The sequence below is a fragment of the Perognathus longimembris genome, chromosome 11, assembly GCF_023159225.1.
Source record: "Perognathus longimembris pacificus isolate PPM17 chromosome 11, ASM2315922v1, whole genome shotgun sequence".
Classification (NCBI taxonomy): Eukaryota; Metazoa; Chordata; class Mammalia; order Rodentia; family Heteromyidae; genus Perognathus; species Perognathus longimembris.
The window spans coordinates 37,766,441-37,838,529 of record NC_063171.1 but is presented as its reverse complement, the minus strand read 5'-3'; the positions used below and the strand labels follow the sequence as shown (position 1 = coordinate 37,838,529).

Sequence of the window (72,089 nt, the reverse complement as noted above, 5' to 3'; positions counted from 1 at the left end):
ACAAAGACTGTAGAGTAGGCTGGGTGTATACTAAAGTCAAGATCTTACTGTATTTGTAGTGCTCAGACAGTTGACATGGCTAGGAGAATGTGCATGGCTAGGGGAATGTGGCACGGATATGAGAAACAAAGGAAGGAATGCATTTTGTTTCCCATATAAATTATAGTAAGGCACTGGATTCTATACATGTGTAAGAAGGAACATTTCTTGCTTCTAAGAATGAGTTATCTAATTCAGGTTATGACGGTGAATTTTATATGGAAATATATATGGAACAACAGGAGCAAGAAGATTGTGTAGAGTATCATTCACTGATTCACCTGAGAGGTGCTAGCAATGTATATGAAAGTGGCAGCACTAAGAGAGGAAGAAGCAAAGCATATCCATACTTGAAGAAAGAACTGATATATTATTTGTAGATTGGAATTATGGGCAGATAAAAAGGAGGCAAAATCAAGTAACTAAACTCCTGTATCACAAACTGAAGTAAAAGCATCTTATTCAAGGTTGGATATTTGAAGATTTCATTTACGACACTAAGGCTATAATTCCTGGGAGACATATACTTACAGTTGTTATTAACTTCTTAAATATGCAATTCTATACCTCAGAAAGTGTTGTGAGATAGAAAATGTAAGAACTCTTGGCAGTGATAGGGATGGACTTTGAAGCCATAAGAATAACTTTGTGTAGGAAGAATGTGCTACAAGACAGTGGATACTGAGAAAAACTTATTAAGGAGATGAGCAGTTTGGGAGGCAATAAAAGTGGGGAAGCTAAGAGATACATCTTTTAAGAAGTAAGGACTGGTCACATCTGTTAAGATTTCAAAAAAGAATAATAAATACATTGCAACTATGTATGAAAATGGCACAAAAAAATCTCAATGAAAGATGTTTACCAACAGGAGATTGAGAGTGGGTGAAAGGAAAAGCAATAGAGTTATTCTAGTTAAAAATCTCGAACTCCAGCCTATTGATAGACATATCTATGATAGATAGCTCCATCAGTTAGAAATAGAGATAGAAAGATAGATATGTGGGACTGGGAATATGGCCTAGTGGCAAGAGTGCTTGCCTTCTATACATGAAACCCTGGATTTGACTCCTCAGCACCACATATATAGAAAAGGCCAGAAGTGGTGCTGCGGCTCAAGTAGCAGAGTGCTAGCCTTGAGCAAAAAGAAGCCAGGGACAGTGCTCAGGCCCTGAGTTCAAGCCCCAGGACTGGCAAAAAAAAAAAAGTAGATATGTGTGTGAAAGATCATGATAAAACCATTGGTGCAATTAATATACACTAAAAGAAAAGAAAACTGATAGGAGAAGGGAAACAAGCTCTATTGGGGAAGTGGTACCCGTGTGGAGAGAAAGCAGACTGAGAAGGTAAATGAGATTAATATGGTTTAAACATTTTATTATCAGGTACGAAAATAGATAAATGAAACCTGTTGAAATTGTTTTAGAAAGGGGAAAAGAAAGTAACAGAGGGATGAGTTTGATTGGCATGCTTTGCATACATGTGTGGAAATGTTACAACGAAATTCCCCTTTTATAACTGAGATAGGCTAGTTTTTTAAGAAGAAAGATACAGTGCATTTGGCATAATGAAAGTTATTACAAATCTTGGAAAGATAGTAAAATATCGACAGTTCTGAGACCACTCCATATTGCAACAGGCTGAAAAACAAAGAGGGAGAGATAGGCTGGCTGTGTTGGGAAGTTTGACTAGAAAAAGCAGCAAAGAAATTTACTGGTAACTGAATAGAAATGTACATCCATTAAAAACAAACAAACAACAACAGCAAGAATGGGCATGTAAAGATGTTCTTAAATATTGCCAGCATTGATAGAAAGGCTAAAGACCCAGGAAACAAAAGAATAAAGAAATCAACAGAAGTCTGCAGATGTAAGAGACAGTGGAATCCAGAACACACACAACAATGGGTAGATTATTCAAGGTCTGGTCAAAGGCATGTACAGCTTTTACAGGTGAAAACAAAGAAGGTCCTTGGTAGCAGAAAGTTAGTGTTGAGTGAGGCAAGCTTTCTCCCCCTTCCTGAAGACGGTCCTCTTGATGGCCTTAATGAGTTCCTTGTTTCGAAGGCTGTAGATAATGGGGTTGGCCAGTGGTGTTAGCACAGAGTAGACTACAGCAAGTGTCCGGTCCAGGGTCAGTGAGTAGCTCTTCTTTAGCCGAACATACATGAAGATAATACTTCCAAAGAAGATGAGGACCACAATGAGATGAGAGGCGCATGTAGAAAAGGCCTTTTTTCTTCCTGCTGCGGTTTTGATCTGCAGCACTGCCCCAATGATCCTCCCATAAGAAACCATGATAAAAAGGAAGGTGACAAGGATGATGAAGGCGTTGACAGCAAAGTCTACCAAGACATTTGTGGAAGTGTCCTTGCATGCCAGGCTCAGAAGAGGTGGGAAGTCACAGAAGATATGTTGGATCTCATTGTAGTTGCAGAAGGGGAGCTGGGAGACCAGGATCACCTCAGAAATGGGACAGAGAAAGCCACAAGTCCAGCAGCCAGCAGCCATCTTGGCACAGAGTGTTGAAGTCATTATTGCAGGGTAGTGGAGGGGCCGACAAATAGCCAAGTAGCGGTCATAGGCCATGGCTGTGAGAAGGTAACATTCAGAGGCCCCTAGGGAATGGAAGAAGTAGGTCTGAAGAAGGCAACCTGCAAAAGAAATGGTTTTCTTCTCACTGAGAAGATTAGCTAACATCTTGGGGATGGTGGTGGCGGTGTACCACAACTCTAAGAAGGAAAGAACGCTGACAAAGTGGTACATGGGTTTGTGAAGTGCTGGGTCCAGTCGAATGACTAAGAAGATGAGCGTGTTGCCACCAATGGTGAAAAGGTATGCCAGCAGCAGCAGGACAAAAAGCCAGCCCCTGACATGTCCCACACTGGGGAAGCCAAGGAGCACAAATTCAGTCAAGCTTGAGTGGTTGTGTAACTCCATGAAAGGCTGATGTGGACAAGAAAGGGAGGGAAAGCTGGAGTAAGGAGACTGCTTAATCCAAGTCAGAACTCTCTCTCTCTCTCATCAAACTGAAAACTAGCAGTTCATTACTATTTCTATTGCAGCTACTATCTATGTTACCCTAAAAAACAACCATAGTTATTTCCCCTGCTCTAAATACATCCAATAAGATAAGTACCATTTTAATGTGAAAAAAAACCTCAAGAACATGGAGAACGGAGAGATAATGACATATCTCCATTTCCTATAGATACTATGTTATGGGAATACCATTTCAATTTATGCACCTTAACTCTGTGCTGTCTGTTTCTACAAAACTCTCTCCAAATCTTCTATCCCCTCTTTCTAAATCACAGAGGGTGTTTTCTTAATCAAGCCTAAAGGATGAATTTTATACCTGAGAGTAATGTTGTTGGAAGTCTTTTTTTCTGCTGAGCTCACTTGTATAAATGTTATTAAATAAGCATGGGTCAGGCATCATTGGAAATTACATACTTATTAATGATCAGTACCACTAGAAAACTCCTCTGTAGAGGAGTTCCTGCCTCTTTAGAGGAGGCAGGAACCTCCACTGGGCAAACAAAATCTACATGCCCTGAGCATCAAGCAGCCTTAGACAAGGTCACACATGCTCCTCTGCATAGAAAGTGACCTGGGAAAACTCAACCAAAGACTTGGAAATATATCCTAAAAGATGAACAACACGATCAGGTGTAAATGATTAACACCCCTGACATTTTAGCTCTACTGATCAAGTTCAGAAAGGCACATGTAAATATGCTTTGAGAGGGCTGCTGATGTGAAGACTAGAAGAATACAGACTTCACATTAGTGATGGCAACGTGGCAGTAAGCAAAGTTCCACCAGAAAGATTAATCAACTAGAATGCATGCAAAGACTATATAGATTACTTGGTGAGATTTTTGTACCACAATGCAGGGTGTATTTTAATTGTTCCAAAGTGCAATGTAAATAGGGAAAAGAGTACATTTCCTTTTGGACAATGTCACTCCTTCCCTTCCTTTCTGTCAGTTTTCCCCTCCCATCCCACCTACAAGTTATATAGTTCATTTTCATCATGTACTCATTACCTGACTTATGTAACTGTAACCGCTCCATTTTTTCTTTCTTTTTTTTTTTTAGCATTTTCAAATAAAATTCATTAAACATTAAACATTGGTAATAATCTGAAATTTTAATTACAGATATTCTACCTCTTTTTTTAATTTATTGAAAGGTTTAGAGTATGTGTTAGGGTTAGTTTTAGGGTGAGCATTGGGGTTAGGGTTAGTATTAACATTAGGGTTAAGATTGAATAGCTGTTAGGGCTAGAGTTAGCAGTTAGGGTTACAATTAATATTAGGATTAGAGTTTGAGTGTCAGAGTTAGAGTTAAATTGTGGCTTAGGTTTAAGCCAAGTTTGTGGTTAGGTTTACATTATCTATTACTGTTAGGCTTCAGCTAGGACTTATAAGAACATATTAAATATACATAAAAAGTATGTACATATACTTTTACACATTATATCAGATATAATGTAAAAAAGACAAGCAAACCAAAGGAAAGTCAAGAGGAATATCAAACGGGCAAGGTTGTAGATGTAAAATCTTTTCAGGCTTGATGCTCTTAGATTCTTAACACTGGATATTTTACAGCATCTTTATTTAAGTCCTCTCTCTGTGAATATAACTCTCTAAATTCAAAATAGTACCTGCTTTCAAACCCATTGACAGTCTTCTTACCTCTCAGATCCTTGATCAAGTCCTGAATATCATCTGCTTCCTTCATGCCAGGTTCAGTGTGTGGTGGGGGAGGAAGATTAAATCTAGGAGCCTTTTCTCCTCCGCAGTGAGTACTATCCCCAGAGTCCCTAGAGCTGATGCTAATGGTGTGAGGTTACAAGAGGCCCAGAGAAGGGAGCCACCCTGAACTCCAAGGACTGGTGGGAATTGAGTAGTTCAATCTAGGCTCCTGGGAAGGCACTTGGAAATAGGTTGTACTTGTTCAATAGGTTGTATTTGTTCAGGTGGGCTCAGAGAATGTGGATGCTTATTTCATCACATATTATTGTTTTCTAATACTGGGGTTTGAATATAAGGTTTCCTGCTTGCTACACAGGTGCTTTCAGTCATACTCCTGACGTCATCAACCTTTCTTGACACATTTCCTTCTTATCTCTTGTGGATTCTTCACATAAGCAGATGTGGCCTACCTCCTCCTGAGAAGGAAATTATCAGCAATGACATTTCAGTGATAAGAGCTTCCCGAGCTGAACCAAAGCATGGGTCTCAGCAATCTTCATTTGACTCATGGCTCCCATGAAACACCATTCACTGAGCTTTCACTAAGCAAGTAAACTGTGGACAGCAATGCTTGGACTGACTAGTGTGACTGTTACTTCATTTCACCAAGGAAACACAAGTATATAATACCTACTAATGAGCCCAAAGTCACACCAATCCCTAGGCCTGCATTTTGAACCAGGCTGACTTGGGTGCTACAATCGTCATTTCTAAATGCTTCAGTCTCCTTTGTGTAAGAAAGGTCACAAAGTCCCAGAATGATACCTGTGTAATGGCTTGCACTCCTGACTGCTATTCATTTCTTATGTGTTCTCTCTTAGCCAGGATTTTTTAATTTAATATTTTTTGCCAGTCCTGAGGCTTGAATTCAGGCTCTAGGCATTGTCTCTGAGCTTCTTTTGCTCAAGGCTACTCTACCACTGTAGCCACAGCACCACTTCCAGCTTTTTCTGTCTATCTGGTACTAAAGAATCGAACCCAGGGCTTCTTGCATGCTAGGCAAGCACCCTAGCACTAAGCCACATTCTCAGCTCTCTCTTATTATTTTTCAAATCTATATTTTATCATGCCTACATGTGTGCTATGAGAGCTGAGATACAATACAAAAGCTATACTAACTACTAATTTGATATTTTTTTAGTCTGTATTTATTGGTTTGCGTAGCATGTATGTATAATAGACGTTTTTGAAACTTCTCCACATAACTAATTGGGTCTGAGGAATTTACCATCACCCAGCCTTATTTCATTAAAGAAGACATAGTTGTGCTCCCTTGAGAATCAAGTGAAATGTCAAAATCCTTTAGTCTAAGAAAGGGAACACATCTACTGTTTAGCAAAAATGGGTTTATTGACATTTTCAGTGAGGGGGATCCTAAACCATGGAATTGTGGAGCAATTCAATAGGACAGTATTAGAAAAGGATGATCACCACAGGCTGTAGATTCCTGTTGGTTGATTCAGGGAAGGGCTCAATGGAAGCAGAGTGTGCACTTAAGTGAATCATATCTCAATGTCAGAATAGATCTATAATCAATAGAGACAGGGCAGTCACATTAACGGAAGAAGTTTGTTTTTGGTTTCCACAGTGATCTTGTTTTTGCCAGTGTTTAGACATCTTTTTAAATCATCTTTTTTTTCCTCCTCTCACATGATGACAGTTACAGAATAACCTTGTCTAACTTGGGGCTCTCCCATCAATCAACAAGATGTGTACCACCCTGGCCAGCTTTAAGGTAATTTTAGATTTTGATTCTGTCATCTCAACTCACTTCATGTTAAATATTAATTTTGCAAGTGTGCTCTTCAGTTTCTCATGGATGACATTCCTGAGATGTCTAAGGGTCCCCCTGCATCAAGCTGACAGCCTAGTACAGACCTCCAGATCGCTCTCTTCACAGTCATGGCATAAACATTTTACAGGAAGTTATTTATAGAAATATGAACTGTCATAACAATACTCTTACACTGTTTGCATTTTTCTTTTCCTTTCTAGAACGTTCCCTGGACATGTCCATAGAACTGGGATCACTAAGGCAGAACAAAATAAAGGTAAGAAGCTCTGAGAATAATTAGGCAGAAGTAGGAATAACATGATATAAAATGTCTAAAGCTAGATACCGGCTCCTAGTTCAGTGTCATCAAGGAAAATAATTGCAAACCAACATGAAATTGCTACGTGACAATTTATTGGTTTGTCCTAAACCTATAATCTGTGATAACATTACAGTTTAACCAATCTAAAGACTACCAGTCTATCCTTACAGAGTAACATATGAATACTTTAGGTCAGGGCTGAGTAAGCTTGTCCTTAAAGGGCAAGACAGTAAATATTTTAGGCTTGTTAAACTCAGCAGATTCTATCACAACCACTCACCTCTGCCTGTATAGCTTAAATGTAGCCAATTGTGGTATGTGAAGGAAGAGGTCTGGTTGCTTTCTGATAGAACTTTATTGACAGAAAATAAACTGCAGATTTTATTTGGACCGTAGGCAACAACAGTTGAATCCATGCTGTACACATGCACATGTGCACCCCACCCACACACTGCTGAATAACATTTCTCTAATTCTAGTGTCTTAAGAACACTCCCAGTTTCATCTGAACAGATATCTCTGCCTTTCTCAAAGTCTTCGTCCCAACAATAACAAAATCCTGAATTCCTAAAGAAAAATGCATATAATATCATGTATGCTTTCCCTGATTTGGGCTTTAGTGTACTTTCAAACAAGCACTTTCAGAGCCCTGTGTCTATGCATCGGGCCCTTTGAACGGATGAAGAGTGGTCTTTATTATGTGAGGGGCTGTGGCAGAGGCCACTACAGTGAACCTTGCCAGGACAGTGAGCACAGTCGTAATGTCATAGGAGTCTCTTTATGAGGAAGGAAAATACACAATAAGACTAGAAGGAAATAAACTTTATTTTAGGGGAAACCATAAAGTATATAATTTTGAAATCAGTTTGTTCAGAAGTTTTTATAACTCATTTTATTATTTTAATAAAAAGGCATGAAGTATAATTTTAAAACATCACATAAACCTGGCAATTGTGCATATTATAACCACGTGGAAGTAGAGTTTTTGAGTAAGATTAATTTCTGCATGGCATATCTTTTGTGTCTATGGATTCAGGGACAGATGTCAGGATGGTGCTGCTGTTAATTTTCAGTGCACATACAAAATGGAAACCTTGGTTTTTGGCCTGAGATGATAACAATTATCTAGTAGATCCTAGGATATCAAAAACTACGTCCAGGACAAGACCTAAATAACTGTTCATACACTGTGTTATTGATTGAACATTTCATATGTACATTAATTTGGTGTTTCTTCACCAAAGGGGAATATTTTTAAGTTTTTAACTTTACATGAGAAGAAAATTGTAAATCTTCTATTGTAAAGCTTTTAATTTTTAAAGTAATCATGTCATTTTACTTTTCTGACTTCTCAACTTTGTAGCAATCTCAAAAACAATAGATGATACTGAAAATTTTTTAAGCTGAGCCCAATGTGGAACTTTCATAAACTGTGACAGACATTCTATCACCTTTGGTTTAGGAGTTCAATCTGAATATTTGTATGCAGGTTATATGGATTTAAAACTTCTCCCTGTCTTGACTCATTTTACTTATGTTTTTGAAAAGCTACTCCAATTTGTGTTTCCTGAATAAACTAAAGTTCAATTTATAATTTCCTCAGTGCTGTCACTCTCATATGCCACTCAGTGAAGATAAAATTAGTTCATCAATCCCTTGGTGTCTGGTAGAAACACCAATGTTTCACCTACTTTTGCTTCTCAGATATGCTTGAACTTCAGAAAACATTGTTTTCCATCAACAATTGGTATTCAAGTTTCTATGAGCACCAATTTGAGCTCATCACATGCTATTTCATCAACAAGTCAACTTAGCAAGAATTTGGGGCAGGAATATATTCTATCTCATTGTATCAGTTTAAATAATAACTTTAGAAATTTATAGATTTTTTTTTAGTTTTGATCATGTCTTATTAAATATTTTACACACACTGTTGATGCAATAAATGATATGTATTTATTTACATTTCCTGTGTTTTGCTGCCATAAAACAGTGCAACTGGCTTCCTTGGCCACTACTCCCTGTACAATGTTAATGGAAGTTGCATTAGCCATTAGTCTCATTTTGTATTTGACCTTAGAGGAAAGACTTTTCTTGCTTCTCCCTTAGTTCTACTACCTGCCGCCCCCCCCCAAAGTTGTTATCAGAAGTTTCTTTTAATAGTCTTGTTGTTTCTTATTTTATGAATTATTGTGTTCTGCCTTTTTATTCCTGCATCACATAATTGTTTTAAGTCTTTTATGTCCTGAGAAGCATTAATTTGCTTTCTAAATGTTCAAGCTTGCATTCTTTGAGAAAAATCAGTAAGCTATTGGTGATGATTTGGATGTGAATGGTTGTGTTAATCTTTGTTATGATTCTTCTGTCCAATTACTTTTTAGCACGACAGTCACAGACCTTCTGCGTACAGCAGAGTTGAGTGGTGTATGCAGTCTGGGTGGATTGGCTGGACCCCAAGGAGAAACATGCAAAGAGCTGGGTTGTGCATACCTCAGCTCTTCCTTCCAAACTCACCACGTGGAATGGATTTTAATTTGTACCTAAGTCATCTTGAAATATCTTAAAAGGCATATTAATGTATCCTGCCCTAAACATTTTGAATCTACTGTATCTGATATGCATATATTCATGGAATTAAAAATCTTTTAAGATTTACTCAAAAAGACCTGTAGGTAATTTATTGGATCATATTTATTTCATAATAAATCAATCTTTCCTTGCTTAGAGAAAACTTAAAGACATATTTTTCAATTTATTCTCTGAGTCATAGGACTGTATTACTAACCTATTAGATAGGCATAATTCTGGCCCTTCATTACTTAGAAAAAATAACTTCATTTCATTGATTAACAAATTTGTTTATTTACCTAACCAACTAAATCATACTCATGTTCAAAACAATTTACTCTTGGCAACTTACCTTTAAGTAGTTCATTTAAGTAAAAGATCAGATGTGCCCTAGTTCCTGGGCTCATGTAGGTTCTGAAAACTCCACCAATTGTGTAGAATGGCAGGCAGGATAAAGACTCACACATTAAGCGAGTCAGTGACTTTTAAAAATACTGTCCTTGTTTGTTTCTTCTTTAGTATTTAAAAAAATGCAAGTTGATTTCAGATCCTATGTACTAACTGACTTTGGAGAAAAAAAGAGTTTCTTCATTTTCCCACAATAATCAAGCTTAATGAAAAAAAACAACACATGATATGTAAGTATAAATGGTACTATACCAGAACCCATGAGACCACAAAAAGAAGATCTCTTAAGAGAACAGGTATCTATTCACCTGATCCTACTGGGGTACCAATTCCAACACATTGTCACATGCAAAAAAAAATAGGGCACAACAAGTCAGATACCAAGAAAGTTTATTAGCAGGAAAAAACAAATGACTCTAGATCAGATGTGGATACAGACACACCTGATAAAAACTCTAATAGACAACCTAAGACCAGGAGTATTTGGGGGTAAATATCAAAACTAAACAGAAAAGCAAGTTGGGGGTTTGGCTTAAACTTGCATTTAGATAAGGGCTTCCTTTGTACTGAACTTCAGGTATATTCAATCATTCTTGCTATTAGATAAGTGCACAAGGTTGACAACAAAACAGCTCACCAGGCAAGCTTTGGAAAATCCTTGGCAGAACACATTTGATACAGGTAAGAGGGACACTGCATGAGAATGACCGGCACCCAGAAGAAGAAGAAAGCAATGATTCAAGGAACCTGTGTCCTTTTCCACTCTACTGGGTGGTGATCAGGGCCACAAATTTTCTGTGACAGAAAAAGCGAGACAGAGACAGAGACAGAGAGATAGAAAGACAGATAGAGACAGAAGGAGAGAGAGAGAGAAAGAGAGAGAGAGAGACTATAAAGGTCACATGGAAAGCAGTAGAGAACCTCAGTACTATTACCTATCCTATTTCCAACTTGCTATATAACCTTGGTTAATTATTTTTCTTACGTCTTAGATTGCACTTCTGTAAAGACAAGGATTTTGGTGAGATGACTTCTGATGTCCTGCCTAAATACAAGTTCACTGACTCACTGACTTCCTGGTAGCATTCATCTAGATGCAAATGATGTTTTCTCAGAGTAAGTCTTCAGAATTATATTACATTTTATCAGAAGCTTGAACCTAGTTACTTCTTACCAAAATTAAAAAGAAAAAACGGCTTTGACTTGGAAAAGAATTGCCAGTGTGATTTCTACTACTATTGTTTTCCATTCCCAAAGGATTAATCTTCCTGCCATAATAATATTAAATAAGTTTCCCTTTGCTTCAGACCCACCAAATGTCAGGGCAGAGAATATAGTCCATATCTCCATGTAGTGATCAGGAGGAAATTTATCTATGGCCACACTGTCAAACTTCAAGTTGAAAAACCTGTTGACAATGAGTAGTTTAATATTGTAAAATATTCATGATTTTAGGGTTACTGAAATGAGAGAAAGATTAGTGCTACTATATGGCACCCCCTCACATTCTCCTCTTTGTGTATCTTTGCTTTTAAAATTTAAAAAAAGCAAACCATCCTTGCATTAGAAGAAAAAAATCATTTCAAATTCATTATTCAGAGACAGGAAAGACAAAACGTATTTGTGCTAAAAATGTTAAATTGCTTTCTAGAGATTTTGTATTAAAGAAATTCCATTTGTATTTTCAATAGAGTTGGGGCCATGTTATCATAAGACGTGAAATATGTATGCTTAATATAGGAAAAGAACATTGGATCAGAGTATTGGGATTCCAAAATTTGAGGCTTGGCATAAATATCAGAATAAACTTCTGGGACACTGTCTGGTGTTTTTCCTATTACCTTTCTGTCAATTAATACATTCCTTCTCACTTTGTTTCATCAAGTCTTGTTATTACACACACTCAGAAAAATTATACAGTATGTTTCTTGTTGCTGCTGCTAGATAATGATGATGATGAGTGTGTGTGTGTGTGTGTGTGTGTGTGTGTGTGTGAACAAAGAATAGGAGAGACAGAAAAAGAATGAGGGAAGGAAGAATTGAAACCTGAAAATAATAAATAAAACTTTAAGCTCTTTGAAAACCAAAATACACTTATTTTATATCTTCTTTTAGGTCTGAGTCTACCTAAACATAGATACTTTATCCTACGTTTTTATTTCCTCAACTATGCGTCTTTTTTCTCATATAAGACTACAGCTCTCTTTTTTCCTATGTGTCTCAATTTCTTCATTGAGATGTAATCATAACTTTGATTATATATTTCACAATGTATTTCATTGATTAGTTAATTCATCTACTTGATTGACCAATTAAATCCCATGACTGCCATGTGGGCAGATTCTGAACTTAGAAGACTTCAGAGACAATTCAACCCAGCCCTAACCCTCTGAGTGACCCTCTTAATAGCCTCCTTCACCTCCTTGTTGCGAAGGGTATAAATAATAGGATTGAGAAAAGGTGTAAGAAAAGTGTACACCAAAGCAATAAGCTTGTCTCTGCCTTCAGCTTGGATCTCAGCTGGTCCCACATACACAATGAAGGCAGAGCCAAAAAATAATGTCACTACGATGATGTGGGAGGAACAGGTAGAGAAGGCCTTGGCACGGCTAGCAGCGGAGGGCAGTTTCAGCACGGCTTTCACAATGCCTCCATAGAGACCCAAAATGAGAGCAAGATTGCATGTGTTGATCATGCCGATCACTGAAATATAAACCTGTGCATGCCAGCTTGTGTCGACACACGCCAACCTCATCAATGGTGCCAGGTCACAAAAGTAATGGGCTACATCTTGCAAGCAGAATGGCAGGGTGGCAGTGAGGCCTGCTGGCACAAGTGCAGCCGAAAAGCCAGCCACCCAAGTGCTCCCTGCTAGCCAGAGTTGGACCTGTCTGCTCATGAGTGCATGGTAGTGCAGCGGGCGGCAGATGGCCAGGTAGCGGTCCAGTGCCATGACACCCAACAGGTAGCACTCAGTCATACCCAAGGAATGGAAGATATAGAGCTGGAGAAAGCATGCAGCCGAGGGGATGGGAGACCGCCCATGGAGAAGAGTGTGCAGCAGAGTGGGCACCGTGGTGCTGACATACCAGAGCTCCAGGAAGGAGAGGACACTGATAAAGAAGTACATGGGTGTGGACAGTCCGGAATCTGTCTTCACCAGGATGATGATGAACAAGTTCCCTGCCAGTGTGAGGAGATAGATGCACAGGGTGCCCAAGAAGGCCAGAGGTCTTAGGGTTCCTGTGGTGGTGAAACCAGCCAGAAGGAAGGTTTGTGTCCAGGTATAGTTGGGATGATCCATGATTCTCAGGAATGAGGGTTTGAGGCACAGGGTAAAGGATTTCCAGCTTCTTTCTCTTTGAAAATTCCTCCAAAGCACAAAATATAGAACAGAAAAGCCAGAAAATATCTTACAGATTATTAAATCAGCTCTCCTGGCTTTATTAACAAGGCCTAGAATATTACAAGTCAGAAATGATTTGCTCAGTGTGTATTGCTGACAGTTGGAATGGAACTCAAGGTCTTTAATTTGTGGGTCAATGCTTGTTCTATTGGGTCATCTCTGACACCAATGTCAGGCTCCAGGATTTTCTACACATTCCATACCAAGAAGCAAAAAGGAGGAAAATTTCTCATTCTTCTAGAGTCACTAACCAAATATATCATGGTGTCTTTTGAGAGTAACAATTACCACAAGTTCTAGCTACTACTCACAGTACCATTAAAGTGAAAAGAAGAAACACCTTTCTAAAATCTGACTGCTAAGCGAGATTTCTGGACCTTAACAAGAAAGAAATAGGCATAATCTTGGGGACATTTCTCAAAGCTGAGAACTATAGGAGGTGAAGAGGAATCAGTAAACAGACTGGATATGCAGTATAGAAGGAAGACTTGGTTGAGAAATTCTAAAGGAGAAGGAGAGAATGTATGACACAAGGCTCCAGTGATGTAGGCTGAGAAGCATGTACCACCACAAAAGAAGCATTCTTTTTGGAAAACTGGTTTTAAAAACTTGTTTTTCCACTAACTCAAGATGAACACTGTGGATTATTATTTCCTCCTTTTTTTCTTTTATCTCAGAGTCCTCTTTTGTGAAATGAAAAAAAAATTGGTTTAGAAATTGGGGCACGGCTTTAGTAGAGTCCTTGTTTATCAAGTATGAAGCAGTATGGTAAAAACAAAATAACAAATAAATACATTTTTTGAATTCAGCCTCTAAAATGAAGAGGTTTAAATAAGATGTTCATGAAGCCCCTTATAAACCTGTTTTCTGTACTCATGTGAGACAGGTCATCTTGCTCCCTCTTCTTGGTTGGTTCCACATTTATCCCGATAGGCACCACTCAGAAAATGTCAAGGTCATCCTCCAGTTCTCTTCTTCAACCACTCTCACCTCTTCTGCACCATCCCTTCCCATTTGCTTGCTGTGATGATGACAAGATACCTTGACACAGCCTTCTTAGTATCTAGCATCCTTTCCACCCCACAACACCTGCGGGGTTATATTGCATGTTCCTGGAATCCTGGCCTCCCACAGGTTCTTTGGGGAGTGCTCCCTGGAGTGGCTGAAACTAGCTCTCAGTGTGGATCCCTTTGGGATGGGGAGTTAAGCACCAGGAAGTAAAGCAGATGATTCCTACTTCTCAACTGACTTCCCTCGACTCTGGAATCCTCATGTGTGGGTTCTGTAATTCCAAGGACCAGGCCTCCCTCGAGCCACTGGAAGTTTTGCAAGTACCATAGAAGTTGATATTCAATAGGATCAAAATTTGCATATTCTTGGGCATACATGGAAATTTACAATTACAAATCCCCTCTTCCAGATTTCCTTTGTGCAGACAGTCTCTGCTTTTATCACCCTTCGCACCACCCCACCTCTATCATGTCTACTGTTTATGGTTCCAGTCCCTGTGTACTGAATACCTAGACAGTTCCTAGTGCAGTGTTTCAAGTCTCTGTGAACCGACTGCTCCCTTTACTTACTCTTCCCATTATTATTTACCTCAACTTTATGAGATGAATCCAACCTTTCTGCATATTTATACCTTTGATAATTTCATCAAAGCATGTTAAAAAATCAACAGTATCATTTAGGAAAGTTTGCAAAAAATAGGATCTGTTTATTAGAAATTAATAGATGATTTTTTTTACAGTACTAGGATTTGAACCTGTTATCTTGCTTACTTTGGCAGGTGCTCTACCAGTTAAGCCCTAGATGAATTATTTTTTCGGGTAATGAGATTGCAAGTCATTTTAAGAGTGTATTCATCTGGATATGTTAATGAACCATATACATATGTAATACATTAATTCAAGAGTAAGTGCTAGGGTTTGAACTCAAGGATTCATCATTGTTATGAAGGCTTTCTACTACTGAGCCACACCTCCAGCCCAGATTTTCACTGGTTAATTTTGAGATAGGGTCTGGCCTCCTGCCAGGCCCTCAGAATGCAATTTGCCTGTTAGGCTTCCCCTCACAGCTGGAATGACTGGTACACACTATCATGTCTGGCTTCTTTTCACTGAAGTGGATGTTCGCAGACTCTCCAGCCTAGATTGGTCAGAAATGCCATTCTTCCACTTTGAGCCTTCCACATATTTGGGGATTATAGAGCCATACCACTGTGCCTACTCATGGGTGAAGAAGGGATCTTCTGGACTTTCCTATTCAGGTTGGCCTTGAGCTATCTCCTCTTGTTCTCAGCCTTCCAAGTAGCTATGAATATAGGCCTAAACTTCTTGTGCCCAATTTATAATATGTTATTTTAATTTGTGGTTCAACAGTTAGAAAAGAGTGATATCAAGTACAACCAGAATAATGTGGAAAAAGAAATGACAACTCATTTACTCATATATTTAATAATATTAAAATATTGTCTTTGCTCCAGATCTTACGTAAAAACTGGAAAATAAATAAAATGCTGTCCTTTCCCTTAAGATATTTACTGTAGGTTGAATTTGAATATTTACTATAGGTTCAATTTCATCAAAGCATGTTCAAAAATCCACAGTATCGATTGTAAAAATCAGTAGGCTTTCCCCCCCCAAATGTAGGACAAAATTTCTCCTGCATACATAAAGAGATTTGAACTTTCAGCCTAGTGTGAAATGTGATGTCTTAGTCTTTACATTTCCAGATGTTCAATTGTTTCTGACAAAAACACTTAAATGAATTTTTATGGGGAAACATACTTCCTTCTGTTTGACGGAGGAGGAAATAGAATAGTTGTTTTTAAGAAAGAGTTAGGAATATTGAATCAAATTTATATAAGCATTTGTAGTAAGATCTAAGAGTCACATTTCTGAAAATGTGTACGGATATATACATATACCTCATATATGCATATATATGTATATATGTATTTGTATATGTATACTAATGCATATACAAGATTATTTATTACAGTGATGTTTTTCATAACCAGAGACCAGAAACAACACAAAAGTCCTGTAGCATTCTGGTAAGTTAAACACATAATAGAACACTAGTTTGTAAAATGAGAAGATATTCTAGGCAAGAAACTTGGATCTATCTCTGGGGTTTCTTAGTAAGAAATATGAGAGTAGATCAAAGCATGAAGTTTGGGGCCTTACATGTACGAATGAGGGTTATCCAAATACTTGTACCTTCTGGGTTTTCCAAAGGAATCACAGCTATCAAAGCAATCCACACTATTAAAGGGGGACTTTGCCAGAAAAGGAGCAGATAAGGAGTGGTAATAAGTGTTTTCATGAAAAGCCCTTTAGATGGCTTTAGTTGTTGATCCTCATAATCATATTACTTGCTGAAGCAAAGAAATTAAAAAAATAATACCATGTAACTAATGCAATAGCATGTGTCATGGTGCAAGACAATCAATAGCTTTACACCTGACCTCCAAGGCACTGATGGCCAGCTCCTTCTCTTTCTCTCTAGTGAGGTGGAGTTTAGATACAAACTACAGTCACCCTATATAATAGAATGTTAGCTTTAATGCCAGTAAAGAGTGAGTGGCATGAGTATGATGCCTTTTATGTTCGGTGTCTTCTTACTGTCTGTTTTCCACACATCAACACAGAGAAGTAGCCGAGAGTTACAGTGGACACTTACCTCAATCTCAACTTCTACCCTCCACCCTTTACAGATTGCAAAAATGATGCTGTTTGTAGGACACAGAACAGTTAAAAAAAAAAAAAAGCTTCCTGACAGAGGCGACTCAAGATCTCAGATCCCAATTAACTTAGGTCCTGTGTGACCATTCAAATGGAATGTGTGAGAGGTGAGGACTCAGTAATTCTGTACTCCCCCCCCCCCATGCTTAGAAGCTCTATGCTTAGGATGTGCTAGACTTCATACTTCAAAGATAAAGATCTAAGAGGGCTTCAACACATAAAAAAGACTGTCAAATGAAAGGCAAGGGGAGTTTGGAGAATAGATTTGTGAAAGAGAATTTTTTTTTTCCTGGTGGAGTTAAAGGAGAGTGTTATGCCTACCACCCTTTTGGTTTTTAAAACCTTCACCATTCCTTTACTCATTTGTTCAAATATGAATGGATACCAAGAGTTGTGCTAGAAATCAGTGGTGCGCTACATACTGCCTTGAATTATTACAGTAACTACTTAGATCACCACAACAGGCATTCATAGGCCCCAGCATCTCCGCCAAGTGTGAACTTCACAGAGATGGAGATCCACAAGCTATCTGACCTATACCATGGCCAGGACAAGCAGTTTCCAGCCATTCTTAGTGATGTCACCACAGAATAGTACAAATTCTTTGTGCTCAGAATCATACCTGCAAAACAAACAATGAATAAAGTGAATGAGAGAAAAGATGTGAGCCCCAAAGCAATAGACTTGGCAGGCCAGCAAAATGGTGCGTTGCACCTAGTATTTAAAGAAACCACATAGACTTAATTATAGCAAGTAGCACTCAGGTTATACAACCATGATTTTCAACACTTAGCTTAAGAGATGATTCCTTTGGAATGGGATGTTATCAGGTCAACTAACCCCATACCTGATACAAAGTGAGGACACATTATATATAAGGCCAAACATTCTTTGTTGTTGTTATTGTTGGTTGTGGGGCTTGAACTCAGGCCTGGGCACTGTTCTTAAGCTCTTTTTGTTCAAGGCTAGCACTCTAACACTTTGAGACACAGCTCTACTTCTGGGTTTCTGGTGGGTTTTGTTGTTGTTTTGAAATAAGAGTCTCATAGACTTTCCCTGCCTGGGCTGACTTTGAATCATAACCCTCAGATCTTAACCTCTTGAGTAATTAAGGACTAAACATTCTTTTCTCTTTTCTTTCTTTTTTTTTTTTTTTGCCAGTCTTGGAGCTTGGACTCAGGGCCTGAGCACTGTTCCTGGCTTCCTTTTGCTCAAGGTTAGCACTCTACCACTTGAGCTATAGCACCACTTCTGGCTTTTTTTCTGTTTATGTGGTGCTGAAGAATCGAACCCAGAGCTTCATGCATGCTAGGCAAGCACTCTACCACTAAGCCACACTCCCAGCTCCAGCACTAAACATTCTTAAGGAAATAAATCTCCACTGCAGAATTATAGATGAAACAATTTTTTAGTAATAATAGTCAACATTTGTATAGCTGTTAAGTTGTTCTGTTATTGTGCCCATTTTACAGATAAGGAAACTGAAGCACAGGGAAGTTAAATGTATTGCCTAATGTGACAAAACAAGTAAACATAAATGACAGCGTTAATATTGGAACTCACTCAAGAAGGCTGTAAAGTCTCCTCCTTAGCCCCCATACTGCCTTATCTATATCACAAAACTAATTGGTTTGTTGTGCACTTCGTATATCATTAAATTTTTTTAAAAAAACTTTTTGTAGTTTTTTTTTAAGGAAAAGGAAAGTGAGCTTGGAAGGAAGTTAATTTCTCCTCTCAAGAACTGTATAACTAGAAGACTGGCTAATCTTGGATTTGGAAACTTTTTTTCCAAGCCCTTGGACTATTCGGATCTCATCCTTTCGGCCTGGGTGCCTGCTTTCCTTAAGCTATGTTACAATCAGAAAATGGAAAGTTCCTGAGCTGGAAGGAATGCCAGCAGTCTCTAGCTCCTGCCAGTCATTCAATTATATTTTAAAGCAACAATCACTGCATCCTGCATGGGGAAGACATTCAAAAGTTAATGGTTTTCAGTTTTTCTTATTTCTTTTTTAGAGGGGAAACCTAAGAAAGAGAAAAACATAAAGAGTGCTTGTGATTCATATAGTGATTCAAGAAATTTGTTATTGAACAATGATGTAGCATAAAATTGTCCTGAGTTGAGCTGCCAGTCACTGACCAGTCACAATGAACCACTTCTCAGTTGCCAGCCTTTGCTTACGTTGAAGACAACTTATGAATGTTATGTTTTTGTACCTAATTTATGATTATTGAAATGTTTATCAAATTTATTTTTACCCAAAATACAATGCCAAAATATTACAGAACAAATATTGTTCTGTAGCCAAAAGAATTCATCTAGTCTTATTTTGCAAATGGCTTAGTCCCATTTTTCTCCCAGGTTACCTGACCATTCCTTAGCAGGGATTTTGTGATGAATTCACAAATACTAAAAAAAAAAAAAATGGAATCAGTGATCTTTAAAATCTGCTTAGCAGAGGAAACAGTGGGGAAGCTGGAGCGAAGAGTTACTCTAGATTTTATTCATGAGATGAGGTCCTTATATCTGAATTGTATTTCACTCTTTTATATGTGTACACTCTATGTATAAGACTTACAATGTTTTTTATCTTGGTTTTCTGTTTATCTTCTAAACTATTCATCCAAATCTTATTTTGTTTTCTTTGTATTGCTACCAGAGCTTGAATTCAGGTCCTTTAATTTTTGGTCTGCTGTCTTGTTCACAACTAGCACTCTACCACTGAAGCTATGCTTTTAATCTGATATTTTGCTGTTTAATTAGAGATGGAATCTCTCAGACTATTCTGCCTAGGCTGGCTTTGAACTGTGGTCCTGCAGGTCTCTGCCTCCAGAGAGCTAGACTTCTAGGCATGAACCACCAGTGCCTGGCTATGACTCCAAATACTTTTGGTAAAAGAGTATTTCATGGTATTGAAGAAAATATCAGAAAACAATCTCTATTCCAATGCCCGACTCTTTGCACCATAAGAAAGCAAATTCTCTTCACTAGCTTTAACCACTTGATCTGAAAGTTCTGTTCCTCTGAGCTGTCTTTGGTCACAGGGTCTCATGAAATCTCAGGCTTTCTGGATGGACTCCACCAACTGGAAAATGTTTTGCTGTGGTTTACTGCCACATCACACAAGCTATAATTTCATTCTTGTAGTTGAACCCTCTTAACCTTTCTCCAGGAATCCTTTCTTAGTTAACATGACTTCTAGCTTCAGTTAGTCTCTTTCAGCACTGCATAGCCCCATTAAGTCATAATTTCTACTAAGATATTGGCTCTGTGAAACTGTTTTTATCTTCATGTCCATTGCCGTGGGGAAGATTCAGAGACATAAACTACCTTCCTTCTCTGTGTTACTTCTGACCAGTTCAGGCTTATATGTTTCCAACATATAGACTAATAAATAACCTGATTACTTTATTGGTGTTAACCTCTCACCAAATGACTGATTCTCATAGCCATAACAACCCAGGATGCGGTCTATACCAACAAGTGTTCCTGGGGTTGGGAATATGGCCTAGTGGTAGAATGCTTGCCTTACCAACAAGTGTTCCTCAGGGTTTCCTCCAAATAGCCCTCATCCTTTCACTGACTCTTTTCACAGCCTCCTTCACTTCCTTGTTGCGAAGGGTATAAATGATGGGGTTGAGGAAAGGAGTAAGAAGGGCATAAACTAAGGCAACAAGCTTGTCCGAGTCTGCAGGTCGACTCCCAGGTGAGCTCACATAGACTGTGAAGGCAGAGGCATAGAACAGGGCCACTACCGTCATGTGGGAAGAGCAAGTGGAGAAGGCCTTGGCACGGCTGGCTGCTGAGGGCAGCTTTAGCACAGCTGTCAAGATGCCTCCATAGAGTCCCATGATGAGCACAAAGTTGCAGCCAGTAGCCACACCAATCACTGCCCCATGAATCTGAGCATGCCAGCTTGTGTCTACACACGCCAACCTCATCAGTGGTGCCAGGTCACAAAAGTAATGGGCTACATCTTGCAAGCAGAATGGCAGGGTGGCAGTGAGGCCTGCTGGCACAAGTGCAGCCGAAAAGCCAGCCACCCAAGTGCTCCCTGCTAGCCAGAGTTGGACCTGTCTGCTCATGAGTGCATGGTAGTGCAGCGGGCGGCAGATGGCCAGGTAGCGGTCCAGTGCCATGACACCCAACAGGTAGCACTCAGTCATACCCAAGGAATGGAAGATATAGAGCTGGAGAAAGCATGCAGCCGAGGGGATGGGAGACCGCCCATGGAGAAGAGTGTGCAGCAGAGTGGGCACCGTGGTGCTGACATACCAGAGCTCCAGGAAGGAGAGGACACTGATAAAGAAGTACATGGGTATGGACAGTCCGGAATCTGTCTTCACCAGGATGATGATGAACAAGTTCCCTGCCAGTGTGAGGAGATAGATGCACAGGGTGCCCAAGAAAGCCAGAGGTCTTAGGGTTCCTGTGGTGGTGAAACCAGCCAGGAGAAAGGTTTGTGTCCAGGTATAGTTAACATGATCCATGATTTCCAGGAATTAGACGTTAAGGCAGGAAATGAAATGCTTCAAGCCCCTTCTTCTCTTCAGGAAATATTTCTGGTGGCAAGGCAGACAAATGTATTTGCTTTAAAGAATCTGAGCCATGCTAACAAATACCTTACTATCAAACAGAGGAACTGCCAACCCTAAGGCAGAAATTGATTACCTCATATTATAGCATCCCTAGATGACCCCACTTTATTCTTGTGTATATTGGGATATTGGGTTCCAGCATTCCAACTGTCTTTATTAGTTCCTAAGGGTAAAATAAGCAGACGTATTGGGCTGTGTTAAAGGGAGAAAAGTGATGAAAGGGATTGTTTTGACCTCTCTCAGTCTCTCTGGAGAGGATGGACTGTTGTGGTAAGTACTAGAAGGAAATGAAAGTGATGCAGAAGCTCTGAGAAAAATCTCTGCAATCTCATGTCCAAGGGGCCACATAATTTTTCACCTAGCACCCATATGGTACCTCCTAAATGTTTAAGTCCCAAAGAAGACATATGCTAGGGATTCTTAGAGCAAACGCATGTTTTAGAAAATCCCAAGTAAGAAAGAGCCTTCTCTAAAGTTGGGAACTGGCTGTGTGAGCTTGCTCTGACACTAACTGGCAAGGCACTTGGGATTGAGGAACTTCATATCACACCTCAGCTTCCTCTCTCTCAGATTAGAAAAAGGGGGAAATTATTATAGCTTTTGAAGGTATCAACAACCATGCTGGTTGAGCTTTCTTCCCCCAATACCCTAAGCTGGCTCACCAGGAAGTTGAAACCTCTGTCCTTGTTCTTTCCTTCTTCTTCTCTCATCCCTTCTGTACCATCTGCATCCATGACCTGGCCACTTGCCAGCAGAAAACTCTGAAACATTGTTTTGGCATTCTTTCTGTCCCTGCTTACTTATATTTAATGTTTCTGGAAATGCTTGCTTCCCCAGGGTTCCTTGTTGAGTGGTCCCTGGAGTTGCAGCATTCACTAGCTCCACTAAGGGTCCCTCTGAGACAGGAAGTAGAGCCAAAGAAGTGAAACAAATCAGCTCAATTTCTCAAGTGATTTATCTCTCCTGCGACAAGGCCTTGATGTCTTCATTTCACAGTTTAACAAGAGAGACAGTGGAGAATGCTGTTGGGAATGATTACAAAGGAAGACATGAATACTTGTTTTAAAAAACTTCATAATTGTAGGTGATTTTTAATTTTTTTTTAGTAAATGTCCTATTTTATCAACAATTTTAGTATTACTGTAGAAGAAAAAAAAACCCGATAGTTTTAAAAAGGTAAGAGACTGTAGCTAAAACATTGGGACAAGAAGGACTATTACAGAAATTCTGTCACTCATTCATTTGTTACATTTACAGGTCGCTTTCCATTTCCCATCCTTCATACTTGAGATGCTCAATTTTAGTGAAAGAGATGGACCATAAAATAGGCATTAATGAAATAAGGACCTGTAAGCATATGAAAACATATACAACTCATCATAAAGTAAACTCAATTTAAACTAATTTGTCATACTTTTTCTCAGTTTTTAGATTGACCAAAAAAAGAAGCTATTAATCACTTGCAAAGACTATCAGGAAATAGAAATTTTTCATTCATTGGTTATGCAAATTGGAAGTAACATACTTTGAATGAAAAGTTAGCAGTTGTGCTAACTATACATTCATTTCACGATGATCCAGTAATCGGATTTCTATCTATCTTGCTCATATGTACATATAGTATGACATATGAATATTATATATAATACGTAAATATAATATATAAATTTATTTTCATACATGTGTGAAGTATACCCCAAGGGTCGTTCTTTGTAGTTTTGCTAATAATAGCAAAATACATAAAGCAAACCAAGAACATTTCTGTAGGAGACTGGTTAAATAAACAAGGGAATGCTACAGAACTGTTTACCAAGTGATGATGCCCCTCTAGCCATGATATGAAAAAATTTGGAGAGGGCATATGAGAATATTTATATCTGCTTGTTTCTGCATAAATTAAAACTGAAGATGCTTCCTCTACTAGGAAGATGGTAGAAGCAAGGATCAGAAAGGTCCAAATAATTATTGGAGTATTTCACAATCTCACCTATGCCTTTCTATGGATTATGTTTCTTAATGTTACATAAAAGTTTGTTTATTTAAAAAATAGGCATTAGTATAATAATATTTTCTTTCCTGGCTTTCTGAAGAGACCTTTAGTTAATGCCTAGTTGCCAGGATAATTATTAATATGCTCAGTTTCATCCTTTAAAATACTTGGACATGGGGCTAGATAACTAGTTCACACATCATAGTGGAGCCTGGTGGGCACTGGTGAGCCCCGCTAATACTCAGTAGCGGCTCCCTGTGCTGGGGCTTATACACGGGGCTTGAGCTGAGTGGGATGGGTGGGGAGAAGATGAAAGAAAAGAGGACATCTACTTTGTAAGCTCCAAGCATGGGGAAGACAGCTTCTTTCAGATGATGTTTTGTTGACCCTGCAGACTGTTGGCACAGACTTAAAAGCTGAGCAAGTGTTCCTGCTTAGGCAATAAAGTTTATGCCAAACTTAGCTGGTGGGAACAGTCAGCTTTACAGGTTCATTGTGGTGAGAAGATAATCTTCGATCAGTTGTTGGAACTAAGAAGTTGGTTAAGTTCATATTGTAGATGTTGAACTCAGCTATTAAGACTGGCAAGTGTAAGGGAAGAAATACAGGGTAAGGGGGACTGTAGGGAATTGGAGTGGAGTGTGTTGATTGCCTAAACAGAACCTAAAATATTTGTGTGTGAGTAGGTATATAAGGGTAGTGTCATCAGGAATCACAAAAGGGAGGGGGCAAGGGTATAATGTAAGTTCTATACTCCAGGTAGAAGTATGATTGGGGCAGGTGAAAGAAGCTATGGAAGTAATGAGTCATACTTTATTCATAGGCTCCTAATGGAATACTGTCCTGCTGTGATGCATATTTGTACCCTCACTAGGCAAAAGTGGCAGCTGGCCAAACATGGCTTCAAGGTGACATGACTCAAGGTGACATGAATATGCTGAATCACAAGCCTCTAGAAGCACAATGCCAAGGCCCTCCAGAAGTTCTGCTGAGGGAGACTGAGTATTTTTCTTGTCCACTGCTTCAGCATTTCTCACCATACAATCTATATATTACCCACTTTTGTCATGGTCCATTGGTAAAAAGGGCTGACCCCTGAATCCACCTATCACATGTCAGTACAAACTTCAGCAACATACCAAGAGACAGGCCTTTCTCTCTAAGACAGCCAGTAATCCATACAAAGAGGGCCCTAAAGTGGTTCATGTACCTTTGTGGGTCATAATAACCAAATCTAAGGCCATGTGGTCTTACAATGCTACATTCTGCATTTGATACACTTCTTCATGCTATGAGGACTGGTAGGTATTCTGTGCATTGAATGTTCCCTTCCAGATCTACAACCCATCCTCAGGGCCTGGGGAGGAAAATGCAACATGGCAGCCGGGAGGGGAAGGAGGTTAAGTTCCTGTTACCTGGGAGGCAACCTGTAAGTCCATTTCCAAGCCTTTTCTTTAAGGGGCTATTAATGCCACCTATCATGTATGTGGTGCTTTAACTTTCCAGGCAAATGTCCCTGTGGATCTATGGCCTCATGACAGTCCACCTAGGCTTAGCAGTAAGACATTGCCTTCCTTTCCCAAATCAGGTTTCTAAAGAATATCTTCAGCTGTCACTCGCAGCTGGATGGGAACTTTAGTACAATGCAACATGGCTTCCACCAAACTAAGCCTCCATTTTGGCTCTTTTCAGTTAGGGCACAGATCACTGGCCATAATTCTTTGTCCATCCCTTCATTGATGGGGGACATATAGCACCCCACAGTCCCTGTTTCAACAATTCATCATACCATTCTATCATCCCTGCTGCTTGGGAGTTATAGAGCACATTGCAGTTTCTGCTCAGTCTGCAGCTGCTTAGCCACGTCTTCTCACCCAATGAAGTGTGTCCCTGTATTACTTTTTATCACTAGGGGCTGCCAATACAGAGTCAGCACATTGAATCTGAACTGTGGCCTTTTGATTAACAACTTGACAGGTAAAGACAAATAACAATCAGATAGCTATATAAATGGCTGTAAGTGCCTACCAAGTACCATCTGCCTGGGATAGGGTCCCAATATAATTTACCTGCCAGCAGGACAGTGAGCTTCCTAGTGATATATCCCCAGTGATCTTACCCTGCTGTGCTCCCATCCCAAGCATGCTCATAGGAGTGAACAGAATACTTCTTGCATACCTCCTGCACAGCTACCAAAGTCATGGGATTCTCCAGGCATTCACAGTAGATCTCGTGGTCTTTACTCCAGCATGGAGTAATTAGCAGTGCAACCCACATTGTCATGTCAGTGGAAGAAATCCTCTTCAACCATTGAACTCTCACAACCATGCCCATCTCATTCTTTATCTGGACCTAACTAAAGGCACATATCCTGTCATATGCGTGACTGTGATGATTTCCTGGTGTCCCAACACCCACAGATCTTGTCATATGGCTTGTCCTTATAAGGAACAACACTGTATTGCCCAACTGTCTAGTTTCCATGAGGCTATCCACATGCTAAGACCTTGATCTACAGCCCACAAATCTGTACAAATTATCAAAAGGCCTTTCTCATTCAAGGGAAGTGTACAGTTCCATTCACTGCCTGCTTTGTCCTTGTTCTGTATCATACTAGATAGTGTCTGTGGAAGGCTGGATTGTAACAGCTATCCAGTGCAACATGGTGCCTGAGCTAGCCTCATGTCTACCAGGCATCATCAGGTCCTTGAGGTGTCCAATCCCTAAACGAGGGATCCCCATCCCCACCCATGTTCACGTGGAAGGAAAGGGCAGTGTTACCTACTACATACTACACAGGTCCCAAGGGTGATTTCAACAACTGTGACAATAGACTGGTCAAGAGAAATGTTCTGTTTTTCAGGTATCTTCCATTTAGTTGGCATGGGGGTCTGGGTCACCACTGTGTAAGTTGCCTTGGTCCCGTTTGGAATCCATCCCACTATGGATGGTTCTTAAGCAAAAATAGTTTCTTACTCTCAGGAGCCAGGAGTTTGGAGAAGAAAGTATTAGTCAAGTCCAAAACTTAGTGGTAACTTTCCCAGCTTTATGTAACTTTCTCTATCAAGTCATGCACCAGGAACTCCATAGTTTGTGGCAAAGGCTCAAGAACCCACTGACATTCTCCAAGTAGCATTTTTGTTTCCATAGGCTTTTTTCACCAGTCACACTGGTAAGTGGTACAGGCTATGTGTAAGGCAGATAATGCTGACCTTCAACTCACAGACAGTTGCTGATAGGTCATCCTTCATGTCTGAAAGACAATTGTTACTGCTTTACTATAACTGAATGATTAATTCCATAGTTCTATCAGGCATGCATTGGATTGTCAGTCGGTCTTTGCCTGGTCAGCCCAGGCTACCAACAGGTCCTGCCACATCTGGGCCCAGGTTACTCACTAGGGGCCTAGTCAGTGCTTCCCTTGCTCTCCCCTTTAGAGCCCTTTTACTACATGTATTCCCTTCCATTGCCTCACACTTCAGCCTCACTCAGGCTTGCCACTATATTGGTTACTTCACCTATGGGGTGGCCCACACAGGAGCTAAGAGGGCCTTTAGCCACCCCAAAGATGACATGGACGCATTTTGCAACTAGATCTCTTATGCTCCCTGTGAAATGCTCACACATCAAGCTTTTAAATGTTTGGACTGAACATAGTCTTTCACACACCAGCTCATGAGGCACTCACTCCAGTTTGGCATATGACTGGCATTTACTTGCAGTCTATGGTACTCTTCTGCATCTGTCTACCCTGTTCAGACTTACTCCAAAAGATAGTGTCTGCCTTGCCTGTGGCTCCAACTATTCTGCAGCCTCTCTCACAGGGAGGGAGGCAAGATGAGCAAGGCTAACCTTTCCATTTCTTGTGGAGTACAGCAGTCCTTCAGGTCTACTAGATCCATAGACATAGTTACCCTGCAGCCATGGCTCTGCTGCTGGTGCCACTGCTTTCTTAGGTCCACCAACTCAGTGTATGTACATGGCCATTCCGTTGTAAACTCAGTTCCATGTGACTGCCAGTAAGTCGCCCCTGGGGAACATGGCTGTCAATGATTTATCTTCTGATATCTTCCTAGCTATGACATTTAGAGGTGGGACTTCACCTTCATCTTCCAAAGTGGCTGACCCAGGCATGGCAAACACGAAAGGAGTAGCTTAAACTAAGTATGAATTCCCACTGTAGAAATTTAGGTGGAAATTCTTCATATGGCATATTTACTGTTTTGTGTGCTTTACACACTCATCTCTCACCAGAATTCTCTGAGAAACATTTCATTGCCCTCATTCTACAGATGGGGAAAACAAAAGATTAAGTCATGAGCTTTCAGCAAAATTAGAAGTACAAAGGAGACAGGTCTCAAAGTGATGTGCAAGCACTTTGCAGTCCATCCATGGCATAAAAAGACTTAGTACTATTTAGAAAACAGCAGCAGACCTTGCATTTTCTGGTGCATGCTGGTACCAGGGCTTGAGCTCAGAGCCTGGGTACTGTCCCTTAGCTTCTGTGCTCAAGGTTGGCACTCTTCCACTTGAGCCACGGCTTCACTTCTGGATTCTTTTATTGGGGCGGGGGGTGTATAATTGGAGATAAGAGTCTCACTGACTTTCGTTCCTGGGTTGGATTTGAACTCTGATCCTTAGATCTCAGGCATGAGCTACTGGCACCCAGCTAAGCATGTTTAATTTTCTTTAATCACTTTAGGACTGTGAAATTCATTATATTTTTTTAATATAAGAAAACAGATGGGGGGCTGGGGAGATGGCCTAGTGGCAAGAGTGCTTGCCTTGTTTACATGAGGCCCTGGGTTCGATTCCCCAGCACCACATATACAAAAAATGGCCAGAAGTGGCGCTGTGGCTCAAGTGGCAGAGTACTAGCCTTGAGCAAGAAGAAGCCAGGGACAGTGCTCAGGCCCTAAGTCCAAGCCCCAGGACTGGCCAAAAAAAAAAAACAAAAAAAAAAAAAAACAGATGGTCAAAAAGAGATTAAGTTTTGCTCTCAGAACTGTATAACTAAAAAGTGACAAAAACTTGTATTTGGGAAGCTGTATTTTCCTCTTTAGGATATTCAGATTTCACCCATTTGGGCCTAGCACAGGCCCTGCTTTCTTTATGATCCTGTGATGTTGTAATCATAGACTTGAAGTTGCTTATGCTGAAAGGAATGTGGGCATTTACTACCAGCACCTTACTCTGCAGACAGAGGAGGCTAAGGAAGTCCTGCTATAGTCACACAGCTGGCTGGACTGGATCAGAGAATGACTGCATGGCTCTTTGCAGCAAGCTCAGAAATACTTTATATGGACTACAGCCAAGATGAGATAGTCCTCTTTTGAAAGAAGAAGACATAAAGACTATAAACTTATCTTTAAAGTGATGGTTACCAGTGTAAACCAGAAATAGAAAAGACAACAATAGATTATTGAACAAATATATAACAGTTTTACAAAGCGGATTGAATATTTGCCACCATGATCTGTCTCTATCAAGCTTTAGGAGGTTTTAGCCACTTTGGCAAGGCCTCTCTCATCTCACCCACCAGAAAAGTAAGAAGAGATGAACAAAATTATTTCAGTAGAGAAACTGGAAGGTGAAGCAGGAAAGAAAAGAAAACATGGACAATGTCTAGGCCATTAAGTTCCCATCCATATTTTCTTTTCTGCTTTGTACTTGCCTATTTTATATCTATTGTCTGTCTACTGTTTGCTTATTTGTCTGTTGGAAAAGTATGGAGTCAGATAATTTCCAATATGTCTTTTTTGTCTACCTTCCTGCAAGGGATCACAGTCTGCATTTCACTGAGCCTATGTCATAATAGCTGAACCAGTGTGAAGAAAGAAAGAATAGTCACAGTTCCAGGATATCTGCTACTTACGCTAGCATGGGCACCTGTGCACTCTGCAAAGAAAATGTTAGCTGGTTCCCCCTTGAAAAGAATTAACAATGTAGCAGGGTTTCCTTTTGGCCACATCCCCTCCAGCATTTGCTATTATTATTTTTCCTGATAATGGACATACTTACTGGGGTAAGGTGGAATCTCAGTGTTGTTTTGATTTGCATTTCTTTTATGGCCAGTGATGTAGAGCACTTCTTCATGTGTCTCTTGGCCATTCTCATTTCCTCTTCAGATAAGTGTCTTTTTAGGTCTTTAGCCCACTTGTTGGGGGGTTGGTGTTGGTTCTTTGAGGTTTTGTTTTAGAGGAATTTAATTTTATTTTAGTTCTGCCTACATTGTTGGTGGGAATGTAAACTTGTTCAGCCACTCTGGAAAGTGTTTGGAGATTCCTCAGAAAGCTAAACATAGAGCTCCCCTACAACCCAGCAGCCCAACTCTTGGGCATCTATCCAAAAAGACCACAAACAAGAACACACTAAAACCACCAGCACAACAATGTTCATGGCAGCACAATTTGTCATAGCTAAAATATGGAACCAACCCAGATGCCCCTCAGTAGATGAATGGATCAGGAAAATGTGATACATATACACAATGGAATTTTATGCCTCTATCAGAAATAATGGCATTGCCCCATTCGTAAGGAAATGGAAGAACTTGGAAAAAATTGTACAAAGTGAAGTGAGCCAGACCCAAAGAAACATGGACTGTATAGTTTCCCTCATAGTGAATAATTAGTACAGGTTTAGGCTAGTCACCACAGAGGATCATAAGAGTCCAATATCTATGCCCTTATGAACACATAAGATGATGCTAAGTGAAATAAACTCCGCGTTATGGAAACGAGTGTTATATCACTGTTGTAATTACTTTCAGCATGCCATGTGAAACCGTAGCTTTTCTTGTTGATGATCATCTTGTATCCCCTTCCTGTGGTTGTCCCTGTGCTATCACTGTATCTCATCTAAGTACCCTGGATACTGTATATACTGGTATTTGAACTAGGGAAGGGAAAGGGAATATCAAAATCGAGAGACAAAGGATAAAAAGACAAATGACTCCAAATGCAATACTTAGAAAACCATTTGGTGTAAACCAACTGAACAACTCATGGGGGGAGAGGGAAGGGGAAAGGGGGGGAATGAGGGAGGAGGTCACAAAGTGTACAGAAATGTAACCACTGCTTTACGTATGAAACTTTAACCCCTCTGTACATCACTTTGACAATAAATAAGTAATTATTCAGAAAAAAAAGAATTAACAAGACTCAAGCCTCAGGCATGTGGTGAGCTCAGGCTCTGAATCCCAGGGCTGGGCTATGCATGACATGACTTAAAAATCCCTTTTATTGGCAGAAGACAATACATTTATGAATTGTTTTGGCTCTGACAATTTCTGAGTCTAGTGTCTTTAATTGAATCTCCCACATATTGCCTCGTATATGGCTTCTTTACCATCCAATCTGGGTCATTAGTAATTATTAAACACATTTTTTTTTACATTTTATTATACAGAATGTCTGTCCATAATGTGCTTCTACAGTAATCACCCATGCTCCAACACTAGATTCATTCTTTTCTTTGTGATCTTAGACTGGTCCCATAGCCTTTTGAGTCTCGGTTCCCTTAGTAATAATGATAACCACTTTAGCTGACACAATAAATAAAATTACTATATAGTTATTGTTGATAACTATGCAGATAGGGAGTTAAATTCCTGATAGTTGGTCTGAATGAGGTAAAAGATGGGTAATTTGGGGATCCTATTTTACCTAATCTTAAGTGAGAAGGGCTAACAAGTCCTCTTTATTCTCTGGTTTAGGTAAGGTAAGCCTTTATTTGAAAAAAAAAAATTGGGGAACATTGGCCTGTGCCTTGTCCTGTCTTGCTTCCTTGAAGAGGTATCACTAATGCATGGTGTTTGGGGTAAGCACTGAAAAGCTGCAGCAATGTATACAGGTCCTGTAGAAATTCTGTTCATGGGGAGGAGGAGCAACCAGAGGCATGGACCCCTCTGCTCAAAGGCCCAACAGCATACAGTGAGCCTGGAAATGTTTGTGCAGTTTTCAAAATTCGTGCCTTCTCAGATCTCAGGCAATTACATTGAACTCCCTAACTTCAGCCATTTCCCTTTGGCCAAAAAGAGGCGCTGGAGATGAATCGCTCAACTATCCCCAGGGCACACAGCCTCTGTGTCTCACAGGGAAGCAGGAGAGCCAGATGCACGCAAGTAAGGAAACCCTGCTACAAAACTTTTCTTCTGAGCAGCTCAGGGGAACCAGAGAGAAATGCTAAGAAGTTTGCTAATGAGAAGGCAAACAAGTTGCTTAATTGAGCTGGGGAAGCCAAACAGAAAGAGGAAGGAACTGTTCCCAGGAGGGAGCAGGGGCCCTGCTTAATGACACACACAGCCTCAACTTCAGCAATTACCAACATTTTCTCTTCAGAGACCACCTCCTAGAAGGGTTATGAGCAGGGAGCTTCTCCTCTTGCCTCCTTCAATTAATGCTAATTGGGAGCTAGGGAACACAGACCAGGATGTCAAAGACATTGTTCTAAATAAAGAGTTTGTAGGTGTTTCTTCCTGGGCCTGGTCAGAAGACTGCTGGACCGTGCATTCATTTCCTGTACCCATAGAAGGCAGTGCAGAAATGGCTTTGGACTCAGAACCGAGCCTGGGTGTTAGCCTAGGCTCTGCCACTGACTAGTTCTGGTGCACAGTGGTGCACACACCCTTGCTGACCTCAACTTTTAACATGCAAAATAGTGAGAGTACATTTCAGGAACTTCATGATTTCCATGGGCTTGACTTTTTTGAACTTTGAGAAATGATATGGAATAGGGAGTAAGTTAAATTAAAATGATTTTTATCAGAGTAATAGAATCAAGAGAGGCAAATCAATTGTAGTAGATTGAATATTGCTTAAAAAAATCCTTGAGGGAAAAACTGAGAGAGCTATGGAAGGGGTGACATTGTTCAAAAGGTAATATGCTCTTTATCCAACTTATATAATTGTCACTACTTTATACATCATCTTTACAATAATAATTTTTAAAATACATAAAAAGTAAATATTAAAAAGTCCACATACAAAAAGAGGGAGTCTAAATTATATGAATTTAATTATTTCCATAATCATTTGTTCTTTAAGAACATGTCAACATCATTTTATTAGGGAAACAAAACTCCTATTTCCTTTAAAAAATCATTTGTGGTTATCTGCCTATCTCTATTAAGTTCTTTGTGTCTAATTTTCAGTAGACTGGCTAACCTTTTTCATTTGCATTTAACTATGGCTAGTGTTATGGAGAACCTCATACTAGACAAAATGACTGACTCCACTTGGCATTATGTTCCCTCTTACACTTGAAATTCATGTACCAACACAAATAGGAGTCCAGAATCTGGGTAGAAGACAGCTTTATGGTTGTAGTTCATCCACCGACTTTGAGTTGTTTGTATGTGAGGGAGACAACACAAAGCCTGCCAGAGAGCCATGGCCATGGGCTGAGAACACAACACAGAAATAAGGAAGAATGCACGTAGTGTTGGTTATAGTGGAAATTACCAGAAGGACTTACATGTCTGCTATCTTTGATATCCAACTATGCACCGAATGAAGTGCATGCTAGAAATAACAGCCAAGCACTAGAGTAGGAATTATTTCAAAACCATTCCTAAGAAAGCTGTCTCTAGCATAAGTCAGAATTTGAGTCCTACGATTTAAATGGGATCAAAGACACATCTTGGTGTCTACACAAATACGGCTTTACAACATCTAAACCCCAGGCCTGACATGAGTCAGAAAAATGTTAGACTGGTGCCAAAATTGGTCAAAATACCTTGACTAATTTAATGGAGTTTCAATAATGTGTAAATGCACTGTTCAAATTATAAGTCAAATCCCAACATTAAGTGGTGAACAACACCCATCAATAATCACAGCTAGATGTTTAAAAGTTCTTTTTTTTCCCCAAATTTTTAGTATCAGACTGATGTACAGAGAGGTTACAGTTTCATATGTTAGCCATTGGATACATTCTTGTACTGTTTGTTACCTTGTCCCTCATACCCACCCCTCCTCCCCCTTTCCCTTTTCCCCCACCAAGGTGTTCAGTTCACTTACACCAAACAGTTTTGCAAGTATTGCTTTTGTAGTTGTTTGTCTTTTTTTATCCTGTGTCTCTCAATTTTGGTATTCCCTTTCAATTTCCTACTTCTAATACCAGTATACATGGTTTCCAATATACTCAGATAAGATTACAGAGATAGTGTAGGTACAACCACAGGAAGGTGATACAAGAACATTGTCAATAATAGAAGCTACAGATACACATGGGAAGTTGAAAGTAGTTACAACTGTGATATAACAATCATTTCCATAACATGGAGTTCATTTCACTTAGCATCATCTTATGTGATCATAAGGGTATAGCTATTGGGCCTTGTGATGCTCTGCTATGACTTGCCTAAACCTGTACTAATTATTCCCAATAAGGGAGACCATAGAGTCCATGTTTCTTTGGGTCTGGCTCACTTCACTTAGTATAACTTTTTCCAAGTCCTTCCATTTCCTTACAATATCATTCTTTCTGATAGAGGCATAAAATTCCATTGTGTATATGTACCACATTTTCCTAATCCATTTGTCTACTGAGGAGCATCTGGGTTGGTTCGAGATTCTAGCTATGACAAATTGCACTGCGATGAATATTGTTGTGCTGGTGGCTTTACTGTGATTTTGTTTGTTTTCTTTTGGATAGATACCCAAAAGTGGGGCTGCTGGGTCATAGGGGAGTTCTATATTTAGCCTTCTGAGGAATCTCCATACTGCTTGCCAGAGTGGCTGAACCAATTTACATTCCCACCAACAGTGAAGTAGAGTTCCCTTTTGGCCACATCCCCTCCAACAATTGTTATTGTTAGTTTTCTTGATATATGACATTCTTACTGGGGTGAGATGGAATCTCAATGTTGTTTTGATTTGCATTTCTTTTATGGCCAGTGATGTAGAGCACTTTTTCATTTGTCTCTTGGCCATTCTCATTTCCTCATCAGAGAAGTCTCTTTGTAAGTCTTTAGCCCACTTGATGAGGGGGCTATTGGTTCTTTGTGGTTTTGTTTTGGAAGAAGGTAATTTTTTTAGTTCTGCATATATTTTAGATATGAGGCCTTTGTCCATTGAATGGCCAGTAAACTTCTCCCAGTCTGTGGGCTTTCTGTTTATCTTGTGAGCTATGTCCTTTGCCGTGCAGAAGCTCTGCAGTTTGATGCAGTCCCATTTGTCCAACCTTTCTTTGATTTGTAGCCTTTCTGGGTCATTGTTAAGGAAGTTCCGTCCTGTGCCAAGGAGCCCAAGTGTTTCTCCTACTCCTTCCTTTAGTTTTTTCAGGGTGTCTGTTTTTTGTTTTTTTGGCCAGTCCTGGGCCTTGGACTCAGGGCCTGAGCACTGTCCCTGGCTTCTTCTCGCTCAAGGCTAGCACTCTGCCACTTGAGCCACAGCGCCGCTTCTGGCCGTTTTCTGTATATGTGGTGCTGGGGAATCGAACCTAGGGCCTCGTGTATCCGAGGCAGGCACTCTTGCCACTAGGCTATATCCCCAGCCCCCACGGTGTCTGTTTTGATTTCAAGGTCATTAATCCATTTGGAATTGATTTTTGTGCAGGGTGATATATAAGGATCTAGTTTTAGTTTGTTGCATGTGTTGAACCAGCTTTGCCAGCACCATTTGTTAAAGAGGCTATCTTTCTTCCAAACTACTGTTTTAGCTCCTTTATCAAAGATTAAGTAGGCATAGTTCTGTGGGTTCATTTACGGGTCTTCAGTTCTGTTCCATTGGTCTTCAGGTCTGTTCCAGTGCCAATACCAAGCTGTTTTTATTACTATAGCTTTATAATACAGCTTGAAGTTGGGTATTGTAATTCCTCCAGCACTGTTCTTTCTGCTTAGGATTGTTTTTGCTATTCTAGGTCTTTTATTGTTCCATATGAATTTCTGGATTGCTTCCTCTATTTCATTAAAAAATGGTGTTGGGATATTAATGGGTTTTGCAATGAATTTGTAGATAGCTTTTGGCAATATTGCCATTTTGATTATATTAATCCTCCCAATCCAGGAGCATGGGAGGTTTTTCCATTTCCTTAGTTCTGACTTAATTTCGTTTTTTGAGCTTTTAAAGTTTTCATCGAAGAGGTCTTTCACTTCTTTGGTTACAGTTATTCCTAGGTATTTTATGTTTTGGGGGGCTATTGCAAAAGGAGTTGCTTTCCTGATTTGAGCCTCGGTCTTCAGGTCATTAGCATAGAGAAGGGCCATTGATTTTTTGTTGTTGTTGTTTTGTTTTGTTTTTGTTTTTGTTTTTGCCAGTCCTGGTCCTTGGACTCAGGGCCTGAGCACTGTCCCTGGCTTCTCTTTGCTCAAGGCTAGCACTCTGCCACTTGAATCACAGCACCACTTCTGGCTGTTTTCTATATATGGGGTGCTGGGGAATTGAACCCAGGGCTTCATGTATATGAGGCAAGCACTCTTGCCACTAGGCCACATTCCCAGCCCAAGGTCGTTGATTTTCAAATTTGCCAAAGTTTTGGATCAGCTCTAGTAGCTTGGGGGTAGAGTCTATGGGATTCTTTAGGTATAGGATCATGTCATCTGCGAAGAAAGTTTAACTTCATCTTTTCCTATATGGATCCCCTTTATATTTTCTTCTTGCCTAATTGCTCTGGCTAGGAATTCTAGTACTATGTTGAAGAGCAGGGGAGAGAGTGGACATCCCTGCCTTGTTCCTGATTTTAAAGGGAATGGCTTTAGTTTTTCACCATTTAGAGTTATACTTGCTGTTGGTTTGTCATAAACTGCCTTGATTATATTCAGGAATGTTCCCTGGAATCCCAGTTTTTCCAGGGCTTTTAGCATAAATGGGTGCTGGATTTTGTCGAAAGCTTTTTCCGCATCCAGAGATAAAACCATGTGGTTCTTTACCTTGATCCGGTTGATGTGGTGGATTACATTAATTGACTTGCGTATATTAAACCAACTTTGCATCCCTGGGATGAATCCAGTTTGATCGTGGTGTATGATTTTTTTGATGACCTGTTGAAGTCGATTGGCCAGAATTTTGTTGAGAATTTTTGTGTCTATGTTCATCAGGGAAATCGGTGTATAGTCCTTTTTCTGTGATGAATCCCTGCCTGGTTTTGGGATGAGGATTATGCTGGCTTCATAGAATGTGTCTGGTAGTGAACGTTCTCTTTCAATTTCATTGAAGAGTTTGAGAACCATTGGTGTAAGCTCTGTTTTGAAGGCCTTGTAGAATTCTGTAGTGAATCCGTCTGGACCTGGGCTTTTCTTGGATGGGAGATCACTTATTGCCGTTTCTATTGCAATACTGGATATGGGTCTGTTTAGAAGATTTAAATCTTCATGGTTGAGTTTGGGGATATGAATTTTTTTCTAGGAAATCATCCATTTCTTCCAAGTTCTCAAATTTGTTGGCATAAAGGTTTGCAAAATAGTCCCTTATTATTTTCTGAATGTTGGTTATTTCTGTGGAGATATTACCTGTTTCATCTCTTATTTTGTTTATTTGAGTGTGCTGCCTTCGTTTTTTGGTCAGGTTTGCCAGGGGTCTGTCTATCTTGTTGATTTTTTCAAAGAACCAACTCTTTGTTTTGTTGATTCTTTCAATGTTTTTTTGTCTCTAATTGATTTAATTCTGATTTGATATTAATTATTTGCTTCTGTCTATTGACTTGGGGTTTGGCCAGTTGTTCTCTTTCGAGGAGATTAAGGTGCTTCCTTAAATTATTGAGTTGCTGTTTCTCGTTTGTTGGTGTATGCACTCAGAGATATAAATTTTCCTCTGAGTACTGCCTTTGCTGTGTCCCAAAGTAGCTGGTACTTTGTGTCCTCATCTTGGTTGAATTCCATAAACATTTGAATTTCCGTTTTAATTTCTTTGATGACCCACTGATGGTTCAGCAGTGTGTTGTTTAGTTTCCATGAATTGTAGGATTTTCTGTGGTGGCTGTTTGAGTTGAGCTCTAATTTTATTCCATTGTGGTCTGAGAGAATTCAGGGAATGGTTTTGATACTTCTGAATTTGTACAGATTTTCTTTGTGCCCTAAGATGTGATCTATTTTGGAGAATGTTCCATGTGTTGTGGAGAAGAATGTGTATTCTGTTGTTGCTGGGTGGAATATTCTGTAGATGTCGGTTAAGTCTAGTTGGTCTATGCAATTATTTAGTTCTGTGGTTTCTTTGTTTAGTTTTTGGCGTGTTGATCTGTCCAGAGGTGATAGTGGAGTGTTAAAGTCCCCAACTGTCAATGTGTTTGGGTCTATGAGTGTTTTTAGAGTCAGTAGTATTTGTTTGATGAAGTTGGGTGCTCCTGCATTTGATGTGTAGATATTTAGAATGGTTATATCTTCCTGTAGGAGAGATACCTTTACTAGAATGTAGTAACCTTCTTTGTCTCTTCTTACCTTTTTTAATTTGAAGCCAATTTTGTCTGATACTAGGATTGCAACTCGAGCCTGCTTATGGGGGCCATTTGCTTGATAGATTTGATTCCAGCCTTTCACTTTTAGAAGATGTTTACTTTTGCTGGATAGATGTGTCTCTTGGAAGCAGCAAAGAGATGGATCTTGATTTTTGATCCAACTTATGAGCCTATGTTGTTTGATTGGAGAATTAAGTCCATTAATGTTGAGAGTTAAGATTGAGAGATGATCATTTGTTCCTTTCATTGTCACTATCTTGTTAAAAGCTGTGTCTTCCCATTTCTTGATCTGATGTTTACTATTTAGGGTTCATTTCTCTGTATTGGGATCTTGATTATTTTCCCTGTATAGTACATCTTTAAGGATTTTTTGCAAAGCTGGTTTGGTGGAGATATATTGTTTCAGTTTTTCCTTACTATGGAAGACTTTTATTTGACCTTCGGCTATGAATGAGAGTTTGGCTGGGTACACTATTCTTGGTTGGTAGTTATTTTTATTTAGTGTTTGGTATACCTCATTCCAGGCTCTCCTTGCTTTCATGGTCTCTGCTGAGAAATCTGGGGTAATTCTGATTGCTTTTCCTTTATATGTGATTGTTTTCTTCTCCCTAACAGCTTTAAGGATTCTTTCCTTGTACTCTACTGATCCTGTTTTGATCACTATGTGTCGGTGGGATGTCCTATTCTGGTCTGGTCGGTTTGGGGTTCTAAATGCTTCTTGTATCTGTATAGGCCTTTCCTTCTGGATGTTTGGGACGTTCTCAGCTAATATTCTGTTAAATAGGTTGCCTATTCCATTAACTTCTTTCTCCAAGTTTTCCTCAGTACCTATTATTCTTAAATTGGGCTTCCTGATCGGGTCTTGAATCTCCTGTAGCGATCTGTTTTGTTGATTGGACTGGATTTGTATTGATTTTTTATCTTTCTCCATAGATTCTAGGGAATCTTCAGCTCCTGAGATTCGATCCTCTGCTTCAGTTAGTCGGGACTAGCTACTTGATTTCGAATCTCTTTTCCTTCTGACTGGTCTTTCCTGATGATTTCCATGTCATTTCTTAGGTCATGTATGGACTTCTTTACTTCATTAACTTCATTAATTTGGTTTTGAGTGTTGTCTCTCAAATCTTTAAGCTGGGTAGCTATCTTTTCATTTGACTCTTGAAGTTCATTTATCTTTCTATTTGTGGATGCCATGAAATTCTCCATTAATTTTTGCTTTGCCTCCTCACGCTCTAGAATAATTGATTGAAGAGATTCAAACTTTTCATTTATCATGTTTATCATTAGACTTTGTAGAGAATTTGGGGGGTTCTCTTCTATGTCTTTGATTGACTGCTCTGCTTCCTGCTTGTTTTGAGTGGGGGATAAGACTTCATTGTTTGCCATCTTTCTTGTGTTCCTTCTGCCCATTTGGATTGGGAATGCCAGTCTACCAGCACCTGTGAGCACCGTTTAAGACCCGAAGCAGACCTTACCAAGCACTGTTGTGTAAATCTTAGAAGTTCACAATTAAATTCACATACCTTTTATACCTGTGTATAAAACTAGATTTGGTGTTCCTAAAGAATACAATTTCAATATAACAACCAATCCTGAGCCCTGTATTCAGTAGTTGCTTATTTACTGTTACAACCCTGTGAGCAATTCTTGTTCTTATATTAAGTTCCTTTTGGACTGGCTTTCTCTATGAACCCCTTTGTTTCACTTGAATTAAGCGGGGATACCCTCTATCCAATAACCAGGAGTCAATGGGATCTGGAGGACCTAGTAGTAAGTCAGGAGGGTAAGTTAGAGGTAATAAAGAAACTAGAGTAAAATGTATGGGGGGGTAATGATTTTGGTTTAGTTTCAGTGACATGGAAATGTGGAGGAGAGTAGAATCAGTAGAAACAACAAGTTTAAAATGATAGACAGTGGATAGTTAGCAGTAAAGAGTGGAGATGTTATTCATGGGAAAGTAATTTTTAAAGAAGGAGAGTACATAGAGAGAAACCTAACTATGGGGAAAGTGGTTATTTTTGTGATACATAAAAATTGATGATAATTTATTTAATCTAAATCAAGAGGAGGAAAACTTTGAAATCCTGTACCCTCTCATTTTCTCTCTATCTTAAAGGGCTTATTATTTAATTCAATCGTTTCCTCAAAGCAGGAAAAAAGTAGGGTCTAGATGGAGATTGGGAGTGTCAACTCCCACCTACTGAACTGATTGCATGAGCTCTATTTTAAGGTGCATTGTGAGAAGGCTTTGAATTAGCAGGAAAGGAAAGTAGGCCCATAGTACCGGTGAGTGTGTGTATTTAAGGAGACCGCCACTGAGGACAAGTCTCAAATGCTCAGTACTCTACTGTAGATCCCTCATTCATTTCCCCCATAATATAGTCTAACTTTCAGCAAGTATTATCTCTCTTTTTTTTCTTTATCACTTAAACAAATGGCTTGGGAGGATTGCCATGCGTTTTTTTTGTTGTTGTTGTTGTTGTTGTTGTTTTTTGCCAGTCCTGGGGCTTGGACTCAGGGCCTGAGCACTGTCCCTGGCTTCTTTTTGTTCAAGGTGAGCACTCTGCCACTTGAGCCACAGCGCCACTTCTGGCCATTTTCTGTATATGTGGTGCTTGGGAATTGAACCCAGGGCCTCATGTATATGAGGCAAGCACTCTTGCCACTAGGCCATATCCCCAGCCCCTAAAAAACTTTTGAGATAAAACAAACAAAAAAAGAAAAGAAAAAGCCTTCCTTGTTTGGATGGGCTTTCTACAGTCTCTGGTTTCCTTGCAATGGTCTGCAGTCTATTCTGCCACTTGGCTGGTTTGACGTGCCTTCAGTTTGCAGGGGTGGATCTGTTCTGACCCACCTCCCCTGTTGGTGCAATCCTGGGTCTCTGTCATTCCCACCACTTGCAGGTAAGACTTGGGCGTGCTCTGTAGGTGGGGACGTGAGCGGTCTGGAGAGCTGTGGCTCCTCCCATCTGCTGTGGGGCCGCTGCCTTTAATGCCTGGCTTTGAATAGGCTTTGGACTCAGCAGGGCGGGGAGCCTCTGGCTCTGGCGGGGAGTCACTTGCCTTGGGGAGTTTCCTCCCTCCTGGGCAGGGCGGCCTTCTGGGCAGAGCTGGGTATGGAATTCAGCTCTGTTTCGAGCTGGGAATTGGGCTTCTAAATGGGACCGTTTACCTGACTCGGAAAGTTTGTTCTCCTGTTTAGCTGCTCGCCGCTTTCGCTTTTTAATTAAGGAATTCCGGCGGGCAGGGCGGCTACCTCTAGCTGAGCCGGGGCCCAGGACATGCCTCCCACCTGGGCAGGGGGCGTTCTCCTGGGCAGAGCTGGCTCTCGCTAATTGGTCCCTCTTGCCCTTTTCAAAGATGGCCGCTTTGTCCTCGCTTTCCCCAGGTGGGCTTTAGCTCCAGTCTGGTCTGACCCTTTGCCAGTGTCAAAGATGGCGCTTTGCTCTCGCAGTTGGGGGAGGAGCTGCTCTTTGGGCGCAAGTGAGACTGTCTTTCGTGGGAGTACTCACGCTGTCTCTGTGATTTCAGCCTGTCCGTGCTCAGCCTGTGATCTGTCTGTACGCTGCCGTCTGGAGAATTTCTCCCTGGTCTCCGTTGAGCTGCGCGGGGTGCGCAGCGGAGCAGGCGCCCGTACTGGCATGGCGTTGGGACTCCGCCCGGAGCTCAGATCTGTGTTTTCAGACCAGCTAAGTTGATTTTTCCTTCCTGGCCTGAATCCCTGTACTGTTAGAACTTATTTGAGCTGTCTATCTAGTGGTAAAAGTTTCTCTGGGGTGGGAAAACTGCCCTGTTGGAGGGAGCTCAGCTAGGGTGCTGTTGCTCCTCTGCCATCTTCTCCCGATCTCCTGTTTAAAAGTTCTCATTCAATATTTATAGATAGAACAACAAGAAACAAGTTAATCCTAAATAATTATTATATCATCCTCAAACAGTATGACCTAGTTTTCTGTTTTAGAACAATATGCAAACATCTGCATGTTTCCCACAGTGCACACAGAATGATCATCAAAGTGAAGTCAAGGCAGGGGCCTTCAGTAAGTTCCAGTAAAGTTCTTATATAAAACTTTAGCATAGATTGCAGAACTATATGCTAAGTTTGAATTCAATGCTAAAGTTTAAGATAATTCTCAAATATTTGAAATTACATAGAATAATTAAAATTAATATATTCATCAAAATGCAGGGCAAGGACCATTAGGGACAATAAATATACACCCCACAACAGCCTGGCACTGATGGCTCACACCTGCAATCCTAGCTACTCAGAAGGCTGAGATCTGAGGACTGAGATTCAAAACCAGATAGGGCAGGAAAGCCTATGAGACTCTTATCCCCACTTAAACACCAAAAAAGCTAGAAATAGAGCTATGGATCAGAGTGAAGAGAGCCAGCCTTGAGTGAAAGAGCTTAGGGATAGCACCCAGGCTCTGAGTTCAAGCCCCACAAGTGAAAACAGAACAAAACAAACAAGATGAAACAGAACTTAGAGAACATAGGAAACAGGAAACAGTAGTGTCTATAGGAGAATTTGCTTCTAAGTGTCTATGCTAAAAGAATAAAGAAATTAGGGGCTGGGGATATAGCCTAGTGGCAAGAGTGCCTGCCTCAAATACACGAGGCCCTAGGTTTGATTCCCCAGCACCACATATACAGAAAATGGCCAGAAGCGGCGCTGTGGCTCAAGTGGCAGAGTGTTAGCCTTGAGCGGGAAGAAGCCAGGGACAGTGCTCAGGCCCTGAGTCCAAGGCCCAGGACTGGCCAAAAAAAAAAAAAAAAAAAAAGAATAAAGAAATTAGTGATACACTGATATAAATTGACATCTCATAACATGAGTAAAGAAGAGAACAAACCATCAGAAGAAGCTGTGAGCAAAAATCTATACCTAGAAAACCAGTCACAAATATGAAGGAAACAAATAGACTCAAAAGCTGATCTTTGTAAAAGATTGAGGTAGTTGGTAATCTGGTCACAAATCAACTTGGTGAAGTCTGGCTCATGTACTAATAAAACAGATTTTGTTCTGGGCCATAGAAGAAGAGGGCGAACAAAGGTTTGGCTTAGATTATTCCCATTATACTCTACCTTCCATTCTCTTCTCTGACACTAGAGAACACAACTCTCTCTCTCTTTATCTCCCTGGTCTCATACATTAATTAAAAGATTTCACTGTCAAAAAAATTACCTTTTACTTATGAATACAACACATCTTAATCAATGCCACCCCTTTCATCATTCTCTTCCCTTTGCCCCTACCCCATTAATCTCCTCAATTTCCTTATTTCTTTTTTTAAATTAGTGTTATTTATTTGTTTATTTATTTATTTTGTTGAAATGGTACCAAGAAATCAAAACCAGGGACTCATACATGCTAGGCAAACACTGTACTATTAACCCACATTCCCAGCCTCAATTTTCTTATTTCTTGATGTAATTGCTCCATATGGTACAATCATTGTATTTTTCTCTAGTCCACCTCTTAGAGGACTCCAGGTATCTTCTGGAATAAAGACACAGGATATTATAACGTTTTTTTTTTTTTTTACTGAGGTTTTTGAGACACCTGCTGGGAAGTAACTCAAGAGAATAAGAGATCATAAAGGTTTCTTTTTGTTTCTCAAACATTTTTGTCCAGTCTGATGAGCTGTATTATTTTCCCCCAGCTGCTAGCAAATCATTTGCATCATTTTAACAATGAAGACTTGCAAACTCTGGGAGAACACTCAGCCTCTAGAAATTATGGTGACATAAGCCACTCATTGTTTGGTTACTGCCTAAGAGTCTGGAAAAAAATACATTTTGTTTTTGTCTGGCCTTTTTATAAACATCCTAATTTCATAGTATGAACTTTAGGGGCATCATTCTGACATCATTTTTTGGGGGGTTCCAGCAATATGCATGTTGTATCCTAGAGAAAAATAGTTTCCTTAGGTGGGTTTTTGAGAGAGAGAAAGAGAGAGAGAGAGAGAGAGGCAGAGAGACAGAGACACAGAACCACAGGTCTGTGGATAGGGGTACTCTCTGATTTCCCTAAATCCTTACCTTTTAAAATAATTCAATTAATCCATATATGCAATAATGAAGTCTATTATAATCATGAAACCCATGAAACTCCCTATCCTCCTTGGTTTCTCTGACTTAATCCTGAATGGTCAGGCAGTATTGGAATCCAGACTTCAGCTTTCCTCTCTATCCACCAGTGTGTTACCATAACATAATCTGATGATGGACTCCATTATTTGACACATTGAAGGTATGTTTATCCAAGATAGATCCATCATGTTAATTAGTAACATACAACCCACAAAAATACTTCTTAGGTTCTTAGTTCCCTGGATTTTCAGTGCTTTCTCAAGAATTAAAGAATACAAGTTTTATTGATATGGGCCCATTATTCATTTGTGTTTTCTGAGAATAATTCTAAGAGGTAGGGGTATACATCAAATTAAGCCAGAGAAATAATGGATCTTTTTTTTTTTTTTTTTTTTTTTGGCCAGTCCTGGGCCTTGGACTCAGGGCCTGAGCACTGTCCCTGGCTTCTTCCCGCTCAAGGCTAACACTCTGCCACTTGAGCCACAGCGCCGCTTCTGGCCATTTTCTGTATATGTGGTGCTGGGGAATCGAACCTAGGGCCTCGTGTATCCGAGGCAGGCACTCTTGCCACTAGGCTATATCCCCAGCCCCGAAATAATGGATCTTAATCACAGACGAGAGAAAATCTAAAAAGAGTTTTCATATAAATAATCATATTGTGCTTCTGTTATGTGAACTGAATAACGATGTAGACACCACCTACTAGCTAATAGCAAAAACAACTGCACAGCAGACTTTTCTGCAATAAAGAGATACAGTTAAATACGGTGAGAATGAGATCACTCTACCCAGAGCTCCTGCAAAGAGGGAGACGTGACTGCATGAGTCGTTTCCCCTCTCTGATTTTTTTCATCCTCATTTGAGTAAGTTATACAGATTTATTGGGTATGAAAGCTCTAATATTAGAATTTCTCCTATATGTTGAGATTTATAGGAAAAAGGAGTTTAGTATAACACAGCTCTGACTTTCCTTGGCACTGAGGATGTTATAGGAAGAAAACTGTTCAGCTGCTACAGCTGGGGAAATTGAAAGCTATGAACAATGCCAGAAGGAGCCCACAGGGTTACAACGCCCTTCTTTCCCTGGCAGAAGACCAGCACTGCTCATGTTTATTGACTCAAACCACCGTCATCTTTTCTTAACATTCCAGGAGATTCCAGTACTCTGTTCAGGCTTTGATGGCTGTGCTGAATTATCCTCCTACTCTAACAAAACCAGTCCTGCTTCCTACATAGTTCAAGATCTCAGGATTTGGACATTGTTGAAGAAATTTCCAGAGAGGTGAGCCCTTCTCCTCAAAACCCACAAGATCAACAAGGAAAGTCCACATTGGTTCTATAGATGGTGGGTGAGGGGAGCAGGGCTCATGTCAGCTGCATTGCCAGCCTGGGCTACCCAGAATAGAGAAATGTCTCATTTTCATAAATACAGTTATTCTAACACATAGTACCTTAATACTTTCATAGATATGTTTAACTTTTAACTTTGGTTCCTCTCTTCATCAGGTGTTAAAAACAGTATTTGGGCCAAATGTGGACACCATCCTGGCATATTTCACACCATAGGTGAACTTTGATGTGAGAATTCATAGAAAAGAGGTAGTTAAAATCAATGAAAATATATATATATAGTACACATAAATATAGTATATCTAAATATTCTAAATGGTAGCTATAGATTATACAAAAACGTTAAGGATAGATTTAACTGATTTAAATAAATTGAATGCTTCATAATATGTGTGTAGGTATGTATATGTGTTGCAAGTCCTTAGGCTTAAACTCAGGGTCCTATCTCTGATACTTTTTTGTCAAGGCTAGTACTCTACCACTTGTGCCACCGCTCCAGATTTTTGGTGGTTAATTTAAGAGTCTCATGGACTTTTCTGCCTAGTCTGACTTTGAACTACAATCCTCAGATCTTCCGAGTATCTAGGATTACAGGCACAAACCAACCAGTACCTGGCAAAGGTTTTCATTCCAGAGAAAATGAAAAACCAACAATTTCAGACAAGCTAGCAATGTGTAATATAAAGAGATAATTGACTTTATGAAAATAAATTGTTAGAGAAATTAAACCCAGATGGAAGAAAATGGAACAAATATTGAAAAGATTCAACCAATGGATGCTTTGATTCTGAATTAGGTCATACCCAGTAATCTCAAAAAAGGGACAGCTATGTGGACATTAAAGACATGAAGGGTATTGTAGAACACTGAAGGAGAGAGGGCATTACTGGGTGAGGATCAGAACCCCAACCTGGCACTGTGGCACTGCGGTAGAAGGTTATTTAATTACAAGGTGAGACGCTGCAGTCAACTCGAGGTATTCCCACCTTAGTCAGGATGTGGGAAGTCAGGAACCAACAAGGTCCCTAGAGGAAGGGTAAAGGAACAGAGCACGTTGGCATACTATAGAGTCCATATTCTAAATATGGCAGCAATTGCCTGTTTCTAGGCCTCACCAGACCCACCACTGACCCAATTCAATAGCGATCCTTAATGGGGAAGAATTTGCATATATTCCTAATGAAGCTATTCTCAAGAGTGGTTACACTCCCAATTGGTCACGAACATACTTGTGAGCAATACTTTGACCTAAATCTTTCACTTCCATTGGGAGACATCCTCTTTAAAATCTTTCTTTAGTCATGTGTAACACTGTATGCTGGTTTTCTCTTGTAGACTCAACAACAACTGGAGAGATGGTGAATAAATACAAGAAAATTGTTTAGCTGAAAGAATTAGAGGCCATCAGTGATGATCATGTTCAGTTACTCAAGTCTTTACTGGCCTGTGATTTAAGACTGACTAGAAAAATGATATTTACACATGACAGAATTGAGATTGCTGACTTGATGGAGGATGAATTCCAAAGGGATGCTGAAGTGGGAACACTGATAGAACTGCTCAAAGAGATCCCAGATCTTGGTGAATTTGCTGAAGCTCTTAGGAAAGAGAAGTTAAAAGGTAACAGGGAATAGAGAATATCTCTCCCTGACTCTGTACTACCCCTTCTATATCCTTCATAACCTCCAACTTCACCTTTGTAATAGTTGATACATCTTAATGTATTCCTCTGTGTCCATGACATCATGTGCTTGTGCTAGAGATAAAGACACTACAGATACCAATAGGATGTCGACTTGGAGTGTTCACCTACCAGTGGACTAGTGGATATATATATATATATATATATATATATATATATATTACTATGTTGTATAATATATATTTAAAGTTTATATTTATATGTTTATATATAGAAATGCATAATATATGATATATATGTATGTTGTATATGTAATATCATTATATATTTATATATTATATATGCCTTTAGTTAAATATATATGTTTATATAGTTGTGTGGCATATCTAGCTACCTATGATGAAAAGATGAGGCTTCAGGTACAATAGGGATTTTATAAAATAACAAATCAAAATTTTAAAATGTACTGTTTATACATTTAATATAACCTGTAACCAATTGTTTCATCTATTCAATTAAGACTATACCTCTAGTAACAAAGACAAGGCAACACTTAAGTGAAATCCACTCTCAATTGAAAAGGCAAGAAGGCCTTCCTCCCTGGTAAAATCACTGAGTTAAAAAAAAAAGATTTTAAAGATTCAAGACAAACAATCATCATATCTATGTGTCCACAGATCCATGCAATATTCCTTTTCATGGGCTGCTATCGTTATACTGCATCATATGGAAGACACAGACAACCAGTAATGATCATGAGAATCTTAGATTGTTAAAGAGGATGGGTGGGAGATGGGGCTGGAGAAGACTTGCTTGAGTCAGAGGACAGGGAGGATTTGCTCACTGTACAGGGGCTAGGGAGGAAAAGCACAGAGGGACATGAAACAGTGTAGACACCAACATGTTTACTCACACCAAAAACTGAACTGCTTTAGCCCTTCCAGACTATGTGTGCTTTCAATTGATGTGTTCCTTTCCATTCTATTATGATGAAAATTACACCCACCTCAGCAAAAGGGAAAAGCCCAGCAAAAAAATCCAAGCAAGGACAGGCAGGTCCTGCTACACCTACACCAACTGCTAGCAACACTCTCATATCTGAAGGAGGGGTGGAGACTCCCAAGCCTCAGGTAAATCTGAAGAAGACAAGTGGATTGAAGTTCATTCTACCATGGCTCTTCTAGACTCTGTCTTTATCAGGCATTTTTTCCTTTAACAGTGTTCTTTCAATTTGCTAAGTGTGTGTGTGTGTGTGTGTGTGTGTGTGTGTGTGTGTGTGTGTGTGTGTGTGTTGGTCCTGGGGCTTGAACTCAGTGCTTAGGCTCAGTCTCTAAGCTTCCCTTGCTCAAGGCTACCACTTGAGCCACAGCTGTACTTTTGGCATTTTTTTAGTAGTTTACTGGAGGTAAGTGTCTCATAGACTTTCCTGCCTGATCTGGCTTCAATTTGGGATCTCTAAATCTCAGCCTCTTGAGTAGTTAGAACTACAGTTGTGAGCGCCCAGCACCTAGCTCACATCCAGTTTTAGGCTTACCACACTGTCAGATGATTATATCTTCATTCATAATAGAGATATTATTGACGAGAACCAAATAGAAAAATGCTTTGCCCGGAGTTACAAGAACCTAGTTTCCCCAATTCTAAATCAGCCACATTCTGTCACAGAAACAACTACAGCACAACAATGCATGTGACTGTTTCCTGCCTATATGTTTAATGAAGTTGTTTATGCCCACCTCTTGCCTAGGGGACAGACACTACTCCTTAAAGTTTCCAACATGTGTATGTAAAATAAACCTGCAAGCAAATAATTAAGACGTGCTCTACTTTATTTCATACTGAGAGTCATTAACCAGAAAATTAAACTACTTTCAGAAAAGAAAAGAACTCAAATAAAGAGAAGACTGTAACCAAAAAGAGAAAGGTGCTAGAGGAGCCGGCTCTCCATTTGGGTCCTGCATGAACTGGCAGATCCACTGCCACCAAACTCCTACCCTAACTCCCTAGGCTTCATCTGTTCCATCCAGCACTCCCTTCATTCAGGTACCAGCTTGTTATTCCTCTTTACACTGAGTGTGTAGGAATCGGCCCTTGAAATTCTGATCTCATCCTTAACTTGAAGGTAGCACTGACACAATCAGATAGACAAATATGCATATATATCCATATATATCCACATATATAAATATATATATATATGGATATGGTTGGAGGACTTACTACATTTTAACATTTTTCTTCTACAGAATATTTAATGAGCATGAGATTATTACTTTTTGTTATTGTTGTTAGTAATGGGGCTTGAACTTGGGGCCTCGCGCTGTCCCTGAGCTATATTGCTCAAGATTAGTGCTCTACCACTTTGAGCCTCAGCTTCACTTGAAGTTATTTGTGGTTAGTTGGAGTTAAGAGTCTCGGGGACTTTCCTGCCTGGGCTGGTATAGAACCATGGTCTTCGGATCTCAGCCTCCTGAGAAGTTAGGATTACAGGCGTGAACCATTGGAGCCTGGGTTATTATATTATTTCTGAAAGTAGGAAGTTCTCTGTCCCATTCTGACCCCAGAGAGGGAGAAGGTGGTGTAGTATCCAGCATATGCAGGCACAAATAGCACTGAGTTCGCTTTTGTCTGCTCCAATCTCTTTCACATCTCTTCCCTTTAGCTGGCTCACCTGTTAAATATTCTTCACCATGCACCAGATTCCTTTCTTCTTCTTCAGGGTTTTCACATGTGCGGTATTATCTCTACTTGGAACATACTTAAGTGTTCAAGGGATTCCACCATTTGAATTGCATAGCTAAGAGAAAGAGAATCAGCATAACTCGGGCACTGGGAAATATCTGGGCATTAGGAAATATTTCTTTTCAGGCTGTGGATGATGAGGAATGGTGATTCAAAATAAGGCAAATGAGGGAAAGAAAATGGATAGATTTGAGAATGGGCAATGTTTGGTCCAGAAGAGCAACAGATAATCATAGCTAATGAGAACAATGTCAACAGAGCTTTCTCTTAGTTTTTGAGATCTCATGATATATTTCTTATCTCTCTTTTAAGGTGGTAAAGGGCAAGAAGAAACCAACCAAGGTTACTTCAATATCTGGAAGTTGAAGTAAATAACTACCCTCCAGATCAACCTAGTGTCTTCAGTAGTGATTCTCTACTAAAGAAGAGACTTGCATAGAAACAGTAGTTTCCATTCTACTATCCATATCTGTTCATTGTTTTATATATGGTATGGACATTATGTTTCTTTCTTTTATAAAAATGTTCTCCTTTTTCTTCTATGATTTTCTAAGATTACTATATTTGGATTTACACTATCTATAATGTAATCAAGCTTTAATGTATATCCTACAAAATTAAGGAAAGTAAGGGAAGGGGTGGGTTGGGAGGAATGGGTTGTATTCATAAACCGCTTTCTTGAATGGCAACTCCTTTGTTCAGCTACCTAAAGATAACAAAATATTTTTAAAATTCTGTTTTTAAAGGGATTTCATTCCCTCACAGGGTCGGATAAATTTTGTTAAATCCAATAGTGAACTCTTGGGAACTGTCTTATTTGTGCAATGCAAGGCACACAAGGTGGAAGTTTTCAGCAATATTGTGCTCAACCTTCTGGTTATGAAACCTGGAGAACAAAGCCGTATCAGGGTTATTCCCCAACTTTATATAATCTGGTCAAGTCGTGTGGCCTGCTGAAGAATTTTGTTAGCCAAGAGAAAATAATTTGTTTTGTCATCAAATGTTTTCTCACAACTATTGTAATTCATGGATAGACATTTAATGTTTAAAGCCACTGTTTAAAATATTCAAAATGAGACGATATTCAATTTAAATATTAGATATTTGACAATGGTCTTCTGGTGATCCAAAGAGAAGCATATGTATTATAAATGGGGGAAGAAAACCTCAGTAAGAATTAGAGTTTTCATACTCTGAACAATAAGCAGCAATAGAATCCTGTGAGGAAACAAATTCACAAAGCAAGCTCTACAACTGTCTTGATGGCCGAATACTGTAGACATCTCACCTTATGGCAGTCGCACTGAGCCTAGAGGGCAAGCAACATGCCTCAAGATACTTCTACAAAACAGCTGGATTCTTGGGAGAAAGAAGCTGTGCCAGGCCAGCTTCCTTCATTAGCTGAATTTTCATGGCATGAGAAAGCAGGAGACTCACTGAGAGGCACTGCTTAGAAGTAAAAGAAAGAAAACAGTGCTGAGAATATTTGTGTTACAGGATAATAATCTACCTTTTAAACTATAGGTGTCCACAGGAAAGTTATCACTTGAAGAATTAAGACCGTGCAGTAGACGAGTAGCTTATTTAAGTCTTTCCTAACAAAGCCTGAAACCTAGCCTCAATCAATTCTAAATTATGCTGCAATAATTGAACAAGAGGATTTTTTTAAAAAAAGACTTAAATCAGTTCATCACGGAAAGAAAATTCCCAGAGTAACAGTCATGACAACTACACTGCAAAAAAAAAAAAAGAACATTCAAAGTCTCCACAAAAATAGTATTAAAATTTTGAATTCTAATAGTACTCACTGGACACTATGTTGAAAATGAACTATGTAACTTGTGGGTGGGAATGGAAGAGAGAGTGAGGGAAAGGATGATATAGTCCAAAAAGAAATGTACTCATTATCTGATTAATGTAACAGTAACCCCTCTGTATATCACCTTTATAATAACAGCCAAAATTTTTGAAAAATCAAATTTATAATTTTCCCCAGCTACAAAGGCCTGGGCAAAGGCTGACCCCAGTGCCAGCTCTTCTGTTTCTGTCATGATTTATCATGGTTGCCATTCCCTCTTCTCTTCTCTTTTGGTTACCAGCTGGGCCTTCTCTTCTACTGATAAAGATTAAAAAAAAAAAAAAAGCAAGAAAAGGCCTAATGTGGCCTTACCAGTGGGTAGCACAGAAGAGTGCTTACCAAGTGAACTGAACAGCCTGCTTATTTACCAGATTGGAGGGGAGGGCGTCACCAGATATCAGCACCAACCATAGGAATTCCATTATGCAAATGAAAAACTGTGCTTCTACAGTTTTGAAGTGCACTCTTTTTGGCCCAGGGAGAAAAATACCTATAGTCTTCTAGAGTTGCTCAAGGCCAAACCGTTCCTTTCTCTAAATCTCAGTAGTAAAGTCTTCTCAGGAGAAGTCTTGTTTGTACTTACAATACTTTTCATTTCTGTCACTTTTGACAATTGTAATTCATTAAATAATAATTTTCTTCCCACCCTGTACACTTTGAAGCTTGAACTAATCTTTGTGCCATCTAAACTGATTTGTGCAGTTGGTCAATTGAATACCTACCTCAGATAAAACACCCATTAAATTCAATACATCAAAGAAAGAATGAATAATGAACATGAAGGTAAGAATTTACAGATGAAGTCAAACATGAATCATGGTTCTTTAATTAAAAAGGGATATTATAAATTGGGTGTCAAGATTGTCTACCAACATACACATAATATATGACAGAAAATATAAGAGCATTAAAAGGTTTAAGAAAATCCAGGCAGAAGGGAGACAGAATAGCAACACTTGGATCTATAAATTTCGAATTATCCTTAGTAATAACATGCTACTTACTTTTTCACTACTTCATTTGGCTTTTTAAGTCTGTATTATAATCCTGAATGACTTTTATTGACTTTGATCATGGCTTTGACTTCTTGGCTTCTTTTTCCCAAATGGAAGTGTCTCTTTCCATTGTTGCTCTTGCACACCTGCTTGTAGACTACTCTTCCAGTGACTATGAGGTAAGGTCATGAGATGACCAATATATACAGTATTACCACACTGTGCACATGTACAATGGTAGTGAGGAAAGAACTCTCAACAGGGAAGCAAGATGAAACACACACACATGCACGTGCACACACACACAGAGCTGGTCCCATACTGTAGTGGTTATGGCTAGCATGAGACATAAATGAATTTACTATACTCAGTGCGGGGTATAGGAGATCTATAATGGAATTTTAGAACTAGAGTGTAATTTATAGCATCTTTGATACACTACATGTAGTTACTGCCACCTTATGTCCACCTCTGGAAACTACAATTTCTAGCCAACTACCTAAGGGGGGAGGGGAGGAATCTTAAAGAGTTGATCTTAAAACCTTTTTTTTTTTCTTTTTTGGCCGGTCCTGGGCCTTGGACTCAGGGCCTGAGCACTGTCCCTGGCTTCTTCCTGCTCAAGGCTAGCACTCTGCCACTTGAGCCACAGCACCGCTTCTGGCCGTTTTCTGTATATGTGGTGCTGGGGAATCGAACCTAGGGCCTCATGTATCAGAGGCAGGCACTCTTGCCACTAGGCTATATCCCCAGCCCCTGATCTTAAAATCTTGAAAGGGTTCTATTTGGGAGCTTTCATCTGGGGGAGTTCTTAAGTGAACTGCTACTTTGTTAACCATTTTTAATCACCCACAGAGAAATCCAAAAATATTTTGGGGGGATGGGGGGGGGTATGGAGCTTTAACAAAATCCAGATAGGAAGGAGACATTTGATATGAAAAGTGTTTATGTTCTGGGCCACTTAGGATGTCCTAAGTTTAGGGAAACAGAAGGTTGGAGAGATCCCAGGAATAGAAGGCAAAGGCTCCTCCTGAAGCAAGGCAGACTGCCTGGGACTATGACAGGTTGCTACAGGTTGCTACAGGAGTGAAGTGGTCTATCTTCCAGACAGGCAAAAGAAGGATGGAAGAAAAGGCTTTTCAAAACCCAAAATACTATGCTAAATATAATTACGACAGGAAACTTGGGATCTTGTTTGCCCAGAAGGTCAAGAAAGGGGTGTAGGGGAAGGGAGAGAGACTAGAAAAATAAGGGATGAACCAGATTGTACATGTATGGAATTGTCACAATACCAATACCCTCCCCCCCCCCACACCTGCTGTTATGGCATGGTAACTCAAAACCTAAAAGTACACAAAGATGACATTTCCTCCTCCTTGTCTGTCTCTTCAGATCACCTGTCTTTGCTGCCTTATGAGGTTCCCTTTCCCAGAATGTCATCCTGCTGCTTGCACAGTAGCTGATAGGCTGATTCATCCATTGATTGGAGCCATTTCAGGATTTAAAAAAAAGTTATTTCCAAGTGCCTGACCTTTCTGCAAGTTCAGTGCTGTTCCACAATTCTCTAGGCTTCAATGTTGTCTGGCTATGAACCAGCTTGCTGCTGTGTTTGTCCACAAATAATATAGGAAGCCTAAGAAACTGCAGCTTTAATGATTGAGGCAGAATAGCTTAGCTATGGCTGATTTCCTTTCTATCTCTTTGATGATGGAGTCATATGTTTTCATGACATTACACTCTGACATGCCCCAGATTTGCAAACGGTTAGCAATGTGTGGATACTTCAAGATAGCACCAAAGTGGTTTCGTGGCCCACTTCCCCATTCTGAGACATGCATTGGAGTACTGATGGCAATGGCCAGCCACCAAGGCCATCTGCTACTGCCTCTCTTTGCTAGTAAAAGGGAGAGGAGACTAAGGTGACCTGTCTCTCTCTTTAGATAAAACAGCTTCATTCGAATGAATGTAGTTTTTTAAATTACCTGCATGCTGTCTGTTGGACATGAATGCTCTAATGTTGGAACTTCTTTTATCTGTGGTGATTCATAAGAGAGGGGGAAAAAAAACCTCTAAGTGTAACCCAGGCTCTTTCCTTTTCTTTGTGAGCAGGATGTTACAAGAAGGAAACTGTTCAGTGTTTAAAGCTGGGGAAATCGAAAGCTATGGGCCTTGTAGGGAGGAGTCTTGGGTTTCAACACCCTGCTTCCCAGGCTCACAGAACGGTGAGAGATGACCAGCCCTACTCAGATTATTAAGTGACTGAAATCAGTGCCCTTTTTTGTTTCTGGTTTCAAGTTATCTTCTGATATACATTGTTTTCTTCACATTCCAGGAGATTGCAACACTTCTGTGGCTCAGATTCTGAAAGTTCTGCGGAATTCTCTTTTAGCTCACATCTAACCAACCCAACTTCATTACAAGTTGAAGATTGCAGCATCTGGGCATTGCAGAAGAAATTTCCAGGGAGGTGAGTGATGCCTGAGTTTTCTGTAGAGAAGACTTTTGACACCTTCTGGGAAAATCCGCAAGACCACTCTGGGGAAAACCAGTGTTGGTTCTTCTGGGTGGGAGGGGAGAGGAGCAGCCTGGTATCAGTGGCATTAGTAGATGTGAAAACAGAAGTCGCCCATGGAGAAAGATAACAGACACACGTTGGTATTCCTCTGTCACTGAGGCCTGAGCAAAGGGAAATACAAGTTACCGGATAAATTATCTGGCTATGAATTGGCCCAAGTAGATATTGATAGTGTGTCACCTGAAGAGAGAGTACAGCAAGTTTGATGACTAGAGTGAAGGAACTCAGGAAAAGAAAAGGCAGTAATGTGAAAAAAATCATGAAGTATTATTAAGTTAAAAAGTACATCTAGACACAGGTTTGTATTTTATAGTATTATTCAAGTTTTGTAAAACATGAGAACAAACTCACACACATAGTAAAAAAAAACAAACAAACTGTATTCCCCAAAATAAGGTATTCACACAGAAAAATCCTGTATTCACAAATACAAATTTTCCAAAGTACATTTAAATTTTTTATTAGCTCCATACTGTATCAGATGGTAGATAAAGATTTCGCTTTGGGATCCTGTTTGCCATTCTGAAAGTTAGGCAGGGGTTTTGTTGTTGTTTATTTTTTATGGCAATATAGAGAGGATAGGCACAACAGAGAATTAGAAAATAATGTCTATAGTCTATACTGAGAATGCTGTAAGGACTTTCTGTATAGTGTGGTATAGTATTTCATGTGTTCATAGTAGAATTTAAGATTTTTAAATGCTGATGTTAGCACTTTATTTATATTAGATAAACCTTAATAAGCTAACCAATCATGTTGCTCAAATTTTTACAATTCTATAATTTTTGTGTGTTTGCTAATCCTGGATCTTGAACTGAGAGCCTGGGTAGTGTCCCTGAGATTTTGCTCAAGGTTAACACTCTACCACTTGAGCCTCAGCTCCATTTCTGGCTGATTGGTGGTGAATTGGAGATAAGGGTCTCATGAACTCTCTTGCTTGGGCTAGTTTTAAGCCATAATCTTCACCATCCTGAGTCCCTAGGATTACAGATGTAAGTCATCATGCCCAGCTTTTTCTACAGATTTTTTTTTAAATTTTGCTCATTTAGTAACTGAGAGAGATGCTGCCCTATCTAGAATAAGGTTGTGGGTTTTTTTTTTCTAATAATTCCTTCAAACTCACATATGGATATGCACTTTCACACACACTTACACACACACACACATACATGGCATTGGATATAACTATTTTCTTTAGATCTATTTAAGGCTACACTAATACAGATAAAGTGGCTTTTCTTTAGTCTCTTTTCTGTGAAACCATGTGTTTTAAATTTTCCACCTCTAAAGGGTGTTTTATTGATAACATATAGATAGATGTCTTAAACCAAATTTAAGATGTCTGAAATTTGACAGAAGCTATTACTTTATGCATATGTTGATAATTAACATATTGTGTCTTGTTTCTTCCATCTTCCATTTATGACACTACATCAGTCTCCTTGTTTTTTTTTCTTCTTTAACTTCTATTATTACCCTACACTTTTAAACAAACACTTAAGTGAGCTATTGTGTTCATTTCCTCTCTCCTTCTACCATGTTGATAGACTTCCTGTTTCTCTTTGACTAAACCAAGGCTATATTTTCATTTATTTATTTCAACACATAGACATAATGAATCAGTTTTGTGTCCTTTCTCTACTTCCTGGCTGTTTTCTATATAAGTGGTGCTGGGGAATGGAACCCAGGGCTTCATGTATGCGAGGCAAGCACTCTTGCCACTAGGCCATACTCTCAGCCCTGAATAAGTAATTGTTTAAGGCAGTCATACCTAAAAGGAAAAGTTAAGCAGTGAATGCAGGAAATCTAGCCAATTATTGCTATGACTACACCAGACAACACATGGAGGAATCATCACAGTCACAGGAATAGGGGCTTAGAAGACAGGGAGAATGTGGTCCAACTCCAAAGGAGGTGAGATGGGGATGCTAATGAGACCATTAGAGAAGAGTCAAGCAAGGTTTAGGGACACAGGATGGGGCAGACTGTCATTTATGTATAGGGTGAGATGATAAGTTGATTTACCCATAGGCCACTTCAGCCCTGAGAGATGTGAGATGCATCAGGAACCCATAGGCAAATATCTAGGGCTAGGCTCCAGCAGCAATAGGAAAGAGGAACCAAGAATTCAGAACTGCACAACCTGCATTCTATACATTGCAACAATTGCCTGTCTCCAGACCTTCTCCTACCACTGACCCAACTGATCTACTACCATTCAGAGATAAGGATATCTTAGATATGCTCTACATAGCAGTTCTTCCTCCATTCCTAGTGACCTATTTGGGTAACTAAGTCCTCTTTCTCATAACTACACCTGAGAGCAACCTTCACCTGAATCATCCACTCATATAGACATATCCTGTTTGTGAAAAAGTTTATATGTACATAATGCTAGTTGCGGATTTTCTTTTGTAGGCTCAGCCCATTACTAGAAATATGGCGAATCCATACAAGAAAATTGTTCTTCTGAAAGGATTAGAGGGTATCAGTGATTATCATTTTGAACTGATTAAGTCTTTACTAGCCAAAGAATTAAAACTGAATAGAAAGGCACAGGAGGATTGTAATAGAATTAGGATGGCAGACTTGATGGAAGACAAGTTCCGAAGCGATTGTGGACTGGGCAAATTGATGGACTTGTTCAAAGATATATCGGAACTTCAAGATCTTGCTGAAACTCTTAAAAAAGAAAAGTCAAAAGGTAAGGAAGAAGCACCTCCTAATTCTCATCTATACTACAGCCTTCTTAACCTTGAACAACACTCACTTTGTCACAGCTGACATGTCCCTTTCCTAGTGTAATGTTAGCAATAATGGTACCTCTGAAGACAATAAGTCAACAGCTTAGCACCCCTCCTACAGTGACTTCCAGTGTGTAGATGAAGGAGATTGTCTTTTAGGGGTAGTGGTAAAGAAAAAAGCACAAGTTGTGAAAAACAGGAACTTGTAATATACTGAACATATTCTAAATTGGCAGTGGAAAACTAGAGAAAAGGACATTTTAAAATGTTTAAATCAGTGTTACTGCTCCCTGAGGATATAGATTCCATTATTAATTTCTCCCCTGGCCATAAATATGAGACAGTATTTAAATTAAAAAGCCTCCTTTCAGAGATATGAAGGGACACAAATTAAGATTGCTGGATTGCGAAAGCACATGCAAAGGCTGGGTGTGGTAATGAATAACTGTAATTCCAGCACTAGGAAGGCAGAGCCATGAGGATTGTGATTTCAGGCTGAGTTAGAGAGATCTTGTCTTAACCTCCTCACCACCCAAAAACACAAAAAATGAAAGTCCAGGGTTATCACTTCATCACATCTTAAGGTGGAGGATAAATTCTCTCTCTGAGTTCTCTGATTTGGAGTTCTCTCACCTTCTACTGAAGATGACCTTTTGTTAGCATCATGTGAACTTTAAGGGTTTTTTTTGTTGTTGTTTGGTGCAAATCCTAAAAACTTGAAGTGAGTGTTTGGGTGCTGAGTCACAGCTCTGCTTCTGGCTTTTTGCTGGTTAATTGGAGATAAGAGTCTCACAGCCTGGGCAGGAGCCCAGGCTGGCTTCCAACCATGATTCTCAGATCTCAGCTTCCTGAGTAGCAAGGCTTACAGCTCTTTGGATTCTTAAAAGGCTACTACAAACCAAGATGTCTGGGATGAGGTTTGGCTCAGATACACAAAGTCCCCAGGATGGGCTGTCTATGTCCAGTGCATGTGGATGGAGCCAGGGAACAATCAGCTGTACCTGGCATGGCTTGCTACTGCTAACTATAGATGCACAGAGAAAAATAACCTTAAAACTGCTTCAGCTCTCTTGGACTGACTCATCTGGATTTTTGTGTGTGTTTTCTTCACTACAACAGTACAAAGGAAGTCAAAAGGGAAAGAAGCAACTTTGGGGCAAAATAATAATCAGGATGAACCCAGTGGTGCTCAGTCTACACCTGCTAACAATGCAGATTTGAAATCCAAGGTAATGTGATTAGAAAAGCTCCAGCTATGATCCGTACTCCTTGTCATTTTCATGTAAATATTTGATTTTTTGTCCTGTTAGTGAGATGGAGGTTCATAATTAGTAAATTTTTGTTACTGTTCAGTTATTTTGTTTTAGGACTCTTGTGAACTTCATTGTATGTAATATAATTTCTTATGGTACCCTTTCTAAATAAACAATCGGCTTAGAAAATGGCTTCTCAAAGCATATTAACAGTCAAAATCCAAAGTTAGACCTTTTAAATTCACTTCTTTTGCTCTTCCATCACCACAAAACTAAGTAAAAAATGACACATACAATAAAATGTCTCTACTCTTTTTACAAGGCATTCATTTGGGTCTACATCTTGTCTTTGGGCCATTTATTTTTCAGAGGATGGACTGTAACTCCTGGAGCTTCTCATATGTACAACTAGAATCTAGCAATGAAATGTAGATTTTTCTCAGTATTGAAAATACTGTATTTCATCTATGCGTTAAAAAGAAGCCATTACTAAGGGCCGGGGGAGTAGTTCAGCAGTAAAGTGCCTTCTTGGCTCACACAGGACTGTGGGTTCAATCCACAGCACTAGAAAAAAAAAACGAGAAGTGATACTTTTTCTTTTAGAAAAGCAAAGCCAAAGCTAAAAGAACTGAAGACTCTGAAAGAATTCAGGAGCAGCGTCAGCATCCGGAACCTTCAATGACTGACACACAGCAAACCCAAGGCTCTTCCCAGACTCCTAAACCTCTACCACCAGCATCGTCCAGAAACTTCTCAACCAAGGTGCCATTTTCCTGTCCCGGTACTTGCCCTCCCCCCTAAAAAATATTACAAGCACTGCCATATCCTTGAAAGCATCTCTTCCTAATCTTCTACAATATATAATTAAATCACTCATCAAATGCATCCCTCTAGACCTCAGTCTTCTGGCTTAATTTGCTCTTTCCCAAGTCTACACATAGGAAATAATTTATAATCGAATTTCTAGGACTACTTTCAGAGGAGGGATAAAGGCGTGTTCGGGCAAGCAGACATAAAGCACAGAGTGTGTTCATTCTCCCTATGCCAATGTGTTCTCATCCCTTTTGCCTTTGCTAGCCCATCAAACTTGTGAGTTTACATTCTGTATTCTAGGGTCCTTCCATGCTGGGTGTTTGAGAATTCATTATTTCATTATGCATTGTTCCTATCTCTTCCCTAGCCAAATGCACTGAACATTTGGGTGACAATCTAAATCCTGTCCTCAAACAGTTCCTCATCAAAGTGCCCTCCCCAGAAAGAGATGAGAAGAACATTTTACAATTTCACCATAGCTGGTATAGATGTCTTCTCTATTAGGCAATAGGTTCAGAAAATAGGTGTCCTTTCTCAAGGGGAGATAATACATAAAGGTAGAATAGTGAATTCATAACTCTACTCATCAACTCCGATCATAATATGACTTTTGTATTGTCTTCTTTTCTGCCGTGATACAATTTCCAGCAACCCGGTGCTATGTCTGTGTCTGGCATAAATGAGCAAGGAAATGATAGTCCACATCCACAAGCAGTGAAGGTAGGAGTAGAAACGAATTCATTCTTCTCTAATGTCACTTCTAACTCAAGACCCAAGCTGCACCTTCCCGAGGCTACACATCTCCACATCTCCAGCCCACTCATACCATTGTAAGGCAGAGGTGCTACAGAAAGGGACTAACAATTTTTTGGTTCCCTTTTCTGTTGTTCTTACTATTGTTATTTCCAATAATCATTACTTCCTCCAATAATGTCTCCTAAAAGATTGGCTAAGTGGCTTGGGTTTTTTGTTGTTGTTGTTGTTAATTTTGTAGTACTGAGGATTGAACTCAGGATCTCCTGTTCTACTACTTGAGCCATGCTTTCAGCCTTTTTTTGTTTTTCACAATGTTTTATGATTCTTAATTAATTGATTGATTTTTTCAAAGTGATGTACAGAGGGGGTACAGTTTCATATAGCTGAAATCATAAGCAAGCAACACCATGCACAGTCTCCACCCTTATTTTTGTTGGTCATGGCACTAGAACTAAGAGCCTTGATCTTTCTTGCTCAAGGCTAGTATGGTACCATTCTTAGCCCTACAACTCTACTTCTAGTTTTATGGGGTGGTTAATTGAAGATAAGCCTCTAATGGACTTCCCTTCCCTGGGCTGGCTTTGAACCACTATCCTCAAATCTCAGCTTCCCGAGCAACTAGGATAATAAGCATGAGCCACCAGTGCCTGGCATCCAGCCCCCCTCTTTTGTTGTTGTTTACTTGTTTGGGGTTTGTGTTTTAGAGAACATTTTTCAGGAACTAATTTGTAAATTTTTATGGTAAGAAAAGCTAAAAATCATAATGGAACAAGTTTGTTCTGAGATTTGCTTTTCTTATAGGATGGGAATATTGTTTACCAAAAATAAATAAATATAAATGACTCTAAATTTTGTGCTTGGCCAAGATGCCTTAATGCAATGAGCCACAGTTATAGAATTGCAATTTCACCCAAGCCATGGGAATCTTAGCTTGGCTTTTAGTATTTACAAAGTGAAATTTGTAATCCTGGTAAATGTGAGAGGAAAATAGGTCTTAAAAGTGTCTGAACGGGCTGGGGATATGGCCTAGTGGCAAGAGAGCTTTCCTCCTATACATGAGGCCCTGGGTTCAATTCCCCAGCACCATATATACAGAAAACGGCCAGAAGTGGCGCTGTGGCTCAAGTGGCAGAGTGCTAGCCTTGAGCAAAAGGAAGCCAGGGACAGTGCCCAGGCCCTGAGTCCAAGGCCCAGGACTGGCAAAAAAAAAAAAAAGTGTCTGAACAGGCACTGCTGTTCTTGAGAAAGTTGGAAGGGGCCATACTATGTGAAAGGGATAAAGGAGGAATAATGATGTTTCTATGTGATTTTGAAAATTATTATCCAAAAACAAAGGAAAAAAAACTGCTCTTTTTTCTTCAGAAAAAGGTAAAATCCATCCAAATAAAGGTTGAGGAGCAAAACCTGCAGGCACAGAGGAGGCCCCAGCTCCCAGGAACTTCAGCCACCAGCACACACCCAAGACAGCCTCAGCCTCAGCCTCATCCTAACCCTCCTCGCCCCTGCTCCCAGAAGCTCCACTGCCAAGGTACCAACTCTCCATTTCCATCCTTTCTTTCTTCTGCTTCACATAACTACACTGCCCATAATCTTGAAAGAAACACTCATGTAACACTCACTCATTTAAGTATTCACTGTCATAATTCATTTGCCAGGTGTGTAATTTGAGACCCTGTTGGGTTTTAACTCCTTTACCTTGTGCAAAGTTTGTGCTTATAAAATAACCTCTGACTCTAAGAGGACCACTGGCTTGTGTTGGGTTGAAAGATAACAGGAGGGTGACCAGACATGGAAGATAGATAGGCATGTATTCATCCCTCTTATTCCTTCTCCTCCTTCCCCTTTGTTCTGGACCCTACTACAGGACTCTTCTTATATTTCATGCTTTTTCCCCAGGTCAGAGATTATGTTGTGTGTTCTTTATTCTGAATCATTTCCTCATTGATTTAAATACTCTCATTCTCCTGGTGCAATTCTTACCTATCTGCCATTCAAAAAACACATCAAACATTCCTACTGTTTTCTACCTTGGGTCCTTGTATGTTTCCCTGTTCGCACTTATGGCTGTATTACATGGCCACATTACAATAACATTATCTTATTTTAGATTATACTCTGTTGCATACAACTTCAGTATGTGTATGTCTTTCTTCTAGACGAGACAGGGAGCTCAGATATAGGTACCCTGAACAAGGGAATGGAAAGTAGGAGATTCTGTGAGTACCCCTTATAGGTATTAGCTCCTATCCCAACCTGCCATTTCTTCAGTCCACAAAAATAACCCTTGTAGTTTCCTCGACTCTGAGCTGCGATGCCTATTTTGGTTATGACTTCACTAGACAGTCAACTAGACAAAAGCTGAATTTTTATCAATATTCTTTCATGTAGTTCATTTAACCCCGTCTACAGCCTCCAGCAACCTCCCCACTGAAGACAGACTTTCTTCTTCAAACTTGTCTGTTTCTTAAGTTCTGTACATAGTTACAATAGAGTAGTTCTGTACATAAGCTGTTACTAACTCCAGTAACTCCTAACTCCTTAAGTAGTCTGTATTGATGACACTGAGCTAGCAACCTGTTTCCGTTTGCATCTTGGCTCTGCTAGCCATCACTTGAGCCTTAGCAGTGTCACTGAATGTAGACTCAAACCCACTGTCACTTGGTTACTACAATGATGCATGAAAAAACCTCACAACCCTTTATGTTTTTTTTTTTTCAGGGATCCAGGCTTGGAAGTGGACCTTTCTCTGGCCCCATTTGATTAAATATGTTAAGCCACTTATGCTAGCATGAAAATCACTCTGTTTCCCAGAAACATAATGAGTCACAGGATACAGAGATGGTTCCTCAGCTTCCTTGGACTCAAAACACTTAAACACAGCATGCAGGCCTTTTCATTAGATTTCTACCCAGAAAGATTCACTAGCCATTGTATGGCCCAATTTAAGCAAGAAATCCTTGCTCTTCTACAGCATAACGTCTCACAACTACATTCCTTATCTTGTGATTCCTTTTGCTTTCTGGAATCAAACCAAGAAGTAGACTACTGTTACCTTTGATGCATTGCTCCTACATTTCCCTGAAGCAAGCAGCATAAACGGGCAGGAATCATAGAAAGGCAAAGTGGGGAAGGTATCTGTGCTATCCTTCTGGAGAAAGCTGAAAACTTGGGAAGAAATAAGGAAAAGTTAGTGGTGCTCTATGTGACTTTGAAAGTCATTATCCAGAAGTAATGAATGGAGAGAGAAGCAGTTGGGGTGAATGTAGTCATAGTATTATAAAATGGAATGCACCTCCTGGGAAACTAGGATAATTGAAGGGATGGGGGAGAATGTTGAAAGGTATGATATTGATCAAGATCAATTGTATGTGTAAATTGACATGTTGACTTGTAACCTCTTAGTACAACTATTTCAGGTAATAAAAATAGAATTAAGAAAATCTACCTTTCTTCAGGCAGAGGAAAAAACAACCAGCAACATGGATGACAGGGAACAAAACTTGCTGTCAACACGGTTTATGGGCCTCCCAGGAACTTCAGCCACTAGGACACACCTAGCACAGCCTCAGCCTCAGCCTCATCCCAACCCTCCTCCCCCTGCTCCCAGCAGCTCCACTGCCAAGGTACCAACTCTCCATTCCCATCCTTTCTTTCTTCTGCTTCACATAACTACACTGCCCATAATCTTGAAAGAAACACTCATGTAACACTCACTCATTTAAGTATTCACTGTCATAATTCATTTGCCAGGTGTGTAATTTGAGACCCTGTTGGGTTTTAACTCCTTTACCTTGTGCAAAGTTTGTGCTTATAAAATAACCTCTGACTCTAAGAGGACCACTGGCTTGTGTTGGGTTGAAAGAAAACAAGAGGGTGACCAGACATGGAAGATAGATAGGCATGTATTCATCCCTCTTATTCCTTCTCCTCCTTCCCCTTTGTTCTGGACCCTACTACAGGACTTTTCTTATATTCCATGCTTTTTCCCCAGGTCAGAGATTGTGGTGTGTGCTCTTTGTTCAGAATCATTTCCCCGTTGGTTTAAATACTCTCAACCACCAGGTGTAATTCTTACCTACACCCCATTCCAAAATGTATCAGATAGTCCTATTGCTTAATTTTCTTTCTTTCTTTCTTTTTTTTTTTTTTGTTGGTCATGGGGTTTGAACTCTGGGCCTGGATGTTGACCCTGAGCTCTTAAGCTTAAGCCTAGCAATCTACCACAGCACCCCAGTGTCACTTTTGATTTTCTTGTGGTTAACTGGAGATGAGAGTCTCATGGACCTTTCTGCCCAGGCTGACTTTGAACCGTGATCCTCAGATCTCAGCCTCCCTAGTAGCTACTGGTGCCCAGCCTACTATTTTCTTTCTTGGGTATGTATGTCTTCTTGTTAGCACTTACAACTATATCACATCCATTCCATTCCAATATATCATTGCATTGCATTACATACCACATTACACCATACTACACAACATTACACACAAATGTAGTGTGCGTACATCTTTCTTCCTGACTAGAAAATGTTGAGTTGGAAGAGAACTAATGTAGGTACCCTGTGCCAGTCACTGAAAAGGTAGATGTGGAAAGGTATGTTCACACCATAGGAATTAACTCCTACGATTTCACTGATTATGAAAGATGTACGTGATGCCTTTACCAGTGAGATTAAAGTGGTACATGTTGCAGAAAAGGAGAGAATGTTCTTTAGTCAAATATTTCTCATACTTCCTGTACCTGAGGTTTCCTAGATGCACTCACTGACTTTATGATGACCGAAGAATCACCGTAAAGCAGTGATCATCTGTGGTCAGAAGAGAAGCACAAATAACCAAAAAGACCTCAAAATAACAATGCCCAGACTGCTATTTCTGTGCTGAGCATTTTGTGGTAAACTCTGAGGGATGATTCTTCAGGCACATAGCTTCATTTATCTTTTACAAGACACATCACACTCCTTCTAGTTCATGTGTGAGGAAGCTGACTTGGATTGAGTAAATGTTTTGTCCAGGAGCAGGCATATAGTGAATGTTAGCATTCAGAGATCGAATCTAATATTACTGAATTCTCAAAATTGAGTGTTTGATCATACAAACTGATATCTCCCTAATCACAGGTGAGATGTTTGTAACATATATGTTATAAATGTTATTATATATGTTATATATATCATATGTGGATGTTATTATGCACAAATGTTATATATATATATTATATGTAGATGTATATGCACTGTATATGTGTGTGTTTGATCTGTAACTTATGTTCACTAAATTTGTGAATAGTGTCATGTTTTGGATTTGTTTCCATTGCTAGGCTTTTCCATATGAGCCAGATGTTGTATAAACATTTTGACATTCCTAATCATATACATTTTTAAATTGCATTTCCTTTGTTTGGTATCAAATTCTTCCATATCAGTACTTCACAGGCTTTCCCTGAGTAGATTCTATCTTCCCATTGTTTGCCTTCTCCAGGCCTTTATTTCTTTAACACTCTGTATCACAACTGGAATTAACCTATGTCCTTCTTTCTTATTAGACAATAAACTCAAATTATAGATCCCCTGTTCCAGGGGAAGACAGGAGAGGAATGAATAGAAGTGAGTTCATACTTGTGCTTTGTTAGCTTGCCTTTCTGTGTGACTCTGGTAGAGTCCCTGTGTGCCTCTGAAGCTAGTATAGGAATTGTCAGGAATGATCCTCCCAAAGCAATTCTGAGGATAAGACATTAAAGGCACTGTTCTCTGATGTGGTTCTCATCTAAACTTGAAGTTGTCTTAGCAGTTAAGGACAGACTTTCTACCCACAGGTTTGCTAAACTTGTAAAATTATTCTTGTTGTTAGTTCTGAAAATTGGTAGTTCGCATTAGAGTTCTTATTTGGCTATTTGGGAGTACAGCTAGCTGCCAGTCATCCTATTCATTGTAGAGAAGACCAGCTATGGATAGAGCCCTTGTTATTGTCGCCTCAGGCCCCTGTATCACAGCCATGTCATTGTACTTTGCCCATGCATATTTGACTTTCTGAGATCTGGCCCACATAAATAAGCATCACAATCATTTCTACTCCCTGAGAAATCACTGTTTCCCTGAATTCTCATGGAATTGCAGGATCCCAGGGAGATATACCAGCCTTTCCAGCCTCATGCATCAAAAGTTATCATGTAGTCATTTCTTTTTAAGTCCAACTGTCTTTACAAAGAGTGTGTGACAATCTTGTCTATGACTCAGTATGTAAACCGGACACTTTCGCTCTTATCAGAGCTTCTCTCAAGTGTTTTTCTTAATGCTATGAGTTCTTTCTGTGCTTTTGTGTGTGTGTGTGTGTGAGAGAGAGAGAGAGAGAGAGAGTTGGGGGGATTAAAAACCTGAAGCAGACTGTTCTCTTTGGCGTGTGTGTGTGTGTGTGTGTGTGTGTGTGTGTGTGTGTGTGTGTGTGTGTGTGTGTGTGTATGCCTGGATCAACCAAAACAGAACAGCATGAATCATGAATAGGGTGAGGCGGTAGAGGATTTACTGGAAGAAGAAATAAAGTGTGGTCAATTAAAAACTATCCAGGCAATTTCAGTGTCCAAATTCTGCTATGGCAGATGAGAGTTTAAGATTTTAGATTTATTGCTAAAACAACAACAGCTCAAAACTGTCTTCTCAATGAAATTGTATTATTATATGTGACAGACCTAAACAGAGGAGGTTTTATTTTATGTGCTTCCTATGTGAGAGTTCCATCAAGGAACCATTAGAAATCATGAATCATCTGTTCATCAAAACAAATATACCCTATTTTTTAAAAGATGTTTGCTGCTTATTTATTTAGTTCTGGATTCAGAACCATGCTATTTATATACATGACTCATTTATTTTTATAATGCCATATGCCAATACTATTTGTTTGTCTCATCCCACATATGGGAAAATTGAAGTTGATAGACGGTAAAGACTCCCCCACATTTACACACACACACACACACACACACACACACACACACACGGGGTAATTGATATTAGAGCTATGATTTGACTCCATCCTTAGTGAGCTTTAAAACTTGAACATTTTGTGAGCACAGTTTGAATCCAGAGACAGTGTGCAGATGCTAACATGTCTGCAATCCATCTTAAACCATTTTGAGTATACAATGCTGTGTTTGGGCTTTGTTTTCATAGACGAGGTGTTTGGGTCAGAAATTTTTCTGAGGAGACTTTGCTTCCGGTGTTGTGATTTTCAGCAATTCTCTCACCCAGCTTTCTATTAGCACTGGCCACTATAACAGTCAGGGTACTGTATACCTGAAGTGGTAAACCAATTGGCCAAATGTGAAGAGTATTTCATGAAATTTCCTGAGTGCAACAAAGCCAGCAGGGGTACATAATTGTAGAGTAGTCCTCAGCTTACTTGGCAATGTTTCACAAGGCATAAAAATAATGCTTTAGGTAGGTAGGATAGGAGCCACTGTGAGGCAGTGAAAAACCTGGAGAGATCCTGGGTTGACCAATCCACCAAATTTTGTGTGAGAAGCTGTGGGTTTGAGAGACCTGCTCTGTTACAGCTGTGATCACACCACTTGTCAGGCACCTCAGGTGAGACCATCTAGAAGCTTCTTACCCACAGTAACCATTTCTCGCTCCCACAATAGAGTGACCAGGATTGGCACAAAGATTGGAAGAGCTTCTCATGAGTCCCTCTACTTTATAAAACCGTTTGTTTTTCAAGGCCTTAAACTCAGTGATTCTCCCCCACCCCTCCTAAACTTGACTGACACCCACCCCTTGTCCCAATGATGTTTTACTAATGCTTGTGTTTTCTCTGTGTTCACTCCGAGTAGAAACCAAGGATGATGGTTTTACCTAAGGATCCTGCCAAGGTGGAGATGGGCTTCCACAGGGAGTTCAAAGAAGTGATGGTGCTGAAAGTCACCCCGCTGTTTGTGTACGATGGTGACAAAACCATGTTCCACGCCACAGTGGCTACTGAGAGCGAGTTCTTCCGAGTGAAGGTGTTTGACGTCAAATTGCAGGCGGTGTTCATCCCAAACAAGATTGTTATCCTATCAGAGTATTATGGGAACAAGGGGTTCCTAGAGATCTACAGCAACTATATTGTACGTCCTGGGCAGCCTGAGCGGATAATGAACATCCCACCCACGATGAGGCTGAATGCCTGTGCAACACCAAAAATCAGTTGTCTTTGCACGCTACATCCAGGGAAATTCGTGAATGGGATATTTCTGGTGCATAAGGTAAGACCAAGCATCATGTTGTAGAAGTTCTTCTGCAACCCCAGATTTTAGAAGTTTTAACTCTCCAACTAAGTGTTGGTCGACTTGAGTGGAGTCCTTCCATTTCGGCATGTGGGTCATCTCATAACAATCTCCTTCTCAGCACTTGTCCCAAGTGTTGTTCTGTTCTTTCTTGTATAGGTCTCCCCAGGTGTGCTGTTTTCTGCCTGCACTGTTTAAGTGACTACAATATATGTAGCTGTAGAATTAATTAATACAATGAGATACAACCTGACATGGCAGGACTAGATAAGGAGGATTTAACATTTAAACAGTTCGGAATAGGGTCAATAAGTGGAAAAGACAGAAGATGTCATATGTTGAAGACATAATCCACTTACAAAAGCATTGCAGTAGACATTCTCAGACTCACAATGAGCCATGATTGGATGTTCTCCTCTGCTCTTGATAAGATTATAAAGGGAATCCATAAAAAGTAATCAGATGGTTATCTGTTTGAGCTCCTTAAGAAAGAAATCTCAGCTGTGAGCCAGGCACAATGGCTCTTAATCCTAGCTCTCCAGGAAGCTGAGCTGGAAAAGGCCATGCTTTGAAGCCAACCTGGACAAAAAAATGTTCACAAGACCTCATCTCAACCAATAAAAAGTTGAGTATGGTGGTCTATGTCTGCCATCCTTCTATGCAGGAAATATAAGTAGGAGGACCTTAATCCAGTCCCACCCACCCAAACAGTTCAATAGTATTAAAGAATAAGTGAAAGGAAAAAAGAGAATTGGGAGTATGGCTCAAGTGGTAGAGTGCTTGCTAGCAAGTACAAGGTCCTGAGATCAAACTGGGATTTCAGTAGAAAAGGAAAAAGAAAGATAAAGCAAGAGAGAGAGGGAGATGGATGAAGTGAAGGAAGGAGTGAGGGAAAAAGAAAGAGAGGAAGGAAGGAAAGAAAGAAAGGAAGGGGGAGGGGGGAAATGAGGGAGGAGGTAACAAGTAAAACAAGAAATGTACTCACTGCCTTTCATATGAATCTGTAACCCCTCTGTATCACATTTTGACAATAGAAAAAATTGAAAGAAAAAAGAAAGGAAGGAAAGGAGGAAGGAAGGAAAGAAGAGAGAGAGAGACCTATCTCAACTAAGCTTATGTGGCAGCCCTAAAAATTTGGGAGATAATTCACATTTCTAGAAAACATTAGCACAGAAAATCCTTAAATAAGGAAAGCTTGAGGAATTTCAAAAGAGAAGAATTGCTGATCAAAAGTGCTTTAAGGCATTTGGCATCTGTAATTCTAAGCCTATGGTTTCATTTAACCTTGTCAAGATGATAGTTGCCACCAACCTCCTTCTTTCTCATTGAGGCGAGAATTTGAATTATCTTTTCAGAAAATCGTGAGGGATGAATTCATTTATTATGAAATACAAGACAACACAGGGAAGATGGAAGTGGTGGTGCGTGGGAGACTGACCCAAGTGGACTGTGAGGAAGGTGATAAAGTCAAACTCATCTGCTTTGAACTGGCCATGAGCATGGACAAATGGCAGCTGAAATCTGTTCTTCACAGTTACATGGAGGTGGGTCCTTCACTGGAACATCATTCTTTCAAGGGAACAAGTTACTTGTTACGCTGTACCTTAAGCATTTGGCTCCTATTACATAGAGCCCAGCAGGTGGAAAAAAACTGAGCTTTTCCCACTGTATTTTTAAATGTTCTTTCCATCACTTTTTTTTTAAAAGGAAGTTTGGTCATAATAAAAAAGGGAAACTCAAGGATTTTCAGTTAAGTGTTATTACTCCAAGCTAAATAAGAAAGAATGGTTGTTGTTGTTGTTTTTATCAAAGCAGAGAGATAATAAAAATTTGTGTTTGCATGGGGCAGAACCACAGGCCATCATCTATAAAAGAGGGAACTATTTCCAACCACAGTGGATCATCAATAGAGTTTAGAACACACCTAAGTGACAAGGATTCCCTGGACAAATAGGAACACACAGGGCTCCAGAGTTGATGTTCTTTGTCACACTGACCAATTGTTGTGTTTGTGTAGGATACAAATGACGAGAATGTAACAGAAGCAATTCAAGGGGTAGCCTATCTTGGCACCCAGAAACACAAATGCTCTTGAATTTTTCCAGTTCTGGGGGCCATCAAACATCCCCAAACTTTCCTTCCAGCATTGGTATCAGGACTGTCATTTTGTGCTGCCCTCCCACCGAGAACCATCCAGCTCTTGCCATTTGTTGTACCAGACCTTCCTCTTTCTCCTGGCTCTGTGACACCTCCAATTCTTTCTCAGCCAGCTCGCTCAAGTTGAGTGGGGAGTGAAGGGACAAGTGCCATTAAGTCCAAGGGCAAAAACTCTTTAAAGGAGACAGGGGAGAGTGAGAAGAGAGGTTTACGTGGCCATGGAGATGAGACCATGGATGAAATGTGTGACCAGCTGTATCCCAATTGCTCTCATTTGTGTCACTTTCTTCTTCAAGGTGATTAAGAGCCGGAAAGGCAAGACACAGGTTCCCACTTCAAATCAAGACACTGTCGGACAGTCCTCCAATATGAACTACTGGATGCCTGGCAGCAGCTTCAACTAAGGAAGAAAGCACTTGCCTAGCAGATGCCAAGGTTTGATCCTCTGCAGCATAGGAAAATAAGGCAATAAAATGAAAGCTCAGTGGATGTCACTGATAACGATGTCTTTATTGATAAGATTCAAGTATTTAGAAAAATATGTGTGTGGGTATGTGTAGTTGAAACAGTCTATATAAAAACCAGCTTGCAATTCTAGGGAATGAGATTTTAGAGGCATTTTTCCTTTGTTTTAGAGGCATTTTTCCTTTGTTGTTTAATGTACTTTTATAGTTTCCAAATTCCATATTTTGCATCTGTAATGTTTATAAGCTGAAGTAAATAATAAAGTGGGTTTTTTTTTTCCTAAAGCAATGCTATTCCAGGAGTCTTTTCAGTCTATTGTTGAAGTGCTTTAAAACAGTTTATGGTGTGTGGATAAGGTCAGGGTGCCCACACTTTAGGCATGATT

The 72,089-nt window shown here is 39.8% G+C and overlaps 4 protein-coding genes and 1 pseudogene across 4 annotated transcripts; 2 read left to right on the top strand and 3 right to left on the bottom strand.

Moving 5' to 3' along the window:
- Nucleotides 1–2,021: 2,021 nt before the first annotated feature.
- LOC125359894 (olfactory receptor 6N2) lies at nucleotides 2,022–2,975 on the bottom strand. Its single transcript, XM_048357756.1, has one exon. The coding sequence runs from the start codon at nucleotides 2,973–2,975 to the stop codon at nucleotides 2,022–2,024; it is 954 nt and encodes a 317-aa protein (XP_048213713.1).
- A 9,254-nt stretch (nucleotides 2,976–12,229) lies between these two features.
- LOC125360168 (olfactory receptor 10C1-like) lies at nucleotides 12,230–13,174 on the bottom strand. Its single transcript, XM_048358202.1, has one exon. It carries the CDS (start codon nucleotides 13,172–13,174, stop codon nucleotides 12,230–12,232), a length of 945 nt encoding a protein of 314 aa, XP_048214159.1.
- A 7,394-nt stretch (nucleotides 13,175–20,568) lies between these two features.
- On the bottom strand, nucleotides 20,569–21,513 carry LOC125360167 (olfactory receptor 6N1-like). Its single transcript, XM_048358201.1, has one exon. It carries the CDS (start codon nucleotides 21,511–21,513, stop codon nucleotides 20,569–20,571), a length of 945 nt encoding a protein of 314 aa, XP_048214158.1.
- A 24,780-nt stretch (nucleotides 21,514–46,293) lies between these two features.
- On the top strand, nucleotides 46,294–50,476 carry LOC125360166 (annotated as a pseudogene).
- A 4,342-nt stretch (nucleotides 50,477–54,818) lies between these two features.
- LOC125360165 (interferon-activable protein 203-like) lies at nucleotides 54,819–71,814 on the top strand. The gene is made up of 11 exons (XM_048358200.1): nucleotides 54,819–55,148; nucleotides 57,675–57,960; nucleotides 59,120–59,229; nucleotides 59,857–60,015; nucleotides 60,715–60,786; nucleotides 62,185–62,350; nucleotides 62,979–63,038; nucleotides 64,225–64,445; nucleotides 68,648–69,061; nucleotides 70,438–70,626; nucleotides 71,536–71,814. The coding sequence occupies exons 2-11, from the start codon at nucleotides 57,696–57,698 to the stop codon at nucleotides 71,641–71,643; spliced, it is 1,764 nt and encodes a 587-aa protein (XP_048214157.1). The 5' UTR covers nucleotides 54,819–55,148; nucleotides 57,675–57,695; the 3' UTR covers nucleotides 71,644–71,814.
- Nucleotides 71,815–72,089: the final 275 nt, after the last annotated feature.

What these genes read in the sequence shown, in the direction of transcription:
- LOC125360167 (XM_048358201.1), bottom strand. Translation starts at nt 21,513, where the DNA reads ATGGATCATGTTAACTATACCTGGACACAAACCTTTCTCCTGGCTGGT.
- LOC125360165 (XM_048358200.1), top strand. Translation starts at nt 57,696, where the DNA reads ATGGCGAATCCATACAAGAAAATTGTTCTTCTGAAAGGATTAGAGGGT. An exon ending in ATGCAGATTTGAAATCCAAG is followed by an intron (nt 59,230 to 59,856) that starts GTAATGTGATTA and finishes TTTTTCTTTTAG; the next exon opens with AAAAGCAAAGCCAAAGCTAA. An exon ending in AATGGAAAGTAGGAGATTCT is followed by an intron (nt 63,039 to 64,224) that starts GTGAGTACCCCT and finishes GTAACCTCTTAG; the next exon opens with TACAACTATTTCAGGTAATA.
- LOC125360168 (XM_048358202.1), bottom strand. Translation starts at nt 13,174, where the DNA reads ATGGATCATCCCAACTATACCTGGACACAAACCTTCCTTCTGGCTGGT.
- LOC125359894 (XM_048357756.1), bottom strand. Translation starts at nt 2,975, where the DNA reads ATGGAGTTACACAACCACTCAAGCTTGACTGAATTTGTGCTCCTTGGC.